The sequence below is a fragment of the Camelina sativa genome, chromosome 1 (genome assembly GCF_030686135.1).
Source record: "Camelina sativa cultivar CO46 ecotype springtype chromosome 1, ASM3068613v1".
Lineage (NCBI taxonomy): Eukaryota > Viridiplantae > Streptophyta > Magnoliopsida > Brassicales > Brassicaceae > Camelina > Camelina sativa.
In genome coordinates, this window is record NC_141880.1 from 22610070 (window position 1) to 22682158 (window position 72089).

Here is a 72089-nt window from a genome sequence, read left to right on the forward strand (position 1 = left end):
GACGAAATGGGTATAAGCGTTGTCTAAACTCTCCAAATCCAACTCAAATTCTAGTTAGTTGCATTAGATTGTGATACATTTTAACCCTAGAAACACTAACAAAGCTATTTACAGATTGTAAGCAATGTTTTCACAGTTTTAGCCTGTTTTGGGACAAAATGGGTATAAGTGTTGTCTAAACTCTCCAGATCTATCTCAAACTCTTATAACTAGTCAGTTGCATTGGATTGTGACACATTTTAACCCTAGAAACATGAACAAAGCTGTTTACAGCTTCTAAGCAATGTTTTCTTGGTTTTAGACTGTTTTCTCGGTTTTATCCTCTTTTGGGACAAAATTGGTATAAGTGTTTCTTAAACTCTCCAAATCCATCTCAACCTCTGCTAATTAGTCAGTTGCATTGGATTGTGATACATTTTTACCCTAGAAACACTAACAAATATATTTACAGCTTCTAAGCAATGTTTTCTTGGTTTTAGTCTGTTTTCTCTGGTTTAGCCTCTTTTAGGACAAAATTGGTATAAGTGTTTCTTAAACTCTCCAAATCCATCTCAGACTCTTATAATTAGTCAGTTGCATTGGATTGTGATACATTTTAACCATTAAAACACTAAAAAAGCTGTTTATAGCTTGAAAGCAATGTTTTATCTATTTTAAGCCTGTTTTGGGACAAAATGGGTATATGTGTTGCCTAAACTCTCTTAATCCATCTCAAAATCTAGTCAGTTGTATTGGATTCTGATACATTTTCACCCTAGAAAAACGAACAAAGCTGTTTACAGCTTGTAAGCAATATTTTCCTTGTTTTAGCGTGTTTTGGGACGAAATGGGTATAAGCGTTGTCTAAACTCTCCAAATCCATCTCAAATTCTAGTTAGTTGCATTAGATTGTGATACATTTTAACCCTAGAAACACTAACAAACCTATTAACAGATTGTAAGCAATGTTTTCACAGGTTTAGCCTGTTTTGGGACAAAATGGGTATAAGTGTTGTCTAATTCTCCAACTCTATCTCAAACTCTTATAACTAGTCAGTTGCATTGGATTGTGATACATTTTAACCCTAAAAACACGAACAAAGCTGTTTACAGCTTCTAAGCAATGTTTTCTTTGTTTTAGTCTGTTTTCTTTGGTTTAGTCTCTTTTAGGACAAAATTGGTATAAGTGTTTCTTAAACTCTCCAAATTCATCTCAGACTCTTATAGTTAGTCAGTTGCATTGGATTGTGAGACATTTTAACCATTAAAACACTAAAAAGCTGTTTATAGCTTGAAAGCAATGTTTTCTCTATTTTAAGTCTGTTTGGGGACAAAATGGGTATAAGTGTAGTCTAAATTCTCCAAATCCATCTCAAACTCTTATAATTAGTCAGTTGCATTAGATTGTGATACATTTTGACCCTAGAAATACTAAAAAAGCTGTTTACAGCTTGTAAGCAATGTTTTCTCGGTTTTAGCCTGTTGGGACAAAATGGGTATATGTGTTGCCTAAACTCTCCAAATCCATCTCAAAATCTAGTCAGTTGTATTGGATATTGATACATTTTAACCCTAGAAAATTGAACAAAGCTGTTTACAGCTTGTAAGCAATATTTTCCTTGTTTTAGCGTGTTTTGGGACGAAATGGGTATAAGCGTTGTCTAAACTCTCCAAATCCAACTCAAATTCTAGTTAGTTGCATTAGATTGTGATACATTTTAACCCTAGAAACACTAACAAAGCTATTTACAGATTGTAAGCAATGTTTTCACAGTTTTAGCCTGTTTTGGGACAAAATGGGTATAAGTGTTGTCTAAACTCTCCAGATCTATCTCAAACTCTTATAACTAGTCAGTTGCATTGGATTGTGACACATTTCAACCCTAGAAACATGAACAAAGCTGTTTACAGCTTCTAAGCAATGTTTTCTTGGTTTTAGACTGTTTTCTCGGTTTTATCCTCTTTTGGGACAAAATTGGTATAAGTGTTTCTTAAACTCTCCAAATCCATCTCGACCTCTGATAATTAGTCAGTTGCATTGGATTGTTATACATTTTAACCCTGGAAACACTAACAAATCTGTTTACAGCTTCTAAGCAATGTTTTCTCGCTTTTAGCCAATTTTGGGATAAAATGGGTATAAGTGTTGTCTAAACTCTCCAAATCCATCTCGAACTCTTATAAATAGTCAGTTGCATTGGATTTTGATACATTTTAACCCTAGGAACACTAACAAATCAGTTTAGAGCTTCTAAGAAATGTTTTCTCTGTTTTAGCCTATTTTGGGATAAAATGGGTATTAGTGTTGTCTAAACTCTCCAGATCTATCTCAAACTCTTATAACTAGTCAGTTGCATTGGATTGTGACACATTTCAACCCTAGAAACATGAACAAAGCTGTTTACAGCTTCTAAGCAATGTTTTCTTGGTTTTAGACTGTTTTCTCGGTTTTATCCTCTTTTGGGACAAAATTGGAATAAGTGTTTCTTAAACTCTCCAAATCCATCTCGACCTCTGATAATTAGTCAGTTGCATTGGATTGTTATACATTTTAACCCTGGAAACACTAACAAATCTGTTTACAGCTTCTAAGCAATGTTTTCTCGCTTTTAGCCAATTTTGGGATAAAATGGGTATAAGTGTTGTCTAAACTCTCCAAATCCATCTCGAACTCTTATAAATAGTCAGTTGCATTGGATTTTGATACATTTTAACCCTAGGAACACTAACAAATCAGTTTAGAGCTTCTAAGAAATGTTTTCTCTGTTTTAGCCTATTTTGGGATAAAATGGGTATTAGTGTTGTCTAAACTCTCCAGATCTATCTCAAACTCTTATAACTAGTCAGTTGCATTGGATTGTGACACATTTTAACCCTAGAAACATGAACAAAGCTGTTTACAGCTTCTAAGCAATGTTTTCTTGGTTTTAGACTGTTTTCTCGGTTTTATCCTCTTTTGGGACAAATTTGGTATAAGTGTTTCTTAAACTCTCCAAATCCATCTCAACCTCTGATAATTAGTCAGTTGCATTGGATTGTGATACATTTTTACCCTAGAAACACTAACAAGTATATTTACAGCTTCTAAGCAATGTTTTCTTGGTTTTAGTCTGTTTTCTCTGGTTTAGCCTCTTTTAGGACAAAATTGGTATAAGTGTTTCTTAAACTTTCCAAATCCATCTCAGACTCTTATAATTAGTCAGTTGCATTGGATTGTGATACATTTTAACCATTAAAACACTAAAAAAGCTGTTTATAGCTTGAAAGCAATGTTTTATCTATTTTAAGCCTGTTTTGGGACAAAATGGGTATATGTGTTGCCTAAACTCTCCAAATCCATCTCAAAATCTAGTCAGTTGTATTGGATTCTGATACATTTTCACCCTAGAAAAACGAACAAAGCTGTTTACAGCTTGTAAGCAATGATTTCCTTGTTTTAGCGTGTTTTGGGACGAAATGGGTATAAGCGTTGTCTAAACTCTCCAAATCCAACTCAAATTCTAGTTAGTTGCATAAGATTGTGATACATTTTAACCCTAGAAACACTAACAAAGCTATTTACAGATTGTAAGCAATGTTTTCACAGTTTTAGCCTGTTTTGGGACAAAATGGGTATAAGTGTTGTCTAAACTCTCCAGATCTATCTCAAACTCTTATAACTAGTCAGTTGCATTGGATTGTGACACATTTTAACCCTAGAAACATGAACAAAGCTGTTTACAGCTTCTAAGCAATGTTTTCTTGGTTTTAGACTGTTTTCTCGGTTTTATCCTCTTTTGGGACAAAATTGGTATAAGTGTTTCTTAAACTCTCCAAATCCATCTCGACCTCTGATAATTAGTCAGTTGCATTGGATTGTTATACATTTTAACCCTGGAAACACTAACAAATCTGTTTACAGCTTCTAAGCAATGTTTTCTCGCTTTTAGCCAATTTTGGGATAAAATGGGTATAAGTGTTGTCTAAACTCTCCAAATCCATCTCGAACTCTTATAAATAGTCAGTTGCATTGGATTTTGATACATTTTAACCCTAGGAACACTAACAAATCAGTTTAGAGCTTCTAAGAAATGTTTTCTCTGTTTTAGCCTATTTTGGGATAAAATGGGTATTAGTGTTGTCTAAACTCTCCAGATCTATCTCAAACTCTTATAACTAGTCAGTTGCATTGGATTGTGACACATTTCAACCCTAGAAACATGAACAAAGCTGTTTACAGCTTCTAAGCAATGTTTTCTTGGTTTTAGACTGTTTTCTCGGTTTTATCCTCTTTTGGGACAAAATTGGTATAAGTGTTTCTTAAACTCTCCAAATCCATCTCGACCTCTGATAATTAGTCAGTTGCATTGGATTGTTATACATTTTAACCCTGGAAACACTAACAAATCTGTTTACAGCTTCTAAGCAATGTTTTCTCGCTTTTAGCCAATTTTGGGATAAAATGGGTATAAGTGTTGTCTAAACTCTCCAAATCCATCTCGAACTCTTATAAATAGTCAGTTGCATTGGATTTTGATACATTTTAACCCTAGGAACACTAACAAATCAGTTTAGAGCTTCTAAGAAATGTTTTCTCTGTTTTAGCCTATTTTGGGATAAAATGGGTATTAGTGTTGTCTAAACTCTCCAGATCTATCTCAAACTCTTATAACTAGTCAGTTGCATTGGATTGTGACACATTTTAACCCTAGAAACATGAACAAAGCTGTTTACAGCTTCTAAGCAATGTTTTCTTGGTTTTAGACTGTTTTCTCGGTTTTATCCTCTTTTGGGACAAATTTGGTATAAGTGTTTCTTAAACTCTCCAAATCCATCTCAACCTCTGATAATTAGTCAGTTGCATTGGATTGTGATACATTTTTACCCTAGAAACACTAACAAGTATATTTACAGCTTCTAAGCAATGTTTTCTTGGTTTTAGTCTGTTTTCTCTGGTTTAGCCTCTTTTAGGACAAAATTGGTATAAGTGTTTCTTAAACTCTCCAAATCCATCTCAGACTCTTATAATTAGTCAGTTGCATTGGATTGTGATACATTTTAACCATTAAAACACTAAAAAAGCTGTTTATAGCTTGAAAGCAATGTTTTATCTATTTTAAGCCTGTTTTGGGACAAAATGGGTATATGTGTTGCCTAAACTCTCCAAATCCATCTCAAAATCTAGTCAGTTGTATTGGATTCTGATACATTTTCACCCTAGAAAAACGAACAAAGCTGTTTACAGCTTGTAAGCAATGATTTCCTTGTTTTAGCGTGTTTTGGGACGAAATGGGTATAAGCGTTGTCTAAACTCTCCAAATCCAACTCAAATTCTAGTTAGTTGCATAAGATTGTGATACATTTTAACCCTAGAAACACTAACAAAGCTATTTACAGATTGTAAGCAATGTTTTCACAGTTTTAGCCTGTTTTGGGACAAAATGGGTATAAGTGTTGTCTAAACTCTCCAGATCTATCTCAAACTCTTATAACTAGTCAGTTGCATTGGATTGTGACACATTTTAACCCTAGAAACATGAACAAAGCTGTTTACAGCTTCTAAGCAATGTTTTCTTGGTTTTAGACTGTTTTCTCGGTTTTATCCTCTTTTGGGACAAAATTGGTATAAGTGTTTCTTAAACTCTCCAAATCCATCTCGACCTCTGATAATTAGTCAGTTGCATTGGATTGTTATACATTTTAACCCTGGAAACACTAACAAATCTGTTTACAGCTTCTAAGCAATGTTTTCTCGCTTTTAGCCAATTTTGGGATAAAATGGGTATAAGTGTTGTCTAAACTCTCCAAATCCATCTCGAACTCTTATAAATAGTCAGTTGCATTGGATTTTGATACATTTTAACCCTAGGAACACTAACAAATCAGTTTAGAGCTTCTAAGAAATGTTTTCTCTGTTTTAGCCTATTTTGGGATAAAATGGGTATTAGTGTTGTCTAAACTCTCCAGATCTATCTCAAACTCTTATAACTAGTCAGTTGCATTGGATTGTGACACATTTCAACCCTAGAAACATGAACAAAGCTGTTTACAGCTTCTAAGCAATGTTTTCTTGGTTTTAGACTGTTTTCTCGGTTTTATCCTCTTTTGGGACAAAATTGGTATAAGTGTTTCTTAAACTCTCCAAATCCATCTCGACCTCTGATAATTAGTCAGTTGCATTGGATTGTTATACATTTTAACCCTGGAAACACTAACAAATCTGTTTACAGCTTCTAAGCAATGTTTTCTCGCTTTTAGCCAATTTTGGGATAAAATGGGTATAAGTGTTGTCTAAACTCTCCAAATCCATCTCGAACTCTTATAAATAGTCAGTTGCATTGTATTTTGATACATTTTAACCCTAGGAACACTAACAAATCAGTTTAGAGCTTCTAAGAAATGTTTTCTCTGTTTTAGCCTATTTTGGGATAAAATGGGTATTAGTGTTGTCTAAACTCTCCAGATCTATCTCAAACTCTTATAACTAGTCAGTTGCATTGGATTGTGACACATTTTAACCCTAGAAACATGAACAAAGCTGTTTACAGCTTCTAAGCAATGTTTTCTTGGTTTTAGACTGTTTTCTCGGTTTTATCCTCTTTTGGGACAAATTTGGTATAAGTGTTTCTTAAACTCTCCAAATCCATCTCAACCTCTGATAATTAGTCAGTTGCATTGGATTGTGATACATTTTTACCCTAGAAACACTAACAAGTATATTTACAGCTTCTAAGCAATGTTTTCTTGGTTTTAGTCTGTTTTCTCTGGTTTAGCCTCTTTTAGGACAAAATTGGTATAAGTGTTTGTTAAACTCTCCAAATCCATCTCAGACTCTTATAATTAGTCAGTTGCATTGGTTTGTGATACATTTTAACCATTAAAACACTAAAAAAGCTGTTTATAGCTTGAAAGCAATGTTTTATCTATTTTAAGCCTGTTTTGGGACAAAATGGGTATATATGTTGCCTAAACTCTCCATATCCATCTCAAAATCTAGTCAGTTGTATTGGATTCTGATACATTTTCACCCTAGAAAAACGAACAAAGCTGTTTACAGCTTGTAAGCAATATTTTCCTTGTTTTAGCATGTTTTGGGACGAAATGGGTATAAGCGTTGTCTAAACTCTCCAAATCCAACTCAAATTCTAGTTAGTTGCATAAGATTGTGATACATTTTAACCGTAGAAACACTAACAAAGCTATTTACAGATTGTAAGCAATGTTTTCACAGTTTTAGCCTGTTTTGGGACAAAATGGGTATAAGTGTTGTCTAAACTCTCCAGATCTATCTCAAACTCTTATAACTAGTCAGTTGCATTGGATTGTGACACATTTTAACCCTAGAAACATGAACAAAGCTGTTTACAGCTTCTAAACAATGTTTTCTTGGTTTTAGACTGTTTTCTCGGTTTTATCCTCTTTTGGGACAAAATTGGTATAAGTGTTTCTTAAACTCTCCAAATCCATCTCGACCTCTGATAATTAGTCAGTTGCATTGGATTGTTATACATTTTAACCCTGGAAACACTAACAAATCTGTTTACAGCTTCTAAGCAATGTTTTCTCGCTTTTAGCCAATTTTGGGATAAAATGGGTATAAGTGTTGTCCAAACTCTCCAAATCCATCTCGAACTCTTATAAATAGTCAGTTGCATTGGATTTTGATACATTTTAACCCTAGGAACACTAACAAATCAGTTTAGAGCTTCTAAGAAATGTTTTCTCTGTTTTAGCCTATTTTGGGATAAAATGGGTATTAGTGTTGTCTAAACTCTCCAGATCTATCTCAAACTCTTATAACTAGTCAGTTGCATTGGATTGTGACACATTTTAACCCTAGAAACATGAACAAAGCTGTTTACAGCTTCTAAGCAATGTTTTCTTGGTTTTAGACTGTTTTCTCGGTTTTATCCTCTTTTGGGACAAAATTGGTATAAGTGTTTCTTAAACTCTCCAAATCCATCTCGACCTCTGATAATTAGTCAGTTGCATTGGATTGTTATACATTTTAACCCTGGAAACACTAACAAATCTGTTTACAGCTTCTAAGCAATGTTTTCTCGCTTTTAGCCAATTTTGGGATAAAATGGGTATAAGTGTTGTCTAAACTCTCCAAATCCATCTCGAACTCTTATAAATAGTCAGTTGCATTGGATTTTGATACATTTTAACCCTAGGAACACTAACAAATCAGTTTAGAGCTTCTAAGAAATGTTTTCTCTGTTTTAGCCTATTTTGGGATAAAATGGGTATTAGTGTTGTCTAAACTCTCCAGATCTATCTCAAACTCGTATAACTAGTCAGTTGCATTGGATTGTGACACATTTTAACCCTAGAAACATGAACAAAGCTGTTTACAGCTTCTAAGCAATGTTTTCTTGGTTTTAGACTGTTTTCTCGGTTTTATCCTCTTTTGGGACAAAATTGGTATAAGTGTTTCTTAAACTCTCCAAATCCATCTCGACCTCTGATAATTAGTCAGTTGCATTGGATTGTTATACATTTTAACCCTGGAAACACTAACAAATCTGTTTACAGCTTCTAAGCAATGTTTTCTCGCTTTTAGCCAATTTTGGGATAAAATGGGTATAAGTGTTGTCTAAACTCTCCAAATCCATCTCAAATTCTTGTTAGTTGCATTAGATTGTGATACATTTTAACCCTAGAAACACTAACAAACCTATTAACAGATTGTAAGCAATGTTTTCACAGTTTTAGCCTGTTTTGGGACAAAATGGGTATAAGTGTTGTCTAATTCTCCAACTCTATCTCAAACTCTTATAACTAGTCAGTTGCATTGGATTGTGATACATTTTAACCCTAGAAACACTAACAAATATATTTACAGCTTCTAAGCAATGTTTTCTTGGTTTTAGTCTGTTTTCTTTGGTTTAGCCTCTTTTAGGACAAAATTGGTATAAGTGTTTCTTAAACTCTCCAAATTCATCTCGGACTCTTATAATTAGTCAGTTGCATTGGATTGTGATACATTTTAACCATTAAAACACTAAAAAAGCTGTTTATAGCTTGAACGCAATGTTTTCTCTATTTTAAGCCTGTTTGGGGACAAAATGGGTATAAGTGTAGTCTAAATTCTCCAAATCCATCTCAAACTTTTATAATTAGTCAGTTGCATTAGATTGTGATACATTTTGACCCTAGAAATACCAAAAAAGCTGTTTACAGCTTGTAAGCAATGTTTTCTCGGTTTTAGCCTGTTGGGACAAAATGGGTATATGTGTTGCCTAAACTCTCCAAATCCATCTCAAAATCTAGTCAGTTGTATTGGATTCTGATACATTTTAACCCTAGAAAAACGAACAAAGCTGTTTACAGCTTGTAAGCAATATTTTTTTTGTTTTAGCGTGTTTTGGGACAAAATGGGTATAAGCGTTGTCTAAACTCTCCAAATCCATCTCAAATTCTTGTTAGTTGCATTAGATTGTGATACATTTTAACCCTAGAAACACTAACAAACCTATTAACAGATTGTAAGCAATGTTTTCACAGTTTTAGCCTGTTTTGGGACAAAATGGGTATAAGTGTTGTCTAATTCTCCAACTCTATCTCAAACTCTTATAACTAGTCAGTTGCATTGGATTGTGATACATTTTAACCCTAGAAACACTAACAAATATATTTACAGCTTCTAAGCAATGTTTTCTTGGTTTTAGTCTGTTTTCTTTGGTTTAGCCTCTTTTAGGACAAAATTGGTATAAGTGTTTCTTAAACTCTCCAAATTCATCTCAGACTCTTATAATTAGTCAGTTGCATTGGATTGTGATACATTTTAACCATTAAAACACTAAAAAAGCTGTTTATAGCTTGAAAGCAATGTTTTCTCTATTTTAAGCCTGTTTGGGGACAAAATGGGTATAAGTGTAGTCTAAATTCTCCAAATCCATCTCAAACTCTTATAATTAGTCAGTTGCATTAGATTGTGATACATTTTGACCCTAGAAATACCAAAAAAGCTGTTTACAGCTTGTAAGCAATGTTTTCTCGGTTTTAGCCTGTTGGGACAAAATGGGTATATGTGTTGCCTATGTGTTGCCTAAACTCTCCAAATCCATCTCAAAATCTAGTCAGTTGTATTGGATTCTGATACATTTTAACCCTAGAAAAACGAACAAAGCTGTTTACAGCTTGTAAGCAATATTTTCCTTGTTTTAGCGTGTTTTGGGACGAAATGGGTATAAGCGTTGTCTAAACTCTCCAAATCCAACTCAAATTCTAGTTAGTTGCATTAGATTGTGATACATTTTAACCCTAGAAACACTAACAAAGCTATTTACAGATTGTAAGCAATGTTTTCACAGTTTTAGCCTGTTTCGGGACAAAATGGGTATAAGTATTGTCTAAACTCTCCAGATCTATCTCAAACTCTTATAACTAGTCAGTTGCATTGGATTGTGACACATTTTAACCCTAGAAACATGAACAAAGCTGTTTACAGCTTCTAAGCAATGTTTTCTTGGTTTTAGTCTGTTTTCTCTGGTTTAGCCTCTTTTAGGACAAAATTGGTATAAGTGTTTCTTAAACTCTCCAAATTCATCTCAGACTCTTATAATTAGTCAGTTGCATTGGATTGTGATACATTTTAACCAGACACTAAAAAAACTGTTTATAGCTTGAAAGCAATGTTTTCTCTATTTTAAGCCGGTTTGGGGACAAAATGGGTATAAGTGTAGTCTAAATTCTCCAAATCCATCTCAAACTCTTATAATTAGTCAGTTGCATTAGATTGTGATACATTTTGACCCTAGAAATACTAAAAAAGCTGTTTACAGCTTGTAATCAATGCTTTCTCGGTTTTAGCCTGTTGGGACAAAATGGGTATATGTGTTGCCTAAACTCTCCAAATCCATCTCAAACTCTAGTCAGTTGTATTGGATTCTGATACATTTTGACCCTAGAAAAACGAACAAAGCTGTTTACAGCTTGTAAGCAATATTTTCCTTGTTTTAGCGTGTTTTGCGACGAAATGGGTATAAGCGTTGTCTAAACTCTCCAAATCCAACTCAAATTCTAGTTAGTTGCATTAGATTGTGATACATTTTAACCCTAGAAACACTAACAAAGCTATTTACAGATTGTAAGCAATGTTTTCACAGTTTTAGCCTGTTTTGGGACAAAATGGGGATAAGTGTTTTCTAATTCTCTAACTCTATCTCAAACTCTTATAACTAGTCAGTTGCATTGGATTGTGATACATTTTAACCCTAAAAACACTAACAAATATATTTACAGCTTCTAAGCAATGTTTTCTTGGTTTTAGTCTGTTTTCTTTGGTTTATCCTCTTTTAGGACAAAATTGGTATAAGTGTTTCTTAAACTCTCCAAATTCATCTCAGCCTCTTATAATTAGCCAGTTGCATTGGATTGTGATACATTTTAACCATTAAAACACTAAAAAAGCTGTTTATAGCTTGAAAGCAATGTTTTCTCTATTTTAAGCCTGTTTGGGGACAAAATGGGTATAAGTGTAGTCTAAATTATCCAAATCCATCTCAAACTCTTATAATTACTCAGTTGCATTAGATTGTGATACATTTTGACCCTAGAAATACTAAAAAAGCTGTTTACAGCTTGTAAGCAATGTTTTCTCGGTTTTAGCCTGTTGGGACAAAATGGGTATATGTGTTGCCTAAACTCTCCAAATCCATCTCAAACTCTAGTCAGTTGTATTGGATTCTGATACATTTTAACCCTAGAAAAACGAACAAAGCTGTTTACAGCTTGTAAGCAATATTTTCCTTGTTTTAGCGTGTTTTGGGACGAAATGGGTATAAGCGTTGTCTAAATTCTCCAAATCCAACTCAAATTCTAGTTAGTTGCATTAGATTGTGATACATTTTAACCCTAGAAACACTAACAAAGCTATTTACAGATTGTAAGTAATGTTTTCACAGTTTTAGCCTGTTTTGGGACAAAATGGGTATAAGTGTTGTCTAAACTCTCCAGATCTATCTCAAACTCTTATAACTAGTCAGTTGCATTGGATTGTGACACATTTTAACCCTAGAAACATGAACAAAGCTGTTTACAGCTTCTAAGCAATGTTTTCTTGGTTTTAGACTGTTTTCTCGGTTTTATCCTCTTTTGGGACAAAATTGGTATAAGTGTTTCTTAAACTCTCCAAATCCATCTCAACCTCTGATAATTAGTGAGTTGCATTGGATTGTGATACATTTTTACCCTAGAAACACTAACAAATATATTTACAGCTTCTAAGCAATGTTTTCTTGGTTTTAGTCTGTTTTCTCTGGTTTAGCCTCTTTTAGGACAAAATTGGTATAAGTGTTTCTTAAACTCTCCAAATCCATCTCAAACTCTTATAATTAGTCAGTTGCATTGGATTGTGATACATTTTAACCATTAAAACACTAAAAAAGCTGTTTATAGCTTGAAAGCAATGTTTTCTCTATTTTAAGCCTGTTTGGGGACAAAATGGGTATAAGTGTAGTCTAAATTATCCAAATCCATCTCAAACTCTTATAATTACTCAGTTGCATTAGATTGTGATACATTTTGACCCTAGAAATACGAAAAAAGCTGTTTACAGCTTGTAAGCAATGTTTTCTCGGTTTTAGCCTGTTGGGAAAAAATGGGTATATGTGTTGCCTAAACTCTCCAAATCCATCTCAAACTCTAGTCAGTTGTATTGGATTCTGATACATTTTAACCCTAGAAAAACGAACAAAGCTGTTTACAGCTTGTAAGCAATATTTTCCTTGTTTTAGCGTGTTTTGGGACGAAATGGGTATAAGCGTTGTCTAAACTCTCCAAATCCATCTCAAATTCTTGTTAGTTGCATTAGATTGTGATACATTTTAACCCTAGAAACACTAACAAACCTATTAACAGATTGTAAGCAATGTTTTCACAGTTTTAGCCTGTTTTGGGACAAAATGGGTATAAGTGTTGTCTAATTCTCCAACTCTATCTCAAACTCTTATAACTAGTCAGTTGCATTGGATTGTGATACATTTTAACCCTAGAAACACTAACAAATATATTTACAGCTTCTAAGCAATGTTTTCTTGGTTTTAGTCTGTTTTCTTTGGTTTAGCCTCTTTTAGGACAAAATTGGTATAAGTGTTTCTTAAACTCTCCAAATTCATCTCAGACTCTTATAATTAGTCAGTTGCATTGGATTGTGATACATTTTAACCAGACACTAAAAAAGCTGTTTATAGCTTGAAAGCAATGTTTTCTCTATTTTAAGCCTGTTTGGGGTCAAAAAGGGTATAAGTGTAGTCTAAATTCTCCAAATCCATCTCAAACTCTTATAATTAGTCAGTTGCATTAGATTGTGATACATTTTGACCCTAGAAATACTAAAAAAGCTGTTTACAGCTTGTAAGCAATGTTTTCTCGGTTTTAGCCTGTTGGGACAAAATGGGTATATGTGTTGCCTAAACTCTCCAAATCCATCTCAAACTCTAGTCAGTTGTATTGGATTCTGATACATTTTAACCCTAGAAAAACGAACAAAGCTGTTTACAGCTTGTAAGCAATATTTTCCTTGTTTTAGCGTGTTTTGGGACGAAATGGGTATAAGCGTTGTCTAAATTCTCCAAATCCAACTCAAATTCTAGTTAGTTGCATTAGATTGTGATACATTTTAACCCTAGAAACACTAACAAAGCTATTTACAGATTGTAAGTAATGTTTTCACAGTTTTAGCCTGTTTTGGGACAAAATGGGTATAAGTGTTGTCTAAACTCTCCAGATCTATCTCAAACTCTTATAACTAGTCAGTTGCATTGGATTGTGACACATTTTAACCCTAGAAACATGAACAAAGCTGTTTACAGCTTCTAAGCAATGTTTTCTTGGTTTTAGACTGTTTTCTCGGTTTTATCCTCTTTTGGGACAAAATTGGTATAAGTGTTTCTTAAACTCTCCAAATCCATCTCAACCTCTGATAATTAGTGAGTTGCATTGGATTGTGATACATTTTTACCCTAGAAACACTAACAAATATATTTACAGCTTCTAAGCAATGTTTTCTTGGTTTTAGTCTGTTTTCTCTGGTTTAGCCTCTTTTAGGACAAAATTGGTATAAGTGTTTCTTAAACTCTCCAAATCCATCTCAGACACTTATAATTAGTCAGTTGCATTGGATTGTGATACATTTTAACCATTAAAACACTAAAAAAGCTGTTTATAGCTTGAAAGCAATGTTTTCTCTATTTTAAGCCTGTTTGGGGACAAAATGGGTATAAGTGTAGTCTAAATTATCCAAATCCATCTCAAACTCTTATAATTACTCAGTTGCATTAGATTGTGATACATTTTGACCCTAGAAATACTAAAAAAGCTGTTTACAGCTTGTAAGCAATGTTTTCTCGGTTTTAGCCTGTTGGGAAAAAATGGGTATATGTGTTGCCTAAACTCTCCAAATCCATCTCAAACTCTAGTCAGTTGTATTGGATTCTGATACATTTTAACCCTAGAAAAACGAACAAAGCTGTTTACAGCTTGTAAGCAATATTTTCCTTGTTTTAGCGTGTTTTGGGACGAAATGGGTATAAGCGTTGTCTAAACTCTCCAAATCCATCTCAAATTCTTGTTAGTTGCATTAGATTGTGATACATTTTAACCCTAGAAACACTAACAAACCTATTAACAGATTGTAAGCAATGTTTTCACAGTTTTAGCCTGTTTTGGGACAAAATGGGTATAAGTGTTGTCTAATTCTCCAACTCTATCTCAAACTCTTATAACTAGTCAGTTGCATTGGATTGTGATACATTTTAACCCTAGAAACACTAACAAATATATTTACAGCTTCTAAGCAATGTTTTCTTGGTTTTAGTCTGTTTTCTTTGGTTTAGCCTCTTTTAGGACAAAATTGGTATAAGTGTTTCTTAAACTCTCCAAATTCATCTCAGACTCTTATAATTAGTCAGTTGCATTGGATTGTGATACATTTTAACCATTAAAACACTAAAAAAGCTGTTTATAGCTTGAAAGCAATGTTTTCTCTATTTTAAGCCTGTTTGGGGACAAAATGGGTATAAGTGTAGTCTAAATTCTCCAAATCCATCTCAAACTCTTATAATTAGTCAGTTGCATTAGATTGTGATACATTTTGACCCTAGAAATACCAAAAAAGCTGTTTACAGCTTGTAAGCAATGTTTTCTCGGTTTTAGCCTGTTGGGACAAAATGGGTATATGTGTTGCCTATGTGTTGCCTAAACTCTCCAAATCCATCTCAAAATCTAGTCAGTTGTATTGGATTCTGATACATTTTAACCCTAGAAAAACGAACAAAGCTGTTTACAGCTTGTAAGCAATATTTTCCTTGTTTTAGCGTGTTTTGGGACGAAATGGGTATAAGCGTTGTCTAAACTCTCCAAATCCAACTCAAATTCTAGTTAGTTGCATTAGATTGTGATACATTTTAACCCTAGAAACACTAACAAAGCTATTTACAGATTGTAAGCAATGTTTTCACAGTTTTAGCCTGTTTCGGGACAAAATGGGTATAAGTATTGTCTAAACTCTCCAGATCTATCTCAAACTCTTATAACTAGTCAGTTGCATTGGATTGTGACACATTTTAACCCTAGAAACATGAACAAAGCTGTTTACAGCTTCTAAGCAATGTTTTCTTGGTTTTAGTCTGTTTTCTCTGGTTTAGCCTCTTTTAGGACAAAATTGGTATAAGTGTTTCTTAAACTCTCCAAATTCATCTCAGACTCTTATAATTAGTCAGTTGCATTGGATTGTGATACATTTTAACCAGACACTAAAAAAGCTGTTTATAGCTTGAAAGCAATGTTTTCTCTATTTTAAGCCTGTTTGGGGACAAAATGGGTATAAGTGTAGTCTAAATTCTCCAAATCCATCTCAAAGTCTTATAATTAGTCAGTTGCATTAGATTGTGATACATTTTGACCCTAGAAATACTAAAAAAGCTGTTTACAGCTTGTAATCAATGTTTTCTCGGTTTTAGCCTGTTGGGACAAAATGGGTATATGTGTTGCCTAAACTCTCCAAATCCATCTCAAACTCTAGTCAGTTGTATTGGATTCTGATACATTTTAACCCTAGAAAAACGAACAAAGCTGTTTACAGCTTGTAAGCAATATTTTTTTTGTTTTAGCGTGTTTTGGGACAAAATGGGTATAAGCGTTGTCTAAACTCTCCAAATCCATCTCAAATTCTAGTTATTTGCATTAGATTGTGATACATTTTAACCCTAGAAACACTAACAAACCTATTTACAGATTGTAAGCAATGTTTTCACAGTTTTAGCCTGTTTTGGGACAAAATGGGGATAAGTGTTTTCTAATTCTCCAACTCTATCTCAAACTCTTATAACTAGTCAGTTGCATTGGATTGTGATACATTTTAACCCTAAAAACACTAACAAATATATTTACAGCTTCTAAGCAATGTTTTCTTGGTTTTAGTCTGTTTTCTTTGGTTTAGCCTCTTTTAGGACAAAATTGGTATAAGTGTTTCTTAAACTCTCCAAATTCATCTCAGCCTCTTATAATTAGCCAGTTGCATTGGATTGTGATACATTTTAACCATTAAAACACTAAAAAAACTGTTTATAGCTTGAAAGCAATGTTTTCTCTATTTTAAGCCTGTTTGGGGACAAAATGGGTATAAGTGTAGTCTAAATTCTCCAAATCCATCTCAAACTCTTATAATTAGTCAGTTGCATTAGATTGTGATACATTTTGACCCTAGAAATACTAAAAAAGCTGTTTACAGCTTGTAAACAATGTTTTCTCGGTTTTAGCCTGTTGGGACAAAATGGGTATATGTGTTGCCTAAACTCTCCAAATCCATCTCAAAATCTAGTCAGTTGTATTGGATTCTGATACATTTTAACCCTAGAAAAACGTACAAAGCTGTTTACAGCTTGTAAGCAATATTTTTTTTGTTTTAGCGTGTTTTGGGACGAAATGGGTATAAGCGTTGTCTAAACTATCCAAATCCAACTCAAATTCTAGTTAGTTGCATTAGATTGTGATACATTTTAACCCTAGAAACACTAACAAACCTATTTACAGATTGTAAGCAATGTTTTCACAGTTTTAGCCTGTTTTGGGACAAAATGGGTATAAGTGTTGTCTAATTTTCCAACTCTATCTCAAACTCTTATAACTAGTCAGTTGCATTGGATTGTGATACATTTTAACCCTAAAAACACGAACAAAGCTGTTTACAGCTTCTATGCAATGTTTTCTTTGTTTTAGACTGTTTTCTCGGTTTTATCCTCTTTTGGGACAACATTGGTATAAGTGTTTCTTAAACTCTCCAAATCCTTCTCGACCTCTGATAATTAGTCTGTTGCATTGGATTGTGATACATTTTAACCCTAGAAATACTAACAAATCTGTTTACAGCTTCTAAGCAATGTTTCTCGCTTTTAGCCTATTTTGGGATAAAATGGGTATAAGTGTTGTCTAAACTCTCCAAATCCATCTCGAACTCTTATAAATAGTCAGTTGCATTGGATTTTGATACATTTTAACCCTAGGAACACTAACAAATCAGTTTAGATCTTCTAAGAAATGTTTTCTCTGTTTTAGCCTATTTTGGGATAAAATGGGTATAAGTGTTGTCTAAACTCTCCAAATACATCTCGAACTCTTATAAATAGTCAGTTGCATTGGATTTTGATACCTTTTAACCCTAGAGACACTAAGAAAGCTGTTTACAGCTTCTAAGCAATGTTTTCTTGGTTTTAGACTGTTTTCTCGGTTTTAGCCTCTTTTGGGACAAAACTGGTATAAGTGTTTCTTAAACTCTCCAAATCCATCTCAACCTCTGATAATTAGTCTGTTGCATTGGATTGTGATACATTTTAACCCTAGAAACACTAACAAATCTGTTTACAGCTTCTAAGCAATGTTTTCTCTGTTTTAGCCTATTTTGGGATAAAATGGGTATAAGTGTTGTCTAAACTTTCCAAATCCATCTCGAAGTCTTATAAATAGTCAGTTGCATTGGATTGTGATACCTATTAACCCTAAAAACACTAACAAAGCTGTTTATAGCTTTAAAGCAATGTTTTCTCTATTTTAAGACTGTTTTGGGACAAAATGGCTGTAAGTGTTGTTCAAACTCTCCAAATCCATCTCAAACTCTTATAATTAGTCAGTTGCATTAGATTGTGATACATTTTGACCTTACAAACACTAAAAAAGCTGTTTACAGCGTGTAAGCAATGTTTTCTCGGTTTTAGCCTGTTTTTGGACAAAATGGGTATAAGCGTTGTCTAAACTCTCCAAATCCATCTCAAATTCTAGTTAGTTGCATTGGATTGTGATACATTTTAACCCTAGAAACACTAAAAAATCTGTTTACAGCTTCTAAGCAATGTTTTCTCTGTTTTAGCCTATTTTGGGATAAAATGACAAAATGGGTATAAGTGTTGTCTAAACTTTCCAAATCCATCTCGAACTCTTGTAAATAGTCAGTTGCATTGGATTGTGATACCTTTTAACCCTAGAAACACTAACAAAGCTGTTTACAGCTTCTAAGCAATGTTTTCTTGGTTTTAGCCTGTTTTCTCGGTTTTAGCCTCTTTCGGGACAAAATTGGTATAAGTGTTGTCTAAACTCTCCAAATCGTTCTCAAACTCTAGTCAGTTGTATTGGTTTGTGATACATTTTAACCCTAGAAACACTAACAAAGCTGTTTACAGCTTGTAAGCAATATTTTCTCGGTTTTAGCTTGTTTCAAGAGTAGTCTCATCCAGATGATACAGAGTAATAAGTTTCATGGATTACTAATGGAGGTCCCATTGGATCATCTGGATGAATTTGGTAGGCTCTGTAGCCTCACAAAGATAAATGGAGTTAGTGAGGATGGATTCAAACTCAGGCTTTTCCAATTCTCTTTGGGAGACAAAGAACACATCTGGGAGAAATCACTCCCCAAGGAATCCATCACCACTTGGGAAGCGTGCAAGAAGGCATTCCTAGCCAAATTCTTCTCCAACTCCAGAACCACAAGGCTGCGAAATGACAATTCCAGCTTTGTTCAGAAGAACAATGAAACTTTCAGTGAAGCATGGGAACGTTTCAAGGGATACACTACCAGATGTCCTCATCACGGCTTCAGCAATGCTTCATTGCTGAGTACACTTTACAGAGGAGTGGTCCCGAAGATACGGATGTTGCTGGACACCGCAAGCAATGGTAACTTCGTCAACAAGGATGTTGATGAAGGTTGGGACCTAGTAAAGAACTTGGCTCAATCTGATGGGAATTACAATGAGGAGTATGACCGCAATGTGCAATCTACAGGAGAGGAAGATGCCAAGTACAAGAGGGACATGAAAGCCCTCAATGACAAGCTCGACAAGCTCCTCAACCAGCAGCAGCATGTTCATGCAATATCAGAGGAAGAGCAGTTTTTACAACAAGATGGGGAGACTGTACAAATAGAGGATGTTAACTACATCAACAAACAAGGAGGATACAACAAAGGGTACAACAACTACAAGACGAATCTGAATCTTTCTTACCGAAACCCGAATGTTGCCAATCCTCAGGACCAAACTTACCCATCTGTAGTTCAAGGGAACCAGGTCCAACAGAAACCTTGTCTAGTACAATCAAGGCTATGCACCTAAGCAGCAATACTCTAGAAACTACAACCAACCACCTGGATTCCAACAACATCACGGCCCGCAAAACCAATCACAAGAGGCTGAGTTACGCGGCCTACTTCAGCAAATGATTCAGAATCAGGCTTCAACAGCTATGCACATCGCAAAACGGTTTGCAGAGATGAGCAACAAGATCGACTCATGATACAATGATTTGAACGCCAAGTACGAATCGCTCAATACTAAGGTTAGATACCTAGAAGGCCACCACAACAACCACCAGCTCCAAAGATCAACCAACTCCCAAGGAAAAGCTATTCAAAACCCTAAGGATTATGCCACTGCCCAAGCCATCTTCCTTGATGATGACTATGAGGATTACCTCACTGAGGACAGTGATTTTCAAGATGGGGAGGATATGGATTGATCAATGATAAATGAGGTCAAGTACTACATATCCGAGTATAAACCCGAGCCTTCACCCGAGGAGACTGATCGAGTTGATGATCGAGCAGTGGTTGGAGGATCACAAATCGAAGAACCACCCAAAGCAGAACCCGATGACCTACCTGATGAGGGTGATCAGATGATTCATCGAGTAGATATTGAAACGAGAGGTCAGCCTCAACCACCTGTAGCAGCAGAAGGGGAGCTAGAGGAAAGGTTCAATGCTGCATTTGACATCCAACTGGAGGTGCTTGCAGAGCGTATGGCCAAGCGTAGAACTCCACCTCCTAAGCTTTTGCGACCACACAAACTTCGAGAGGAATCCACCAAGGAGGCAGCTCGGTTAGAGAATCAGGTTAAGGAGGCTATCAACGAGATTGGGTTTGAAATTCTCAGGAGTGGAGTGTGCATAGATCCTGAGCTGCGAATCGAGGAAAAAATGGAGGATCCTGGCTCCTTTACTTTGCCATGCTTGATAGGACTCCGGATTTTCAAGAATTGCTTGTGTGACCTTGGAGCTTCAGTTATCATTATGCCACTGTCAGTTCCCAACAAGGTGGGATTCACCAGTTTTAAACCAAGTAGTCTTTATTTGGTTCTAGCTGATAGAACAGTCAGACATCCTATTGGGATCCTAAAAGACTTGCCACTCAGGATTGGAAGGGTAGAAGTTCCTATTGATTTCATGATCCTTGATATGGATAAGGAACCAGACGATCCGCTGATCCTAGGAAGACCATTCTTGGCAATAGTAGGTGCTGTGATCGGGGTAAAGCAAGGCAAGATCAGAATAGAGCATGGGGACCACTTCAAGATGGAGTTTGATGTGAAGAAGGGGATTAAGAGGCCAACCATTGATGGTGAAACTTTTTCCACTAAGACAAAGCAGAGAAAATTCAAACATCTTGAGGAAGTCAACACCACATTTGCCTTGGAACCTAGACAAAACCTGGAGAATCAGTTGAACCAGCCTGCTATAGTGGAGAGGATTCCAAAACCTCTCCTCAAGGATCCCTTGCTTAAGGAGCATGAAGAGTCAAGCTTAGTGACTTTAAACAAGCTCACTTGGGAGGAAGTCCCAAAGGTATCTTCTATTTAATTTTCTTTTATTTAATTTGTTTTAAATCTTGTTTTCTATTTTTGCAAATTTATTTATAAAAAAAAAAAAAAAAAAAAAAAAGAAGGAAGAGTGAAAAAGTAAAAATTGAGGAACCCAAAAGCCAACCCGACACCGTACTCGACGCGCCTGATCGTGTCCCTGCTCGGGTGGCGAGTGGAGTCCGAATTCCACAAGCCAATCCCACTCTCGCCGAAACCCACCAACCAACCCTACTATATTTAAGGGTTTGGAACCTTTCCTCCTCAACAGCACTGATAAGTCTCTCTATTCTCTCTACTTTCTATTCTCTCTCAAACTCGAGTGACTTTCGATTTTTCGTTGGGAACTAACCCTATTAACCTCGAGGCTTAGTTGTTTTTTCTCTTCTCAAGGATTCAACAATGGAGCCACACACGAAAACCTACCAAAGGAAGGGGAGAAGATCGACCTCCACCGCTGCTACAACCGTAGGTGATGCCGTCAAACCTCGAGAATCCCAAGGAAGAGGAAACGTTCCGCATTCCTAACCGCTGTCTGGACGTTTTGCTTCCCCAACCCGATGCTCAACCCGATCATCCACCCGATCCGGTGCTCGAGCAACCGATCGTGTAGACCATCAAGTTCGCTCACCTAATCCAATGGCGAGTGATGTTCGCTGATCTCCTCGACGTAGGGACCTGTCTACGTCCGAGAGAACTGTTACCGACCCCATGGAGGTCGATTCTGATGCTGGTGGAGAAGAGCCAGAGGAGATCCAAACTTTGCGGCTAAGGAGCAGAGTTGCGGTTGCAAGAGGAAAGAGACCGGCTTCTGAGAAGGCTGAGAAGGTAGCTAAGAGAGCAGCTGAGGAAGAGGATCAAGATGCAGAGGAGGAGCAGAGAGAAAGAACATGCCAATCCTTGCGGAGGCTGAAGCAGAAGGAGGTGGAGACTCCGGCAAAACTCTCTCACCGTGAGACAATGAAGCAGTTGGGCATCGCTAGAGATGTCGAGTTCTTGTTCGACATGTGCCACCTGGGCCACATGATGCGAGCCCAACTTGAAGCTTATGAGGAGGAAACGGTCCACTTTCTCTCTACACTTCGGTTGCATTACTTTGAGGACCACCCGACCCTACTACCCTATGGGGGGATCGTGTTCATCACCTTCTTTGTGAGAAACAAGGAGTATCGGCTCACTTTCAAGGAGATGGAGAAGCGGTATGGTTTCAAAGCTGGTAATGGAGAAGGAATGGAAGTTAGCAAGGAGGAAATGAGGAGCCCTCTCTTAAGGTATTTTCACAAGTCCCTCGCATGCACTCTTTTTGCTAGAAAGGAGACTGGGAATGTGAATGATCACGAGCTTCAGCTGCTGGATATTGCATTGTATGGAGTTTTGGACAATGCTACCGATGGTACACCACTAGTTTGAGATGTTGCGGATACTAGCATGGTATTTGTGCTGCTCGATCAGTTCCTCTACCTCAAGTCATGGGCCGTTAAGAGAAGAGAAGGAGGCAGAGAGATCTCCATTGGAGGATTGGTCACACTGATCTTGGTGGCATGCGATGTGCCCTTGAAGGGAGTGGTACACGATCCGAGATGGTTCGACATAGACTACCTCGTGCTGGTGAGATTTTTGGCCTATGAGAGGCCTAACGACATGAAGCTCTTCAAGTTCGTCCACCGAACCGCAGGAGCCGCCCAAATGATCCTACCCAATGTAATGTGCACCAAGGTTCGGCTAGGAGACAACATCGACTTTGCACTGCCTTTGGAGGAGTTGTACAACCTGGAGGAGGAGTCCGAAGCTTAGAAGAGAGTGGAAACCGGTCAAAGACACGGAGATAGCTCGGAAAGTTTTTCGAATTTGAGGAGTATGTGGGTTCTCAAAAGCAACCGGTTGGGGTGAGGGAAGCCCACAAGAGGATCGGATGGCTGAAGAGGATGAACAAGTACTTGGTGAGAAAGGTGAAGGATCTCACCGGTTCGGTGAAGACTATGGGGAGAAGCGGACCGCTAGGAGGAACTGGAGGACTTCCACCTCCAGAACCTTACCGAGCATCATCATACGAATCCCAAGCAGAGGGAGATGTCACCCAACCAGAATCATCGCGGAGAAGCCATTCAGACGCCTATCCGACGCCTTACCAGATGCCATACACGATGCCTTATATGATGCACCCTGCGAGTGGCTATACGGGTGATCATTCTGGACCTCTTCTGCCATACCCATCATACTACCCGATGCCCTACCCGATGAGCTATGCGGTACCCCCCTCGATCAACCCTTCGGATGCTGGTCTGAGTAAGTCGTTCATGCATATCACCGAGCTCTCTGACGAGCAAACACCGACACCTGCTGAAGCCGGAGACAACCTTGGCTACACGTTGGCGAGTATGGAGGCTGCTGCAACCTCCTTATTCACCAACCCATGAGGTACCACTTTCATCCGATCTTCGTAAATAAAATTGCATTTAGTTTATTTCATCTTGTGTGATTCTTGGATTATATTTCCAACTTTTATTTACACAGAGACTGTGTAATTTAAGTTTGGGAGAGGGTCCAGAATATTTTTAACTTTGTGTTTTATTTTCTTAATTTTCTTATTTTAAATTTTTGCATGCTAGTTTTATTCATTTGAGTCTGCATCTATGTGCATTGAAAAACCCAAAAAAAATTTGAAAATGTTTTTAGAAAAAAAAAAATGTTCATGTAGTTGCATTCACATATTAGGATTGAGTCTAGTTGGTTTCATATAGGATTGTTGCATATGCATCTTAGGGGACAATGATTAAAATTACCTTGTTTAAAATCAAACCTTAGGATTGAAACTATAGCCCTTAATCAGAGTTCATTGTTGCTAGATCAATCTTTGGAAAAAAAATGAAAAATCTTTGCTTAGATCCTTGTGTCGTTTGAATGCTTCCTCCACTTGTTTGAACATTAGAACATCTCTATATTATTGGATTTAATTTGAACTTTAATTGTCTTGCTTATGGAACTTGAATACTTGCTCATGGTAACTCTAAATTCGGGTTAGCACTCCATTTTACCAATCTTTTTCGTTTAACCCGATTTATTTGTCCTACACACGAACCCAAACCTTTCTTTCGAACCTTGTTGTGAATTGTTGAGTGAGGCTTTTTTCATTGTGCTATAGGTTGTGAAACCTTGAGAGTATTGAGAACGACAAAGAACTGCCTCTTGATTTAGCTAAGTTAGAATTTGAACTAGCTAATAGATTCGGTTTTGAAAGATAGGTGGTTAGTATGTTTATTTGGGGTTGGGTTGAGGAATATATATATAAAAAAAGAGAATTCCCTAAGGTTAGAATCAATTAGCTCTAAGTCTCTGAGTAAAAAATAAAATAATAAGAGAAAAGGTGTTTGCTATAGTCTCCTAGAAAGAAAGAAAGAAAAATATATATACATATTAGGATTTTAGCAAAGAAAGAAAAGAAAAAAAAAAAGAGAAGAGTTAAAATCAAGGATGTGGGGTTTGATAAAAAAAAAAAAAGAGAAAGAAAGTGAATGAGAAAAGGGTAGATTATCAAGAGTTAAGCTTTGTATGCCCAAATTGTTCTCAATCTTAGACAGTTTTCAAAACTGTCTAGCATTCCTTCTTTTGAGAGAAAACCACCCAAAGAATTTGTTTAAAACCACCTTACTAAATGCCTTACCCTTGAAACCGATTGAGCTTGATTCACCTTCCATTTGCAAGAACTCGCCAAACACTTAATTGAATGTGAAAGAGATGTTCTTTACTTTTAGATGGAGGTTGAACTAGATCGATGCATTGTAATAAGCAAAGAAAAATATTTGTAAGTATGTTGATTGATCTTAGCACCATTAAACTATCTTCAAGGACTATAGCTTGAATCCTTCGCTTAGCATATAAAGGTTATGAGTCCTCGTTTTCAAACTGCACCCTCCAACTTCCTTGCTAGAGGACTAGCAAGATTTAAATTTGGGGGTCTAATAACTCTCTAGTTTACATGTTTTTAGCATCCTTTTTTTCCATATTTTGCATTGTTCATACCCTTAACCTAGCATTTTTAGGTCATTAATTATAGGAATTCACTTTTAGGTCATTTTTGCATTTGCATATTTTGGATGAAAACAGGTGCTTAAGAGCCTAGAATGGGGAAAAACAAGGACAAACCCGAGCATGTACCCGAAGGAGCCATCGAGCTGAAAGAACAAGTCCGAACCCCAACATGATCGAGGAGGATCTAAGATCCCGAAGAACAACCCGAAGATCTATCCGAGGAGTAACCCGACTTCATCCTCTTGTACCCCATCGAGTGGACCATCGGGCAGGTCTGGGAAGCTAGCCAAAAGGGTTTCCATATATAAACCCCTCCTCTCCTTCCTCGCAAACGAGCACGCCCCAGACCCTCAAACCACAGAGCGAGAGCTTCTGTGAGAAAACTGAGCGACTCAAACACCTTTCCCTTTTGTTTTGGATTTTATTTCATAACTTTTAATCACTTCTTTAGATTTCTTTCTTGTACTCTTATCCCTCTACTTTATCGTTTAATATAATGCAATTTTCTTTCATAGTTGTTGTTATGTTTCTTGCTATGATTTCCGAGTAGTGTAGTAAAGTTTCTAGGGATGGGATAGATGATTTTGTGTTCTTGATCGGTTAGGATGTCTTAGTTGATTGAATATGTTAATACATTTCCTTCTAGATTGGTGTTCTTAATGCTGTCAACAAACCGAGAGGGTGAGATTAGATCTAAGGTGTTTTACCACCGAGAGGTGTAGATGAAATGCTTGAATCAACCAATGCTAGAGGTTTACTCACTTAGCCTAAGAGATTAGATGAGTAAGGGGTTTACTGACAATTATGAATCGGATCTTAATGCCTGCTTGGTCATGTTTCTAACGAGAGTTGGGTAGGTTAGTGATCAAGGTTGATTGTTTCTATCACGAGAGTGTTTTAACAAGATTTTAGAGATTCATTGTCTAGGAAATATTTGCTTGAGGCATGTAAGGCATTTGTACTTGTTAGGAACATTTAGGATTCGATTACCCCATCCTTAGAAGCTTTCGTATTTTAATTGCTTGCATTTTCATTCATCACTTGATCTCTTACCCGATCAGGTACACGATAACCTGCATCGAGTAACCCCTCGAGTTGTTCATATTTCATTTGCTTACTCGATCACCCCACCCGATCTTGTACTCGAATGCTTGCATCGAGTGCTTAGGTCGTGTGGTTCTTTGTTTATATTCTTTTCTTTTATTATTTTAGGATTGTTAGATAAAACCCATAATTGCTTGGCTTGACTTGCATTGTTCTGATTGCATCCTTCCTGCTAGCATAAACAACCATTTGGATTGATAACCCTTTGTACTACAATTGCATTGGGAATTGATATCCTGGGTGAAAAGCCTGCTATCATAATCTAACAAACCTTCACACTTGAAAATGTGAGACCAGTGAGAGTACAGAATGTGTTAATGCATCAGTGAATAATTGAGTTTAAACCGGAGTTTGGGAGTCCTTAGCTAAAGGGGTGTTCAAGTCCAGCTACTCCACTAATTCGCCTGACGTTATTAGCACCATATCCAACACCAAAATAGATCAAACACAACACTTCATAGAGCGATATATTTTTCGAAAAAAATACATATAATCTAAAACCGAAGAAACCGATCCGAATGAACCGATTTGAATCGGTTTCGGTCTATCTGTTAAAACAGATTGGTTTATGTATTGATTTGGAATCGGATTTATTTCCTAAACCGATCCGAACCGAAATCCGATTGGTTATCTGCTAAACAGAATACAAATTTAAACTATTAATGAATCCCTTATAAAAATTTATAGTTATATCACCAGAAGGAGGTTTCGAACCTTAGACCTTGAGGTAAAGGGACACACGCTCCAAATGATACATATATATAAGAGAATCTATTTAAGTTTGGATCTAAAAAAATTGAAAACCGATCTGATAGAAAAAACAGTCGGATTTTCTATGCGATTCAAAAAAATCCGAAATACGAAAAATCCTAACTGAAAATCCAAACACCGAAAACTAGTGTAGACATGTATAGAAAAAACTACTACCATTTCTTCTAAAGACTGGCTACAAACCAAAAACACATTGAGTTTACTCTAATCGTAAAATAATAAATGCCCTTTTACCATTTTAAAATACAATTAGTTCAATTTGGTTAATTAAAAAGTATTTTATAGATTATGAAGTATTTAAAAAGTTTATAACTAGTGTATTGTAAATTAGATATAGAGACTAAATTCTATTGTAAACTAGAGAAATCGAAGAAACTTTCTCTTGTCTTATTATTAATGATTTAATGGAAAATTACATATATATAGTGAAGGGCAAAGCCCAAGTACAGTAGGACTAGTAAACCGACATAGAGTAAAGGAGGTGGCCGAAGGGCCTTATTGTCTTGGACGTACATGGGCCGAGTATGGGCCGAGTACGGGCTGAGTATGGGCCGATTATGGTAATCCACCATCCGTGTTTTACAATACTCACCCTTGGATGACATAACCGTGCAAATGCTAAGTAGGATCTTTGTAATGTGCTTGGGGGTGCTGCCTCATTAAAACCTTACCAGGAAAACCCATTGGGACAAAACCATGGTGAAGGAAAAAGAGTACAGCACGCATTACTCCCCCTGTTCCAAGCAACCCTATAAGTCATTAAGTCTCCGCATTCCAATCTGGTGCGTGAGTTTCCTGAATGTTGACGTCGGTAAAGATTTGGTAAAAAGATTGGCTGAATTGTCGCTAGACTGAACTTGTACCACTGTAACTTCTCCGGCCTTTTGTATTTCATGTGTGAAGAAGAACTTGGGTAGAATATGCTTTGTCTGATCTCCCTTGATGTATCCTTCCTAGAGCTGTGCGATGCAGGCCGTATTATCTTCATAGATAACCGTAGCTTCCTTATCGTCGGCCATGCCACAATCTTGCCTGATATGTTGAGTCATCGACCTCAACCATACACACTCATGGTTGGCTTCATGCATTGCTAAGATTTCGGCATGATTAGATGATGTGGCTGCAATGGTTTGCTTCATAGAACGCCACGAAATAGTTGTACCACCGTGTGTGAACACATAGCCAGTTTGAGACCTAGCATTGTGCGGATCCGATAGGTAACTTGCATCAGCAAAACCAACTAAACCTTCTTTGTTATAGTTAGTATAATATAAACCCAAATCAAGCATTCCTTGTAGGTAACGTAACACATGTTTGATACCGTTCCAGTGCCTTTGGGTTCGACAAGAGCTAAATCTAGCTAGGAGGTTCACGGAAAAACATATGTCTGGTCTAGTGTGGCTAGCCAAGAACATTAATGCTCCTATTGCACTGAGGTATGGCACTTCTGGTCCGAGAATTTCTTCATCGGCTTTCTTTGGACCAAATGGATCTTTATCCAAATCAAGGCTCCTCACAACCATTGGGGTAGTCAATGGGTGAGCTTGGTCCATATTAAATCTCTTGAGTACATTTTCTGTATATGTCATTTGATGCACAAGGATTCCATCATTTATGTACTCAAGTTGTAATCCCAAACAGAATCTTGTCTTGCCTAGGTCTTTCATCTCGAATTCTTTCTTTAGATATTCGACTGTTTGGGCGATTTCCCCAGAGGTTCCTAGGATGTTCAAATCATCCACATATACTGCTATTATGACAAACCCTTTGTTTGCAAACTTCTTTATAAATATACATAGACTGATGAGGTCATTCTTATAGCCCTCTTTGGCTAGGTACTCACTTAGTCTATTGTATCACATACACCCACTTTCTTTCAGTCCATAAAGGGATTTGTTTAGTCTTATGCAGTATTGTTCGCGAGAACCGCTCTTATCTTTGAACTCAATACCCTCTGGTAATCTCATGTATATCTCATTATCTAGTAGACCATATAAGTATGCGGTTACAACATTCATTAACCGCAAATCCAGTTTTTCTCTTATAGCCAGACTTATTAGAAATCTAAAAGTCGTTGCATCCATCACAGGGGAGTATGTCTCGTCATAATCTATTTCGGGTCTTTGAGAGAATCCTTGTGCTACAAGCCGTGCTTTATATCTCACGATTTCATTATTCTCATTTCTCTTTCTTACAAAGACCCATTTATGTTTTACTGGCTTTATATCGAATGGTGTCCTTAAGATTGGACCAAACACATTCCTTTTCTTTAATGAACTTAATTCCACGTCGATAGCTTCTTTCCATTTTAACCATTCTGGTCTTTGAGTGCACTCTAAAATGGACATGGGTTCATGATCCTCATTTATTTCAAGTGTTACCTTGTATGCAAATATTTCATCGATGTCGACATCTTTTATGTTCCATTGTATTCCAGACATGATATAATTGATTGAGATCTCATTATTATCAATACCATCAGGACCTTGAGGTTCAGCGTCCCAAACCTCATTCGGTACCTTAGGATTTGCCGCGGCCATATCTGTTATCTCTTTAACCTCGGTTTCATTTGCACCTTTCTTAGATTTCCGAGGGTTCTTATCTTTGCAACCTATTGGTCTACCACGTTTCAAACGAGTCCTAGACGTTGTAGCAACTTGATTATTGTGTTCCTTTTGAACATCAATACGTACTGGTGCATTACAAGCTGGTATGTACGATTTTGTTACTCTCCTTGGGTCAGCAAAGGAATCTGGCAATTGTATAGCGAGCTTTTGCAAATGTATAATCTTTAGGACCTCTGCATCACAGGCTAGAGTCCGAGGATCTTGCCAATGCAAGGATGTTTGATTCCATGTTATTTCTTTAACCAACTTGCTTGTCTCTCCACCTAATTTGGGAAAGTCGGTGTCATCAAACTGACAGTCCGCGTATCAGGCCTTAAATAAATCACCCGTAGTTGGCTCAAGATACTTAATAATGGTGGGAGAATCATATCCAACATATATTCCCATCCTCCTTTGAGGTTCCATCTTAGTTCTCTTTGGTGGAGCAATCGGTACATAAACGGCACACCCGAATGTTTTGAGATCGGATATGTCAGGCTCATGACCCGTTAATAGTTGGGATGGTGAATACTTATGTTCACTAGATGGCCTGATGCGTATAAGCTCTGCTGCATGTAATACGGCGTGTCCCCAAGCCGACACAGGAAGTTGCGACCTCATGAGTAATGGTCGAGCAACTAATTGGATTCGTTTAATGAAGGATTCAGCTAATCCATTTTGTGTATGGACATGTGCCACAGGATGTTCCACACTCACCCCCATGGACATACAATATTCATTAAATGCTTGGGATGTAAATTCACCAGCATATCTAGACGTATAGTCTTAAGTGGAAAATCTAGAAAATGGGCTCTTAGCCATATAATATGGGCCAACAATCAAGCAAACGCAAGGTTTCTAGTTGACAATAGACAAAACTTGCGACCATCTGGTCGATGCGTCGATTATAACCATAAAGTATCTAAACGTCCCACATGGTGGGTGTATTGGTCCACAGATATCTCCTTGTATTCTTTCTAGAAAATTTAAAGTCTCTTTAGTGGCTTTCACTGGTGATGGCCTCACAATGAGTTTTCCTTGTGCACATGCTACACACGTGAGATTTTTTAGGAATAACTCTTCTCTCTTTTAGAGTGTGCCCTTTAGAGTTTATTATTAGCTTACGCATGATGTTAGAACCCGGATGGCCAAGCCGGTAATGCCATAAACTGAATTGTTCTTTGAACATTTTATTCATTGCCAAATTAGCCTCTATCATATTAATCTTAGCATGGTATAAATCAGTGGCTAGTGCGGGTATAGTCTCTAGGATTTTCTTTGATCCTTGGGTGATTTCAGTAATTTGTGGGAACTCTTGGTTTCCTTCACCCTTAGTTTCAACATGTAGACCATTCAAACGAATGTCTCTAAAGCTCAATAAGTTTTTCTTAGAGCTGGGTGAATATAGGGCATTACTTATTTCAAGGTGTGTGCCATTAGGTAATAAAATATGAGCTTTGCTGTAGCCTTCTATCAAGCTTGCTATACGCGCAATTGTACTAATATTGGCATTTTTCATTATGAGATTAGTGAAATATCTCTTATCCTTCAAAATTATGTGGCTGGATCCACAAGTATGTCCTCGGCCATTTCTAAAATGGACAAGAATTTATGTTTTACAACATAAACAAATAATTTTATAATGAAGGAAATAAAATAATTTAATTTAAACCATAATTATAATCCAATATCATAATCAAATAAAATTCAAATCATAAAACATAAATTAAACCAAAACAATTTTAATTATCTTCTCCTAGACAATCCAAAGTTTCATTGTCCAATAGATCATCATTTTCATGGTCGAAATCTCCTTCACCATCGAGATGGGTCATATTGGCTTCTGGATTTTTCTTCAGACTCTCTTGATAAAGATCAATGAGATACTTAGATGATCTGCACGTCTTAGCCCAATGATTCCCCATACCACATCGGTTACAAACCGATTTAGGCTTATTGATGTTCACATATTTTACCTTATTTTATTTACACATTTTCCATGATTCACTAGCTTGTTAGGTCATCATTTAGTAGTTTTAGGGCTGTTTATGCATTAGAGTAGATTTGCATTGGATTGCATTGTTTCTTGTATAAACAGGTGATTTAAGACCCAATGGAGCATGGATAAGTGCTGAGGGAAAGTGAAGCCATCAAGAGAAGCAGACAAAGGAGCTAGAGCAAAGGAGAATCAAGGTCCGGAAGTCCACTCGACCAGACACTCGACCATGTGCTAAGAGGGACTTTACCGACTGAAAGGAGCAGAAGAAGACCTGACTCGACCATGCACTCGACCGAGCAAATGGTTGAGTCAACTGAGTCGCCTCCCTATTTTGTCCTGTAGCCATTTTAGGGCTTCCCTACCTTTCTATATATACCCCTTGTACTCTCTGGCCGCTAAAAAGCCACTTTTCAGAGAGAAAATATCAGAAAACCAGGTATTTACCCTTTTTGGGATTTTAGCTTTTAACTTTACATCATCAACCACTTTTAAGCTTTTTCTCTAGATTTTCATACTTTGTTGGTTCCATAACTTTCTAAGTATTGATAATCTAAGTTTATTTCTTTGAACAAAGTTGTAGATCTCCTTCTTATCTTTCTAATCATGCAAGTTTCATTGATTTATGGGTTTATGATTTTGTTCACCATGAGTTGTTCATCTGAGTAGTGTGTTAGGATCTTAGGGATGGATTAGGCTGGATGAGAGTTATGGTAGTTTAGACTGATCAAGCTTGTTTGTTTAATTCTCTCTTCTAGGTTAGGCTTGCTCTATGCTGTTCTTATATCTGAGAGGGTAAGAACAGATCCTAGGTTTCTTAACATCATACCAATGTTTAAGCTTCTGGATAATACTAATGCTGGAGATTATCATGCTTGTCCCAAGAGATTGGTTGCACAAGGTGATCTTTGACACATAATGATCTGGATCTTTATGCATGTTTTTATGTGCAATAGCTGGTGAGAACTAGATCTAGGAGTATCTAAGCTTGATTGTTATTGCCATGAGAATGGATTAACAAGTATTAGAGGGTCATTGTCTAGAGATAGCGCACTGTTTATTGAGGTTTGTTGATTAGTTTAGCTCAAGTCCAGCCCATGAATCCATCCCTAGGACCTTCTGTGTTATTGATTTCTCTTATTTGATTACTGTTATCCGCTTTTCATTTGATCTATTTAGATTTGCTCTGTTTGATTGTTAAGTAAGATATTTGTTCTTCGTAACTTGCCACTCGACCCCGTACTCGATCGAGTGCTTGCTCGAGTCAACTTCCAAGTTTTTACTTTATGTTCTGCATCTTTTTAGTTTCACTTTTATTTCATTTCATATCTTAGTTTCAGTTATTACACTGCATTTAGTCTGCATTCTTAGTGTTTTGTATTCTGCATTTAAAATTCTGTCAACAGCAGTTACATCAAAACCATTTCATATCTGTCTTAACTTAAATAAGTGTTCACATCTAGACTGCTTGCATCATACTCATTATGGATTGACATCTTTTATACTACAACAGCATAAGAGTAATTGAAACCTCTTGCATTCCACCTTCATACATCAACCACACAAAATAATATATTTCACGTATGTTGCGGTTTGTTAATTATGCGGCCTCTACCACGGCCACGACCGAAGTCGGACCGGTTCCCACGGTCGTAACCATTGTAGTGGTTCCCTTGGTATTTACCACGACCACCACGTCCTTTACCACCACGGCCACGGCCATGGTACTAGCTCTTATGGACGTAGTTGGTCTCTTTGGGCTTGGTGGGTTCTTTGGGCTCTTTCTTGGTCAAATCAACTTTGTGGGCTTCAGGTAATGGGGCTGAACCAGGAGGTCTCATTGCACTGTTCATTAGTAGCAACTCATTGTTTTGCTCAGCAAGCAGCAAACAAGAGATAAGATCTGCATAAGTTTTGAAACCCTTTTCACGATACTGTTGCTGAAGCAGTATATCGTTGGTGTGAAAGGTTGAGAATGTCTTCTCTAGAAAATCTTCCTCAGTGACCTCCTTACCACATAACTTAAGGATTGAGACTATCTTAAGTAGCTCTGAGTTATACTCATCCACGGATTTGAAGTCCTGGATCCTTAAGTTTTTCCAATCAAATTCAGCCTTTGGTAGGAGCACCGTCTTTTGGTGTCCATATCTGTTTTTCAACTCTGTCCAAAGCTCAAGAGGATTCTCTATTGTAAGGGATTGGTCCTTGAAGCTTTCAGCAAGATGGTGGTGGATTAGCAAAATCTCCTTATACCTACTCTTTTCAGTGCAATCGTTACGATCCTCAATGCATTCGCATAGGTCCTTTGATTTCAAGTTGATCATGGTTTCCAAAGCCCATTTGAGGTAGTTGTCTCCGGACACGTTAACTGCAGCATAGTTGAGATTGTTGATCTTTGCCATTCTACAAAATAGAAAAAGGCATATGATTAGTACCATGCGGTATATATGAGACCAAAACATGGAATCGTTCAATCTTTGGGCTATGCGGTATATATGAGACCGAACCATGCCGAATATTATGCTCTTGGGTCATATGTTTTATAAAACCAAACCATGCCGATTTATAGTCTAGGCCATGCGGTAAAAACCGGACCATGGATTTATTTTCTTTTGCGCTATGCGGTATATATGAGACCGAAACATGCCGATTATATTAGTGGATAATGTCTTGTTTATTTATCTAATTTTGTGGCCTATTATGTGCATGAGAACAATCCTAGATAAATATAAAATCTAGCATGCAATAATTTCCTTTTCCTAAGGTTTTCCTTTTTCTATACAGGTTTTTCCTTTTTCTAGCTTTAGGGTTATGACAAAGGTTTTAGGAAATAATTTCTAGTCTTTTGGGATATTGTCTAATTATATTTAAATTTCTTAAATATACTAGATAATGGCCAATGAATTAAATTAGAAATTTTCCTAATCAATTTTAGGGTTCTATGTGAAACATAGAATTGATCCGATTTTAATGTCTTAGATTTTAGGGTTTTGATTTTACTAAACCATCACTAATAATCAGATTCAAACCTAGAACAAACAGTTTAATATTTTCGATTTTTAGGTTTTAGATCTAGGTATTCATGCCATCGATTTTAAACAAACAATCAAACTGTATTTTAAATATGGCATAATAGATTTAATTGCAAACAATCTAAAACAACCCTATATCAATCCGATTTTAAGTTTTAGGGTTATAGGGTTTTGGTTTGTTGATTGTATAATTGCAAGTTTTATTGTCCCATTATATTTAGGAGATCATGTTCGATTTATAGGTTCTAAGGGGGTTTAGATTTATTTACCTTCCACCGTTTGGAGGTTAACTGGATATGAACCGGGAGCTAAAGACCTCGGTTTTACACTTAGCTTGATCACGAACCCCGGCTTAGATAGGAGGAAGAACAGTACTCACCCCGGACAGGAACTGATCGCCGAACACGGACGGACTCGGACGGAATATGGACAGGAACCGATCGCCGAGTATGGACGAACAAGGGACTTTGTGTGCGGCGGCGGCGGCTTAAGATTTTAGGGTTTTTCTCAGTTGGAGTTTAGGGAAAATTCGTGCTGATAACGTGTTGTAAACAAGAGAAATCGGAGGAAGTTTCTCTTGTCTTATTATTAATGATTCAATGCAACATTACATATATATAGTGAAAGGCAAAGCCCAAATATATTAGGACTAGTAAACCGACATAGAGTAAAGGAGGTGGCCGATGGGCCTTATTGTCTTGGACATACATGGGCCGACTACGGGCCGAGTATGAGCCGGTGATGGTAATCCACCATCCGTGTTTTACAACAAATTCCTGTTTTTTTTTTTTTTGGCAAACAGAAAATGATTCTAGTAAACATATATATTATAGGGAGAATGGTACATGTACCTCAAAAACAAAAGTATCGAATATAAGTGTTTTTTGAAAGCTGAATCAAGAATTTCATCAATCGATCGAATATAGGTGTTTTTGACCAATTTTCTAACATTCTTTCTACTCAAAATTAGTCATTATTTCATGTACTAATCAATTAATTTATTATTTACAGTATGTGGTGTAAGCTTTTTTTTTTTGTCTTTCATTCAACAGCCAAGCATTTGCTCGGAACTGGTCAATGGGTTGACTCCCTGGCCCGGCCCAAAACACTCTTTAATTGCAAAACCACCAGCTAACAATGTAAACGAACTCTTAACTTAACCAACCTGCAAAAGAGAGAGCTATGAGCAATTCATAATTACTCAGTGAGGGAAAGCCTTAGGGCTCCCAAGTCTCCACACCCAAACACGCTTAGCCAATCACCAAGTCTAAACCTAAGCCAGGCAACAATCACTGTGTCCTAAAACCTGTGACACACAAACATATGCACACATCACACAAATGGAACTACATCCCATAACCGCCCTAAAAACGGGTCGGATACAACGTGTCAACACACGCTATCCTCGTGCATTATCAGATCCCTCTTGCTTTCACATTTCTTCATGCACCATGCTTACGGAACCTCCATGCCTCTTGCACTTCGTCCTAGCATCAATCACTCGTGCTCATGCTTACGGACCCCAAGCGCCTCTTCCACTTGTTCCTAGCACTGCACACACGTCAGTTCGTCAGCCATCCTGACCTACCTGCATTCCGCGCCCGTAGACCACCACACAACTACAAGGAATTCCCCTTGCAGGAATCTCTGCTGCTCACCCGCATCTACGTGCCTTAGCACCTTATCTGCTCACACACAAGCACTTATTTTACCACAACATAACATGCGTTCACGCAACCACATCAATATCAATCAACACACATTCATTTTCTATTCTCATATTTATTCTAGTTCTTATATATTATAATAAATATTTATTGATATACGTATAAATAAGATATACACTCATCCAAATATACATTACTTATATACTATGTAACATGTAGGTATACATAGCTTAACATTAAACTAAGTAACTATCCAAACACATCTGAACATGTAGAAGACACCAACTAGTCCTCATCTTGGCCACACAAATCAAAGTCTCGGTTTAGCACAAACACCAACAGAAACCGCTTCAACAATAATCTCGGTATGCAACGGTTTAGATTAAACAATCAAAGATTATTTTCCAATAATAATGCATGAATTAATCTAGTTCTCAAACCCGATTTAATTGTGCTGGTGTTTCTCAAATAAATTAATTAGATGTAGTTTAATAATTAAATCAAACCAACCATCTAATAATTCATAACATCACAGTTTAGTCCACGTACGATCACATGCTCCCAGCCTCCCTCAATACCAATTCCTAAACCAGCCACAATACACGATTCACCAATATTATGCTAACCAACGTCATCGACAACGTACGTAACCATGCATGACACCACAAATCAATGCAACACAACACAACGACTGACACGAGAAAGGGTTTCGCCGTTTACCTTCATCGGCGGTTTTACTCACCCACTCGTGACGGATCAGCAACGCCGATCGATCCACAAAGCTTCAAGCCCACGGTTGTCACATCCTCATCTCTCAACAATCAAACAACAACAAAGCAACACACTACAAGAAAACAAGGTGACTTCCAACAGACTTTCCAACAGACCAAATCCTGTCGGCCATTTCCGACGGATTCTCGACTGATATACGAGGAGATTTGATCCGTTGTACACTCTTTGTAATCGGACGGGAATTGGTCCGTTGGGAATTCTGGACCATATCCCGACGGAGTCCTCACAGATTGAGTCTGTTAGACAATTTCGTCGGAACTACGTCGGTATTCCATCGGTCATATGTTACCGTTATTATAGTCATTTGAAAATTGTCGGTGATCCATTGTTACCGTTGTTTTTAGCCGTTTGAATTTACAGATAGCCGACAGAGTTTTGTCGGCATCCCGACAGACATTGTTTCTATAAATAAGTATCGGAACTCATTCTCAAAACAAACTTATTCTTACTGTATTTTTCTTGTTTTCCAAATAAAAAACGGGAAAAATTGTCTTCTTATTTTAGATCGTGGATAGATGAACCAATGATGGATCCAGAATCTTACTTATTAAGAGATGAGTATGCAAGAGGCGTAGGCGAGTTAATGGAATTGGCTTGTCAGCAACCGGAAGCTAAGAAAACCCGTAAGTTAAAATGTCAATGTTCTCTTTGCCGAAATTCTCATAATATTAGGATTAATTTAGTGTGGAATCATTTGTATTGCAATGGGTTTATGACGGGTTATAAGAATTGGTTTCTTCATGGGGAATTGTTGGATTATGCTAGTACTAGTGAACCAAATATTGTTGTTAGCTTAGAAGAACAAAGAACGGATATATATTTTAGTGTAGGTACTTTTTAGATGGTGAATGATGCATATAGGGAAAATATGCAGTCGACTAGTGGTGATGGAGATAGGATAGAGGAACCTAATTTAGAATCCCAAAAGTTTTTTGGAATGTTAGATGCAGCAAAACAACCACTATACCCAGGATGTAGAGAGGGTCATTCTCCTTTTTCACCTGCAAGTAGATTGATGACGATTAAGATAGACGACAATTTAGCTGAGGACTGTGTTGATGCGATAGCAGATTTTGTAAAAGACGTTTTGCCTGATGATAATATTTCACCAGCTTCATACAACGAGGTTCAGAAACTGGTTGCTGGTCTTGGGTTGTCGTATCAGAAAATAGATGTGTGCATCGACAATTGCATGATATACTGGAGACAAGACAAAAACCGTAGAAGATGTAAATGGTGTCGCAAACCACGGTTTCAAGAAACAAGTGGCAGGGTTCCCGTTCCTTATAAACGAATGTGGTATTTACCTTTAGCAGAAATGTTACAGAGGTTATACCAATCTGAAGGGTACAGCTGAGCCGATGAGATGGCATGCAAAGCATAGAAGAGAAGAAGGAAAGATCACACATCCTTCAGAAGCAGAAGCATGGAGACATTTTCAGTCAGTGTATCCAGATTTTGCGTTTGAGCGATGAAATGTTTACTTAGGACTCTGTACAGATGGTTTCAACCCATTTGGGAAGCACGGAAGGCAATATTCATTATGGCCGGTAATCGTAACACCTTACAATCTACCACCATCATTGTGCATGCGACGAGAGTTTTTGTTCCTCGCAATTCTTGTTCCCGGTCCAGAGCATCCAAATAGGTCACTTCATATCTTCCTCCATCCATTGATTTATGATTTGCAAATGTTATGGGCGCACGGTTTTGAAGCATATGATGTATCAACTCAACAAAATTTTTAGAAGCGAGCGGCATTAATGAGGACCATAAGCAATTTTCCAACATATGGTATGTTATCTGGATGGACCACTCATGGACGATTATCATGTTCGTATTGTCAAGATAACACATATGCATTCTAATTAAGTCACGGACGCAAGACATGTTGGTTTGATTGTCACTGAAGATTTCTACCACCTGATCACCTTTATCGTAGTTCAAGGAATTTGTTTACAAAGAATAAGAAAGTGTATGATGATCCACCTCCTGTTATAGATGGTGAGACTATGTTGACTCAGTTTAGAGATTTGGAGCAGCTAGGACTCTTGACGTTGGTGGTAATGGACATGATCCTGTTGACGGTGCTGGTGTAAATCACAATTGGCATAAACAGAGCATTCTTTTTGATTTGCCATATTGGAAAGACCTTTTGTTAAAGCATAATATTGATGTGATGCACACAGAGAAGAATGTCTTTGACAACCTCATGAACACTGTCCTAAACATTCCAGGGAAGACAAAGGACAATTTGAAGTCTAGATTAGACTTGCCATATTTTTGCTCTAGGCCTGAGGTTGAGATAATGGCAAACGGGAGATGCCCAGTTCCGATATATCGGTTAAATGCGGCTTCAAAGGCGGCTTTTTTCGACTGGATTACCCATAGAGTCAAGTTCCCCGACAGTTACGCATCTAACTTGCGTAATTGCGTTGATATTAGAGAAGGGAAGTTTATAGGAATGAAGAGTCATGATTGTCATGTTGTTATGCAGCGACTTCTTCCATTTGCTCTTGCCAATCTTCTGCCAACAATGTGCACGAAACAATTGCAAGTACATTTTAGTTGTTAACGATTAACATATTTTATATCTATTAATAATTAACGGTAATATTAAATTTTTTAGCACAAAATATACAATTGATGCTTTCTTTCGGGACTTATCCACAAGAACACTTACTGTTGACGGTGTTCGCAATTTGGAACAAAATATACCCATTCTTATTTGCAATCTTGAGAAGATTTTTCCACCGTCTTTTTTTGATGTTATGGAACATCTACCTATTCATCTACCGCAAGAAGCAGCACTTGGTGGCCCTTTTCAATATCGATGGATGTATCCTTTGGAGCGGTACATGTTTCACCTAAAGAAAAAAGTGAAAAATTTAAGCTAAGTCGAGGGTTCTATTGTGGCGCAAAGCACTAATGAAGAAGCCTCACACTTTGCGGAATATTACTTTCCTTCTTTCAGTTCATACAAAGAGTCGACGTTCTTCTCGTCATGACGATGGCGGCGAGCAACCAACATATCCCGTATACGTTCCTACCTTGTTTACTCAAAACGGCCGCCTTTCTGGAAAAGGGAATAATTTTAAACTTTCATCGCAGGAGTATACTCACTTGCACATGTATACTCTCACCAACTGTGAGGATATTCTTGATTATGAGAGGTCTGTATTTAAAATATGCTTATGTCTATAAAATTAAATTGTTTAGAATAAAATAATTCATTAGTATTAATTATTTTTGTTTTACAGGATTTACATGGCTGTAATACGCTCCTACTATCTGGAATATACCGAGAATCAACTTGAGGAGCTTAAAGATAAGGATTTCGCTTCTTGGTTGCAATATTATGTAAGTTATATAAGTAACTTTAATTATTAATAGTAAATAATATATTGATTAATTATTCTAAAAAACTTATAGGTGTCAGATGGAATTTCAGAAGGTCAATCATTTCCAACATTGTTAGTAGAGATCTCTAATGGACCAAACTACATTGCAAAGGGGTACCCGAGGTAATTCACGAGAGGGTATGGTTTTAGGATTTATAATGATGGAGATAGGAGGACAACAATTAATTTTGGTATATCCGTTAAAGCTGACGATGTTGTGTACTACGGTATCCTTAAAAAAATATTGGAAATTCGATATCAGGGAATGTTGAACCTAAGGTGCATTGCATTTGTGTGTGATTGGTATGATCCCACAATTGGTGATGGCGTACGAGTTGACCAATTTGGTGTTACATCAATAAATTCAGTACCAAGGTTATTGAAATATACCCATTTATTCTTGCATCACAAGCTGATCAGGTATGCTCATTTCTTAACATTCAATTAGAAAATCATCATTAGATGATATATATATATATAATTAATAATTTTCATTACTTATTAAAGATATGCTACTTAACCTATCCTCAAGTTACAAACATGAACGACCCATGGATCACTGTTACGTCGGTAAACCTAAGAGGTCAAGTATATGGAGTTGCAGCTCACGATCCTTTGCAGGCAAGCGAAAGTTGTCAGATGGCTTCGGTTGAACATTCCCTTGAAGTTGATCTTGTGGTTGACTTTACCATGTTCAGAAATGAAGTAGTGGATTCTGAGTCAGAGGGAGAAATTGGATAATTTGATGATGATACCGACTCAACTTCTTCTGATTATTCAACAGACTTAGAGTAGAAAAAAATGTTATTTTCATATTGTATTGAATAAAAGTAAAAGATCAAACACTATATATGGTAATGCACGATTTATAATAAATAATGAGATCTAGATAATGAGATTTAGATTTTGATAATAATTTAGAAAACAAAGTTTAATAATTCTAGATAACAAAATTCATTTTTAAAAATAGCAAAATTGTTTAATTATTTGAAATATAACACAACACATCATTAAGTTTTTTTTTATAACAAATTAGGTCTAACAAAACACTACATAACAATTGAGTTTTTCAAACAGAATTGAAATCTAAATGTAAAACCTGAAAAAATCATAATGTCGTTGATAATCTGTCGGGAACTCCCGACGGATCCCCAACAGCTCTAAGAGTTTTCTTGGGTTTATGTATTCAGCTGCTTTTAACACGTGTTTTAAACTCCGTTGGAAAACCATCGGAAAGCCATCGAGGAAATACCATCACATTACTAACAGATTTCCAATGGATTTAGGGTATATGGTATTGAAATATGAAACTTTATAACCTAACACATTCACAAACACTATTTCTTATGTCTTCAAACACTTACAACCAGTTTTGGTGTATTTTATACTATAAGTTTAAATTTCCAAAATTGAACATGATTTCATTATAAGTGTTTCTATATACACGTAGAATTTTACTTAAGGGTTTCAATGTTGTAAATCACTAAATATCAAATTTTTTTTTTTTAGTTTTTTTAATGAAACAGAATTGCAATCTATGTAGTATACTTATTGTAATGTTAATTGAGTAGTAAATATATTTTTCTAACTATATATGAAGTTTTTTGGAGTAATGAAAAATGTCGGGAGTATTAAAAAAATTTTAAAATTTTCGTATGGATTCCTTCGGAAAACCCCAAATTAACCCCGGGAAATAATTTTTCCAATTTTTTTGGATATTGCGGGAAGGATTAATTTAAAATTTTGGGTTTGATAAATCACAAAACTTTTCACCTTATCTTCTCACTTCTTCACGGCCTCACTTCTTCTTCCTCACCCCCAAATTTTTTCTTCACCGATTCACAATTATGAATCCCAGATTTTGTTTGAACCTCTTTATCTCTTCTAAATCCCAGATTTTGTTTCTCCCTCTTTATCTCTTCTATATCCCAGATTTTGTTTCTCCCTCTTTCTCTCTTCTAAATCCCAGATTTTGTTTCTCCGTCTTTCTCTCTTCTAAATCCCAGATTTTGTTCCTCAAATCAACCCCAACCACTCAACTATGTAAGATTTTTACCTTTTTATCTCAATTATGTAAGATTTCGTTTTTTCAATGTTTGGTTTCAGTATTTGTGGCTGATTCAATGTTTGGGTAACATTAAAAATCGGATATATTGTTGATGTTATAGACCTGTTTACTTGAGCTATTTGTTACGATTTATATAGGTATTCAGTTGATCTTTTTTTGAGTTTTTGATTTATGTGTAACTGTAATATTTCTTTTTTTGCACAAAGGGATTACGAAGCATATCGTTCTCGTGGAAACCGCTCCACCCAAAACCAACAAGAACCCAATGGTTCTGGGTCACCGATTCAAACCCCCTCCGCAAGAGTCTCGGGATCGCCTACAACTGCCTCACCTCGAATCCTAATGACCATTGAGGATTTCGTTTCTTAACCAGGACGAGAACTTATCCCAAAACTTCATCCCAACTACATTGGAGATACTACATGGTAAATCTCAAACATTTTATGTAATTATGATTTTTTCTTTTCAATTTTTTTGATTTTAGATCAAACTTTTATAGGTTTGAGGCATCTGGAAACGGCATTAGCAAATCTATAAATCGGATGATGTATGGACTCCTCAAAGAACCTTATGAAACATACTCCTCAATGCCAAGTGATGATCGTGACCTTTGGTTGAAACAGTTTGCGGTAATGCTACATTTTCTTTAATGGCAAGTTTGCTGTTCTTCGATTTCTCTAGTTATTTTCTTTAATGGCAAGTTTAATTGAACATACATTTTAATCTTGTAGCAAGATTTTAACTGGGAGCCACAAATGACATCTAGAGTCCGTCGAGAGTTTGACAAAGAGGCAGCGACTCAATATTCCAACACGTTAAGTGAGTGGAAGAAAAAGTGGAAGCGCGTAGAAACTCCAAAGGGAATAAACGACAAGGTGTACGAAGGTTTGCAAGAGTATTGGGCACATCACAAGACAAACGAAACTGCTACCCAGAAATCTAAGAACTGGAATAGCATTAGAGGTGGCAAAGGGCGAGCAACAACACAACGTCGGGTCAACAAGCTTCTATACCCATGAACTACAACTTGTAAGTTTTCAATATTGGTTGTAGTACAATTCAAAACTTAGCTTCACTAAAGATTAAAACTAAAATTTGTTTTAAAGACTAAAAGAGATGGTGTTGCTCCTGATCACATAACATTGATGGAAGACACCCACACAACCAAAAAGACCAAGCAAATTCAAGACCCTTTAGCTAAGGAAGTGATTGCCAATACTCGTAAGAGGATGGAGAAGTATAGCTTATCCCAACCTTAAGTCGATGAAAATGGCTTACCAACACCAATCCTCGTCGACAAGGTTAACCAATTCGTTCCTGAGGTTTTTACTTTTTGATTCAAATTCTTATTTTGCTTATGATTCTTTGTATACATTTTGTTCTAATTGTTCTAAATTTTAGGAAACTCCACAAACCAAGGGTTGATTCTTTGGATTAGGAAAAGTTGCTAAAAGACTATGTACTGGTTTATCATCTTCATCACCATTATATGATCGTGATCCTGAACTTTTGCGTGCCCTCCAAGAGAAAGATGACCGAATAGAAGCTCTTGAGAAGAAAGAGAATGAGAGGAACAAGCTGAGAGATGAGGAGCTTGCTTCGTTCATGGCAGAGATGCGATCTAAGTTCCCCGTGAATTCAAGTTCTTAGATATATAAGACTTACAATATTTAAGTTTTATGGAACATTTTTTTTTTGATTTGTTTATATTACATTTTCTTTTTGTGGATGATTTGTTTATTTTGTATTTTGGATTTCTAAATTTCTAAATTTAAATATTTTTAACTAATTAGTAATATTATTTAAGTAATTAATTAGATTTATTTTAAAAGTAAACTAAATATTAAAAAAAAATATATAAAACATTAACTATCAGTCGGGATTCTGTCGGTAAAAACAGAGACGTTGTCGGGATTCTGTCGGCAGAAAATAGAGACGTTATCGGGAATCCATCGGGAACTTAGCCGTTGGGAATTCCGTCGGGAATAACGAAATACATTCTTGGGAAATAATCAGTTTTTCCTTGGTATTATCTGTCGGGAAGTCATCAGTGGTCGTCGCTTATTATTCTAACGGGTTCTCGACAGATACATCTCAACGACGATATCTGTCGCAGTTTCATCGGGAACAACAGTCGTTGGTAATCCGTTGGAAATCTATTGGAGAGGCTGACGGATTCCCGACAGATCTAATTTTCCCGACGCTCTAGAAGCGACGGACTGATGCCCTCTGTAATCTGTCGGGAAAGGTCGTTACCAACGGATTTGGCCGTCGGTTTACGGCTGTTTTCTTGTAGTGACAGATCCCACAAGACAATATGCAAGCTACAAAATAAAATAGGGTTTCCTTACCCTTAACGACTGCTCCGATGACAGCGGCGGTTCATCCAGTTACTCATGGTTGCAAGCTCCAATGGTAACTCACATTGGCTGTTGGTGGCGGTGAACGGCAACGACCTCGCTTCCCAAATTTCTCGGATTCCTTCAAGCCCAACACCAAGAAGGAACAATAACATTGACGATGGCTCAAATGCCTCTCCACCACTCTCGGTGGCTGCTGGCTATGATGCACGGGGACGGCAGTTTGATGACGTCTCTCCTATCATAAAACGTCTCGGGTACGGTAACGTCACAGAAACGGCAAAAAAACGTCTCTTAGACGTTTCTAACAGGGCGGGGACGGCGGCAATTTTGGGGACGGCGGTAATAGGGTTTCAGAAACGTTTCTGAAATATTTCCAGGACTTATTCACTTATTTTTCCACCAAATAAAACATAAAAGACTAGAAATATCATTTAAGTTTGATTTCTTAAGATTTCACATTACTATACATGTTTTCTATATCCTCTGTTTAGTCCTCATCTCTTTTACTTCAAATATGTTTAAAGTTAAGTGTTTGATGGATAATCATGAATCAGTCTTGGGCATATACACAAGTATAGAGGATAGTAATACATACTTGTACTATTTTATGTAGTCTTATATATGTGTGGTTTCTTATATATTTGTATCCTATAGGTATTTTTATTGACATATTCATGTTATCTCCATATCCATAAATTTTAAGTTTGCCATTTTCCGTCCTCGTTCCTGTCCCCGTTTCCTGACCGGTACTCGTTTCAGTGCTACTTAGGCTGCTGGTGTGGTTTTGTGGTTTTTAGTTTGCGTTTCTGTTTTACGGCTGAAGAAGTGAATACATCCACGATTACACAAACGACATGGCCTTCGTCGTTTAACGTAATGGACATTTTAATGGGCTTCAACAGAAACAAATTGGCCCAATTCCCAATGATAAAATCGGGATGTTACAAGTTATATATTATATAATGTTAACTAGAAGACAAAAATCTGCAGTTCAATAGTGACTAATTATATTACTACTTAGTTACTTACTGATGGGAAATTAAGAATCCTTATGATCCTATTATTATTCATTATTATTCATTGATTTTAGGGAAAGCGTTCTATTTCTCTATAAGAACTATTATATCGTATTACATAAAACCCAAATTTTAACCTCGTCCCAGATATCTTTTTACAAATTCTTTGCAATCTTTATATCCCTGAATTGATTGTTTTATTCTTAAATCTCCACCAAAGGAAAGTTTTCCTCTATTTCCACCAATTTAAAAACTCAAAAACAACATCAATGGTGAACGATGAAGACGACGAGGTTGGTAGCGGCGGCGTTCAGAGGCAAAACGTCGAACATGTCATGTTCATAAAAAAACCATTCCCATAAAACACAATTTTGAATTTTGACAATATCAATAACATGAGTTTCGAAATCTAAGAAGAGAAATAATAATGACGTTTAGGTTTCTTATTATTTTTCTTCCTTACAAACAAGAACTGATCAATAACAACAGATTCAATCGATGTAACACAAATACTTTTTAAAATATTCATAGCAAGAGACATCTCTTTGTCTCTCTCTTGAACACAAACCTAAAACAGAAAAGATGAAAGATCCTATTTCTGAAACAACAATAGCACATAACCGAAAACAGAGAGTGGCGTCTCCTTCCCTAACTGACACAGTTCGCGATTTTAGTCCTTGAATCTCGCTCGGGTTTTACTACGGAAGGATCCACCGATGAGGTGTACCGGAATAGGGACCCAACGATAATCAGAGCCGGTCCAAGACACAAGCTGATGAAGCATCAGCTTGCTGCCGCAAATTATATAGTCTAATTTCGGCGGAAAATTCGTTTAGCCTAGTGGTATTAGTAGTGGAAGAGACTGAGAAGTCACGAGTTCGACTCCCAAAACTGGTTAAATTTTTCCTGTTTTCATTAACTTTTTTTTTTAACAGGCCTAAAAATATTTTTGGGCTTGTGGCCCCATAACTCTGTGCGACGGCTCTGCCAGTAAGTGTCCAAACACTTTAAAATAAACTAATGGGACAAGAAGAAAATAGAAATATATGTATATAAAGAAAATAAAGAAAATAAAGAAACTTGTCTTCCAATTGTACTTTAAAAAATTACTATAATTTTGTATAGAAAAAACAATTTTGAGTGTGCTGGACTAGAAGCCGACAGTAAGACATCTTATTACGTAATTAAGGGGCCACAGTACCCATTACATTTTACTTTATTAATACTTTTATCAATTTTGCTAAAATATGTGATGATGGTTGAATTACGCTTTTCATCTACCCACTATTCTTGTTTAAAATATATTGATTAGAGTTAGTCGATTTTTCAAAGGTGGACCTATCGCCAAACAAAAAATTTAGAGATTAATTGAAGATTAGTTAAGGTTATTTTATTAAATTAATAATTATTTAGTTATAATATATGTATGTGTTGGCTTTTATTAATGAAAATATTATATAAAATTAAAAGAAAAACTAGAATATATACCTTTTCTTTGTCATTGTTGCTCGAATATTATTTTTTAAATTATAGTAAACAAATGAACATGTATTAATAAGATAAAATTTATAATTTTTATCAATATTTTGAACATAAATTATTTTAAAACATCATTAGTTTTGACTTTACATGTTTAATAACAATTAACAAACAAAAAAACTGTTTTGATAAATGACTTTTTAAAAAAAAATTATTAATCGAGGCTGATATGGTGGACTTAACCCTTTGAACAATTCACCCTCGTTAGATAATATTATTTACAATACATGTCATTATATATTTAACCAAAATATTAGAAATATTTTTGTAAATGTACAGTGATAAGAAAATTTCTAAATAAATTTTAATTTATAACATTAAATTTTTATAGTAGAAATAGTTAAACATCAAATAATATATCAAAAAAGTGTTTCCAAACACTACAAAATAAATGAATATACCAAAATATCTATTAATATCAAAATAGATTTAAATTTGATATTTGTATTTTGTTATGGTCATTATATTTATTCTTACTTAAAATAAATTTGTTTGATGCAAACCGATTTTGATTCCGAGATAATAATTTTAATTGTTATATTATTTTTATTAGTTTATGCAACTGTGCAGGTTGTGATCTAATATGTTTATATTAGCCAAAAAAATATACGATATGCTTCTTGACATTCATTTAAAGTTATGCAAACGATTAAATATAACCAATATCAAATATATAAGAATCATCCAGCTCACTGTTAAAATATCTGAAAACTTTCAACCAGAGTTAAAATATATATTCGATGAATCCCAAGATCTCCTTGTTCTTTACGGGTTTCTATTTACCAACTTTTTTCAATCCTTTCTAGTTTCTCCACCATTTATCCACTATTAAATCATTAACTCAAAAACAAATAATATGAGATCATTCCAAATTTTGTGGATCAGACAAATAATTAGAACCTCTATATCATGAATATTTAAAATGTGGTCCAGAAACACATTATTAAACGCATCAACCAAACACAATTTGCTTATCAATGCTCCGTATTTCACAATTACATTCTACGAAGACTTGAGACCTTCCCAAATGGACTCCAATTTGCTAAAGTAAAAAAATATGGTCATAAAAATAGAGATCCATTATACAACTAAATTATTAGGAGCCGAATTAATCCATCGTAATAAAATATTTATTAAAGGTTGACAGATCTGCAGGTCATAGATCTAAACCATGTCCATCAGACAACCAATATAATCTTTCCATACCATTATTATAAAATTTGACGAAAATTATGGATCCCATTTCGTAAACTGATTTATATCTATTATATTCATTAACACCTATTAGACCCATTAGAAAAATTAGGGTTTTTCTATCATGAATCAAATTAACAAAAATTATTTAGAGATCAGAATCTTGAATCTACTAATCTATCTTCTAGATAGCCATAACAAAGAGGGGAAAAAACACGTAAAATGAAAGATCTGAGAGAAGATCTTATAATAATATATCACTACAAGAAAACAGGCAAATAGCGACTGCACTATTAGTCACTATTTAGTCGCTAAACGGTGTGTTACGACTAAATAGCGACTAAAACTAGTAGTCGTAAATCGAGAGTCGCTAAAATAAATAGTCGTAAAATTAGTCGCCAAATAGCGACTACATTACGACTATTTTGCGTAGTCGTAAATTTAGTCATAATATAGTCACTAAATTTAGCGACCACGTTACGACTATTTTACGACAACGCAAAATAGTCATAATGTAGTCACCAAATTTAGTGACTAATTAACGACTAATTACTGACTATAGTTGTATTCAAGTATTTATACATTATTGTATTTATACAGTATTTATACAAATTACATATATTTTATTAATTGTTTTAAATATATTTAAATTATGAATAATGTTTTAAAACATTATTTTTTGAGTACTATATTTATTATTATAAACCATGATTACAAAAAAATTGTATTACAAAATAAAATTAAAAATCATAACTAAAAATAAGAATAGATGAAAAACTACATAATAAATGGTTTGTAGCACATTCTCAATTGCTTTGTATTCCATCATTGAAGCCTAGGTAGTTCCCATTAATGTTCCAAGAGCAACTCATTTCTTCAGAACAAACAAACAAAAAATGTATCATGGGGACTCATTTCCCATTATCAATATAACACAATTTCAAAATCGAGACTAGAAATGAGAAACAATCGGGACAAGCAATTCACTATAACTAACATGTCTTCTAGCTTAAAAACGTGAGTGTGAGTAAGAAGATCGACAATGGTGACTCAAGTTAAAGAGTGCATATAAAACAGGTGTCTAGAGATCGGTATTACCAAATAACTCTTGACAAATTCAACAAAAAGCCTCACAAAAATTACAACAGAGGGTTCTAAACAAATGACTCTTTGACAGATTTAATAAAAGTCTCACAACAATAAGTAGCAAAGTATATATATTGTACCTTAATAGCGAAAGATACAATAGGATAAGAAAATGTCTTAACCAATGAAAGTTTACCTTACGCTCTGAAATAAAGTTGTACATCATGAGCTCTGTCTAAGAGTGTGCTTGGCTGTGGCTTTCTCTGTAAGCCAAACATCATCTTCGACCTAAGAACAATAGGACACTGAATCAGATGGTTTACGCATGCAACAATGTGACTTCAAAGAATTGAAGAGTAATACAAGAGTAATAAAATAAACATAAGGGTTTTACCTATCTTCTTCCAGCCAACCGCTTTCAAGCTTCTCCAAATCCAGTCTATTGATCACAAACAACAAAATAATATAGTAAACAAAAATCACATGTTCAAACCATAAGCTTCAAAGACACAAACACAAACACCAACACACACACATACCAGATTTTATCATATAAAATCACCAAAACTGAGGTGACTCTGTGAAAGAAGTGATATGCTTTTAGAGAGCTTAGTTTGAGTACCTTCGGTGACTTTGGTGACACTGAGGAGAGCCGAGTTGAGCCTTAAGTTCTTTAAGCCACAAGACTCAACCAAAACAGCTGACACTTGATCTGAGAGAAACCCACCAAAGAAAGCAAAAAAAAAACAAAACAATTTTGCACATAAGTACTCAAGAATTCTGAAAAGATGAAATAACAAAGCAGTTCCAGGATTTTTGAAAGAAAAGAAACCCACCTCCATGGAGACCAAAACAGATGGAGCTAGACATTTGAAAGAAATGACAAGAGATATACCCGCGTGGCAACAAAGCTATTGATGCGCTACTCCTTCCCTCACTTCTCCTTCATCATTCTTCTACTTCTTATCCTCCCTCATCTGCAATCACACAGGGGATGAGAAACGCGAAAAGGCAACTAAGTGGATCACATCAGCATTGGCTACCGATATCAAGCAGATAAATCAAACTCGTTTTCAGCAGAATCAAAGTGAAAATCTATGCTCCTACAGCGGAACAAGAAAAAAAAAAAAAAAAAAGGGATAACAAATGAAAGCAACTACTAAGCCTTCAAGAACGTCGGAGAGGATAGGTGTGAGAGCAAAAGAGAACTTGACCCATTGTTGCTTGATAGAAAAATTGATTCTTTAGTCGACCCAAGTTTTCGGCTGTGCGCCGGAGAAGCACACGACTTGAATCGAAGCAGATCTTTCCCGGTTTTGAGATCCCAACTTCTAATTTCGTCGATAAATCCACGGCCCAGCTTTTTCGTCTTCTATGCCGTCTTCCTCCGCTTCACCTCTCAGCTTCTGCTTCTTATATGTCGTCTTCAAACCAATTCGAAGATTAAGGTCATTACAAACGTAGACCAGAAACCCTAATCCCAAAATCAGATTTAAAGGGGGAAATAGAGATAGAACAAACTAACCTTCTCCCACGGAAACCAGTTTCCCTTCTAGATCTGGAGATACGGTCGGAGGTTTGGCCGGACAGAGTCATCGCGATTCGAAGAAATGAGAGTGAGAGTTTCTCCGAAAGAGTTTCGAGAGTGATGATGATTTTTTTTTTCTAAGTGTAGTGTGAGGAATAGAGGCACATGTTGGTGAAGGTTTCTTTGTTTGTTGATTTTTATTTCTTTTTTTTGTTGGCCAATTTTCAATTCATATCAAAATCCAAAGTGGTACAAAAGCCTCTCAAAGCCCAGACTAAATGATATAGTTTTATGTTTTTTTTTTATCAACAATTAGTTTCAGATTTTACAATGACTAATTTAATAAATTTTATAAGTAAATAGTTTTTGGAAGTATTAAATTATATATATACACTAAATAGTTTTAGATTAGATTTAATTTTATACACATAATGGTTATATTTTGGTTAAATGGTTTATAATTTAATTTCTATATACTATACATTATAAAAGTTTAAAATTTAAGATATAAGGTTTAAAGTACAGGGTTTGGTGTATAGGTTTATGATTTGGGGTTAAGTTTTGAATTTATGAATTATGAATTAATTTCTAAGATTTAGAGTTTATGATTTAGGTCTTGGGGTTTGGTTAAGGGTTTGGGATTAAATTTTGAAAATTATGATTTTCTTAAATAGCGACTGATATGCGACTTCTTAGCGACCGTTTACTATAAGTCGCATATTAGTCGCTAAATTGGTGACTATTTAGCAACTACATATTTTGGTGTGCAATATAGTCATAAAATAGTCGCTAAATTACGACTAAACTAGCGACTAACATATGCAGTCGTTAAAAAATGACTAATATATGACCAAATATTTGTAGTCGTAAAATAGTCGCTAAATAGTCACTACTTAGTCGCCAAAAATGACGACTACATATATAGTCGCCAATTGTAGTCGTAAAATCCATGTTTTCTTGTAGTGTATGAACGAAATTGAGAAAATTATTTGACTCTGACTGTGTCTTCCCACAGCTTTATTGAACCGCAAATCAATCGATCAAGAAGATGTGAATAAAAATCACTTTTTTGTATATGCGCAATAGATATAAAACAAATCTGAAGAAATTTTGCAGTTCAAGAAAGCTGTGGAAGAATACAGAGAGTGTCATGTAGAGTAGACGAAACCCTAATTGAGAAAGAGGAAAACAAGGACAAAAGGGTAATTAAGATAAAGAGGGAACTTGGAATTGTGAGAAGGATGATGTTCGATGGAAATATATTTATAGGGAGACAATGGAAGAGAAGGGTCATTCTTTTACAGCACCAATCCCTAGGAGAATATTGGCCTCTTGACACACCTCTTTTCTACTACTCCCTCTATTTATTTATTTTTTTTTTATTTTTTGCTGTAACATTTGTTATTCATGATTAATTTAAACATTTTTTGATTTAAAATTTAATTATACTTCACTGCATTTGCATGCGTGGTATTGGTAAACTATATACAGGGAAATGAAGAAAAAAGGTTTTTTATATATATTATGATTTTTGATGAAGCTTCCAAAAATCGAAATACAACTTAACTTTAAAATAATGTTGAAAAGAAAATTAAAAATAATTTGCACAATTCAAAAAACATAAGAAGAAAAACAGAGTTGATAATGTTATTTTTACAACACATTTAAATACTGAAAAATAAAATAACAAATTGGTTTTCTTATAAATAGTCATCTATGAATTATCTGGTCGTAATTTGTTTTTAAAAGGTTGGTAGTCGAATTATTAGTCAATTTATAAAAGCTCGGTGGATACCAAATATAATATTATAATATTGATTAAAATCAATTGATATTGGTATGATTATGTGAACATATAGCAAGGAAATAGGAAATTGTAGACTGAAAATATATCGTTATGAAAAATTGACAATATCTGTTGTAGAAAAACTCTTCAATGTAGATATGTGTGCGTTGAAGATTATAACTAATCAAGCAATTAGTGGCTGGATGAAATTTGTATTAAGTAGCATGATTTCGCCAACTGGTGTCCATGACCCAAACAAAATGTGACTTTATCCATTTAGTTATTAAATCTTTTGTACCCCTAGAGTCACCCCAAGAAAGCGAACGTTAAGCGAAATGATACGAACTAATTTTCACAGGATAAAGTACATGTGGCACAACACAAACCAGCACACATACTGCTCCTTTTTTTTTTGTGCACACATACTTCTCCTATTAAATAGATTTATCATTAATTCTTACAGTTGTGTTAATGATAGGGGATGAACTTGTCTTGCAGGATCTTCATTCATCTCCATGAAAGCCAGTAAGGTGAGCAAGAAATTAGACATGCGCTTCAATTATTGACAAATGTGCTTTATACTTAATATTCGGAGAATTTTATTTATATCATTGTAAAAAGGTTATGGTGGCTTTGCTATTGATCATAGGTTTTGCCGGTGGTCCCATGTCGAACCCTTTTTTCTTCATTATCTTTCCAATGTATCCCCGATTCGTCTTTGTCATAACATCTTGCAAGGTTCTACGTGCATTTCTTTTTGTGTGTTGGTTAGTAATAGTTGAACTTCGTTTTTTCTTTTTTTTTTGAACACCAAATAAATATATTAAACGCTTCAAACAAGGTTTTGGGCATACATAGCCAGATGAACTTCTTTATGCTATATATATATATGTATATATGTGATATTTTGACATTTTAGAAACTAATATGGTATTTTTTAATTGTCTTGTTTCTTCAAATTTGATTTTGTGATTTTGTTTCCTGAGGACAAGTCACTCAATCTGAAGATGGCATTATTAGGACATATTGTTTGCTCAAAATACAATCCTTTTTTAGAAAAAGATATCTTCCCTGATACAACTTGTGAATCGGATACATAGGTGCTATGATTGTTTTTTTTCTTTTTCTTTTGGTTTTCAAATAAAGTAAATAACCTCAAAACTGTAAAACATGAGAAATCATATCAGCATTATTTTTCATTTCACTAACGATAAAACTTCAGAGCTAAGAATTCATGTAGTTTGGTTTGTCATATACTAATTCTTAATAAATATTACCGTTCATTTTTCACAGTTATATATATATATATAAACTTTTCCAAATGAATAATTATTTACAGATATTAATATAAATATTCTTCATGGCTTCATTAAAATGTTTTGAAGAGTTTAACGACCAATTGTTTTCTTTATCAGTAATGTTAAGGTTTAGTTTTACGTTAAAGAAAGAAAAAAATATGAACAAATGAACGAAATAAATGTTGGGACGAGAAAAAAGAGAACATGGAGGCATGTGGTTGGTGGGGTCAATGTATTAGGAAAAGAAGGTTACAGCCCGTCTTTGCCGGGACAGAGGTCTCTTTGTCTACCCTTCTTCCCCGGACTCTCTCTTCTTTTATTATTATTTTCACATAAAGTTAAGCGATCTTTGCTTTGATCGATTACTTACGATCACAAAGCTGTAAGCTTTTTGTAACTGGTTGACTTTTTATATATAAGGATTCTAATACTCCAGGAATCATTTTAAAGACAATACAAAAATACTTCAATTTTGTAACATGAATCTAAACTGCATGCAATCAGAAATGGGTACCCAGAGACGGTGCGTTTGAAATCACTGAAATGGTTTTATGAAAAAATGCATACATATTAGAAGGCTTAGTATATAAGCGCACTGGGGGGATCTAGGCTTACGAGGAAAGTGCCCCATACTCATTTTCTTAATTCTTGTAAATATTAGCTAAGTTGTATGGTATATCTATCAAAATCAAAAAAAAAATTCAGTTTCTTAAAGTCGTGCCCCGGATAAAATGCTAAGTTGTGTAGTATATTTACAAAAATATCAGTTCTTTAAGATTGTGCCCCATATAAAAATGACTTCTGCATCCGCCACCGGGTCCATCCCGTCCATAAAGCAGGTAAAGAACTTGCTTTAGGCCACAAATTATATAGTTAATTGAAATGTCACAATTTTGCAAAATAATTCATTTGTTTTAATGGTTGAGATGTCCTTTATCAGTATAACAAACGTGAACCAAATTCTTTGGTTTTAGGATGGTTGTCGATCGACACTGAGGATGTCGGTCAACACCAACAATTTCTGTTTCGATAGGTTTAGCTTAAATCATTGATTGAGGTGGTTTGGTTTTAGGAACAACCATAAGGTCAGATTTTAAAAGGGAAACTCGACGCTTTTGTCTTGTTTTGTTTTTTTCCGTTTTTCATCTTTCTAGAGAGAGAGAATAGTTTTCTGCTAGTTTCATGTGTGTTCGGTGAAGAACCTTACTGTTTTTGAGAGTTAGTGGAGATGTGAGGCTAAAGATGTAGGAGAAATTTGTTGTGGGACTATTTTCATGGGTTTTGAGTCAGAATCTTCTTGTTTGAAAGATAAATGCATGACCATGGCTTATCTAAGCTTGAGATTCTCTGATTTTGTTGTCTATGAGTCGTATGATTGATTCCTTTCCTTGTTTGCGTGATTTCGTGGTTCATGAGATTCATGTGTGAATCTTGGTTGAGCTTTGTGAGTGATAATAGGATTTTTGTGTCTCCTAGTAGGTCTCAATTAACCTTATGTAGTTGTAATACTTAAGGTGTCAATCCAGTTGGGATGATGTTATCACTCAAGATGCAATCAAAGTATCACAAGTCAAACCAATCTAAAAAGTGTGTTTGTCTAACAATCCGAGAATGATCCGAATGCAAAACGGAAATGAGCTACATAACTGTAAACAAGAATGCATGAGAAGATTTAAACATGAGTAAAAGCAGAAACAAATCTAAGCATGAACCTAACAGCAACAACCGAAACAGTCTCGGGAATGCAATAAAAATCCGCAATATAGAAGTCTTAAGGATGAGAGTAATTGATTTCAGCGGAGTCTCCTAGTTTACAAAGTGTTTAACATGCCAAAAGCAAACTATCCCTAAAAAATAAACATCACGACTTAGCTAATATAATCTCTTGGCATAAGCTACTCAGACTCAACAATTTCCAAACTGATAGACTCCTGGATGAGTATATATGTCCAAAGACACACTTTGCAAGGTTTTGAAGGGGGAAGGATAAAATGATGATGAACAATGGATTGAACTTCAGCGATGCAGCGGAAATGATAAATGAAAGGCGATGAAGGTGAAGAGGTGGAATCGCCGCGGATTGTAGGGAAGAACGAAGTGTACTACTAAGAGAGATGGAGATCTCTTAGACTACAGGCTTGATTACAACTTAGATATGACACACTAAGAAGTAAAAAAGGTTAGAAGATACTACACACTTCTCAGATCAAACAAGTAAAACGAATAAATGTTTGATGAGTAGCAAATGAGAAATACATTGTCTTTTTATAGGAGAAGGGGGACGAAGAAGAAGAGGAGAGAAGGGAGAAATAAAGGTCTAGGAAATCATGCAAGAGCATTAACAAGGTCAAGCTCATGCACAATGCCTAGGAAAATACAAAAGCAATAAATACAAAGTTTGAACAAGAGAGGAATAGAAAATGGGCCAAGGCAAAGAGATGGGCCTTGGACCACAAAATGGGGTGACAAAGGGGCCTTGAAAGTGTCACTTAAGCCTCATTAAAAACCTTGTCAAGAAAACCCAATGGGACAAAACTTGACAAGGGAAAAAGAGTGCAGAAGCAACACTTATCCCTTCATGGAACACCCTAAGCTGTGATCATCATTAAGGTGGTTTTGCTTCTTGTCCAGCTCCCTAAGTATTCCATTGATGGCTTGGTTGAACCTCTTGGATTTTGACCTTGTTAGAGGACCTGCCGGAACAATCAACGCTTCCTCCGATGATTCCTCCGGTACAAGCTGCTACTCTGATGCTTCCTCTGGTACAAGCTGCTCCTCGGCTACAAGCTGCTCCTTGGCTATAAGCTGCTCCTCAGGTTCGTGTGGTTTGGTTGAGCTGGCCATGATCTCATCATCCTCTCCCACTTGAAAAAGATTTGACCTCAAATCAGAATTATCTGCAAAATAAGGAAGAAGATCAGAAACATTGAAATTGCCATTAACTTTGTACTTACCTTGGAGGTCGAGTTGGTAGGCATTGTTGTTGATCCTTTTGAGCACTGAGAATGGTCCATCAATCTTTGGCATTAGTTTTGACTACTTTTTAGCTGGAAATTGTTTAGTCGTCAAGTGTACCATTAGTTGTTCTCCAACCTCAAAGATCATCCTAAAACCATTGAATTTATGATCATGCATCAAAATATCTCCAATTCCGGCTCTCGCAAAGATTTTGGACGAAAGAACTGCTAAATCTAGGGGCTCCTCTTTTGTACCTGCAAAATTGTCAATACCTTTGGCAAAGATTAAGTACGTCATTATAGTCAAGGTACAATTCTGAGCTTGGTACAAATCACTATCGTTGTCATGTTCAGAATTTTTTTTGAATAAACCTAACCTTTTCCCATGGTTTTCTGAATGTAAAAAACTGATAATCAAAGCTCTAGAATCATGAGAAACAAGGGTTAAGGAATTACTTAGCTGGATAATGCTTTGGGTATGCTTGATGCTCATCATGATTAATGTAAGTGGATCTGGGGGTTTTTCTTCGATCAATATGAAGCTGTTGACATCTTGGTGCTCACGTTGATCCAAATCAGGTGGCTTAAATCTTTTGTCTCCTACTTTCTTTTTGGTTTTTCTTATGCACCTCATGACTGCTCTAAAATCTGTATTTGGCTCTTTTGACAAAGACAAGAAAATCATATTTGTGTGAGCTAAGATAAGAGAGTCCTTGAGAATAAAAATATTTATCTTAAGATTGTTGGATATGAGCACAAGTATTGCATCAGGTGGTTCATCTTTGAGCATTGAGAAAGCTTTGACTATTTTTCCATGCTCCGCAAGATCTCTGACACCAAAAGGAAACAGTTTAGGTACATAGGAAAAGTTTAAAAAGATATTCATGTAATTGTTATCAAAATAGAGTTTTAGAATGGAGCATCCTTGGGCGATCGAAGTAGTTTTTCTGAGATACTTCCAGCTTCTAACTCCAAAATGATAAACCATAAATCATTTGTTTGCATATATCTGGTGGTTTCTCCTTGATTTGAACAGAACATGTTTCTTTTCCAAAGTAATTTTGCTTTTTTATGTAACATGTTCCTTTCTTAGCAATCATGGGAAAGAACAAGTGCATTATACTTGAAATAGAATAATAAAAAATATGATCTTTCTTATTTGGTTTGCAAAGCTCATTGTACAGTTTACAATCACACAACTCTTTTTCAAGCAAATGTCTCATATCAGAAAAAGGTTTAACCATTACATGCTCAGCTAGAGTTCTAAATGGTTCCAATGCAATGCTACACAAAAAACTCTCAAGAAGAGTTAAAGTCAATAAATTTTTGAAACAACAAACCTTTTGGCTTAAAGAACTTTTCAAGGGAAAATGTTTCAAAAGTTGGAATCATTTTGTCAAAAACAGCTTTTGAAACAAAAAATTATTTCACATTTTCTAAACCAAAACGTTTTTTATCTTGAGCAGAAATCATCACAAAATAATTAGAGTCTGTCTTAACCAAATCAATATCCTTACAGTGATTTCTTGGGTAGTCACAAAGATATGGTATATAGACTGGGTTTGGCAAAATGTTGATCTGCTCCAAATCACTAATCAATGGCAAACTCATTTGTGTTGATTCTAGTAATTCTTCTTCCTGAACCTGTAAAAAGGAAATAATGCTACTCGGTTGCTCTGGTTCAAAATGGGTTAGTTTTCAAACACAAAATCATATTGGATAGAAGAAAGATCACACTTAGCTTGAGATAGAGTCATAGGTCCAGTTGGTATAGCAACATAATCCTCAGCAATGAACTGTCTCTCCTTGGCTTATGTTTCTCCTCGGATACGTCTCTGAGCTGTTCCTCCTCAAGTCTGGACTGATCCTTTCTTTAAAACTTCTTCTTCTCCTTTTCTTGCTCTGCTTGCTTCCATTGTTCTCCATTAGAATCTGTACCTATCTCAATACTTTTGTAAAAAGACAAATGCATCATACATGAATTGGAATTTTCTAAACCTTGATCAATTACTTCCTTGGATTTTGAAAGTGTAGAAGACTTACATTGCTTTGGTTCACCACATGATTCAAGCGATGACTTTAGACTTTGCTTGTGAACGACAATCTGTTCAGGGGCCTTCTTTGGTTGATATGTTGACTTAGCCTTCATCTTCTCATATTTAATGTACTCGGTTAATGCCTCAAAAAGATCTGACTGCGTCTTTGTCTCCACGGATTTTGGGGTTTTCTTTTCAGGAACTGCTTTGATTGTGGCATTGGCTTGGGAAGCACGATGTAGTGCTTGTGGAGCATACATATTCCTTATAAGTTTCTTAAAATCTCTCCACAATGTGATATACGACTCTTTGTAATACCAACGATAATCAACTTCTTACACCCACCATATGTAAGCGTCTCCGGTGAGTTGGGTAAGTGCAAAAGCTAATCTCTCATTTCGTGGGATGTCCTTGTAGTAGAACCAATCATCCATGTTTTTCCCCTACTCAAGGTAGTCTCCTTTTCCTGAAAATTTATAGAGTTTATGAGTCAGAGGAAATTTAGAATGAATCACAGATTTATATTTGGGAGTGTGAGAGGTATTCTGTGGGCTGCTCTGGGTTGATCTAGATGTGTCGTGTGGTGGCTTGGGTTTAAGATCTTGGTGTTTCCTTTGACGTAGAGCACCAAGCTTTTCATCGAGCATCGTTGCCATAACAGTTGTGATTGATTTTTTAATTCTCCTTTCCATGCTAGAGGTGGATGACTCTTCTTCTTCCATTGTACCTGAAAACAAATCAAAGATCCAACAAGCAAATCAGTTTTTAAACATAATAGACTCAAAGAGGATCCAAATGCAATTGATTTCATCATTTTTGAACGAGGAAAACATTTTATACAATTCTTGCAAGATGAATGAAAAATCTGGGAAAATAGAAAGTGACGATTGAAATTTCAAAAGCTGGTTGCAAAGTGGCTATGATACCACATGATAGACTCCTGGATGAGGATCTATGCCCAAGGACACACTTTGCAGGGTCTTGAAGTGGGAAATAAGAAATGATGATGAACAATGGATTCAACTTCAGCGATGCAGCGGAAATGATAAATGAAAGGCGATGAAGGTGAAGAGGTGGAATTGCAGCAGATTGAAAGGGAATAACAAAGTGTACTTCTAAGAGGGATGAAGATCTATTAGACTACAAGCTTAATTACAACAAAGATATGACACACTAAGAAATATACAAGTTGAGAAGAACTACACACTTCTCAGATCAAACAAGTAAAAAGAAGGTTTTTGATTTAAATGTTTGATGAGTAGCAAATGAGAAATACATTGTCTTTTTATAGGAGAAGGGGGACGAAGGAGAAGAGGAAAGAAGGGGGACGAAGGAGAAGAGGATTTGGTGCATCTCCAGTACTAAAGTGTTGCGGTCTCGGATTTGGTCCTTGAGGTTGTTCTATAGTGACAGGTGCGGGATGATCAGTGAGAGGACAAGCTTGTCGTGAACTTTGTAACCGATCGATGTCGTCAATAGCAAGAAGTTGATTCTGATGCCCTTTGATCTGGTGTGCATGCAATGTTGCAATCACATGTACCTGAGATGCAAAACAAACAATCGGACAACAAAACAAGTCAATACTCAGAATGATAAGTGTAACAGAACTTAATCTTGCAAAACTTGAATTCTTAAATGTAGCAAAACGAATCCCAAATGGCAACGACTCCAAATTGATACTAGGATTTTTGTGTCTCCTAGTAGGTCTCAATTAACCTTATGTAGTTGTATTACTTAGGGTGTCAATCCAGTTGGGATGATGCTATCACTTAAGATGCAATCAAAGTATCACAAGTCAAGCCAATTTAAAAAGACTGTTTGTCTAACAATCCTAGAATGATCAAAATGCAAAACGGAAATGAGCTATAGAACTAGAAACAAGAATGCATGAGAAGAAGTAAACAAGAGTAAAAGCAGATCAAATCTAAGCATTAACCTAACTAACAGCAAGAACCGAAACAGTCTCAGGAATGCAATAAAAATCAGAAAGATAGAAGTCTTAAGGATGGGAGTAATTGATGTAGGCAGAGTCTCATAGTCTACAGAGTATTTAACATGCCAGAAGCAAACTATCCCTAAACAATGAACATCACGACTTAGCTAATCCAATCTCTTGGCAGAAACTACTCATACTCAACAACTTCCAAAACTACCTCTCGCTTGAGAAACATGGTCTAGCAGGCATGATGAACCAGTTCATTCACGTCAACGAACAACCTAGACAACTAATCTCTTATGCTAGGAATGCAAGTCTCTTGCACAAGTTGGTCAGACATTTCATCAAACACCTTTTGGGTGCAGAAATGTCTAAGACCTAGTTCCAATTGATCAAAGAGAAACTAGTATTTCTAACTCTAGTCCAGAAGGAAATCACACGAATCTAAACTTAAACACCAACCCTACATATTAAGATCCTCCACCTAATTTATCCCTTCCTCAAGAACTATCACACTACTCGGATCTAGAAATCATCAATAAGGATGCAATCTCAGAAAACATTGAATCAAGCATCATGAGATAGATAAAAATTAGGTTGAAAAATTTGTAGAAGAAATCAAACGCAAATACTCTATAAGTTCAAAGATATCTAGATTACAAAATCAAAGAACGGTTTAGGTGGCTAGGTAAACCTTAAGAAAAAAACAAGATAAGAGATGTCCTCGGAAAAGACTTAACAAAAAGTATTTATAGTCAAAACATGTAATACCCTAAAACTTAAAACGACAAGGTAAAGAGATGGTTTGGGAATCTCCTGAAGCGTGTGAGACGAGCGTCTTTCTTCCTAACATGTGTGATAGAGTCGGTGTGCATCCAGTGTCTCGATCGAGATGGCTCGAGTGAGGTTGAGTGATTTGCGGGGAGGCTAGCTCGAGTGAGGTCGAGTGATGGCTTGAAGTTCGGCTCGAACGGTGACTCGAAGGTTGGCTCGAACGAATGGCTTGAACAAAATGGTGTTGGCTCGAGCTGGGTGTATACGTATCCACTAAAACGATGATAAATTTAGAATCACACCTATTATTAGCTTGAAATAAACAGCATTAGAAAGATGACTCAATTCCCTACAACTTTGATGATGTCAAAAGCGGAATCCCAAAGTAAAATCTTCACTTGACTCGATCAAAGAGTTGGAAGAAGTCGGATGTCTAACGTGGTTGGTTGAGTGGGATGCTGGTGCTTCTTCCTAGGAGCGCAACCAAGTCGCATGTCGGTCGAGTTGCATTGCTTCTCTCTCGGGAGCGTCGATCGAGTCGCATGTCTTAGCCTCCATTTGGTTTCAACAGTCTGGACATCTCCTAAACACCTGAAATACTCCAAAATGCACAATGTATGCAATGATGATGCAAGAACTACCTAAACATGCAAAGTTTATAGAAGAGGCTAGAAAATGATGCAAAACAATGAGTTATCCTAGCTAAATGCATGAAAAATACATGCTTAGGAGAGACAAAATATAGACATATTAATGGGAATAGAGGAGGAGATTTAACTTGGAGGTTTCGAGGAAAATGATGGTGTCGATCGACACCAATGTGCGTATGGCGCGAGGACTCTAGCGAGTGTTGATCAATGTAACACCCTAATCCCAAAATACACCAAAAGAAAATACCAACTTGCGTAGCTATTCACATTTCTCTCCTGGCCTAAAGAAGGGAAAAGAGACACTCTTCTTTATCTCGTTATCATGTAATCATGCACCTTAAATATCACACTCAGATCAAGGCCCTTGTGGCAAAACTGTTCCCACACTCAGAGCAAGTCTCTCATGGCATAACTACTACCACACTAACATTCTCATTCTCGTTCTCATGCATATGCTTATGCAATTCGCTAACTTGTTTTAACATGTATCCTTAAAAATTAACATCACATTCAAGTTACTAACAACCTAACTTCATCATGTAATCACAAACCACCCAAAGATAACTGTCGAGCCTATACTTAGCAACTATTGAAGAATATATAAGGAAAGAGGCTACTGCATAACCGCAAATACCACCCTCATCTGACTTTGAGCTGGCAAGAACTGGAAAGAAAGGCTGAAGCAGCTAGCAACAATCTGAAACTTGCACCAGAAGCAAAACAGTTCAACACGGATAAGGGTTCCTGGTTTTTGACAGAAGCAGATGATTCTTGTCCGACAAGCAACCAAAGTAGAAGTTAAGGTATACCTTTTTCGGTGATAATGATGGCTCAGGTGGTTTCCCTAGCACTACTTCTATCGGTAACAACCATCAAAATGACTTGAAGTTCTTAGGTAACAACCGTCGAAATTCTTCTACCAAAACCTCTGGTCGAAACTGCAAACTGTTTCTGACACTTAGTTAATTTATGGGTTCAGAAAACAATGATTTTTCACCAACTCGTAACTTTAACTGCGGATGGAGTTTACCTCGTAATAAATAACCGAAAGTTGCTACTTCTCCCTTGCAACATGATCTATCCAACGATACCAAAGGTGTTGTCTGGGTCCTTCAGATCCGACGGTAAACGGTTCACCAAAACTCCTACTTGATAATGTTTCTGAATTTCTCTTCTTCACTAAAACCAACTGTGGTGTCATAAATTACGAACTCAGTAACCAATAGAGGCATATTCAATAGAATAGATCATATATTCATGATAGATTTGACTTAATTAAATGAAGTCGGTGTTAAACAGTGAAAATGAGACGTCCAACTCTTCTATTCGCTTAACGTGATCCCGAAAGGAAATAGAAAACACAACGTCAACTCTTGATCACTAACGATGGCGATGAAGGATTGAAACCAAGGAGATCTGATGCTTTAGGGTTTTGTCTTTTCTGTGAAAAGAAGCGGCTGGAGGTAGAGGGAGATGTATACATATGTACACATGTGCACGTAGGTTTACGATCAAAACATTTGGGACCATAGTGGGCTGGATCGGATCTCACAATCAACCCCATGTGGAAGAGTCGGTCAACACAAATTAAGGTTTTCAGGGAAGTCGAGCATGTCTCAGACGACAACAGGTGACAAGTCTTGGTTGACACGTAAGCCCAAACAAAAAAAAAATTATGCATATGCTTCCTAAGAAAAAAAAATTAAAATTGGGTTGCCTGGAACATAAATTATGGATATGTATTTTAAAAGTCCAAACGAAATGACTAATGTAAGACCCACAATTAGTGAGAATATTTTTTTCTTGGCAGTGAACAAGGAGTTTCCTTGGTGTTTATTCAAAGCTAAAAAATAAAACTATAAACAGACCTTTCTCAAAAATGCAGTTTCTTGGACATCATCCCTAACAATGGACTCGACAATAATCATGATATAGGAACCAAGGGGATGCCTCAAAAAGTGTGGTGGAAGATGGAGAGTCTATAGCTGGCCGAAGCGCACTCTCTAAAGATTCTACTGAATGGTTGATGGAGTGAAGTGGATAGATGGTGAAACTATCGCTGGCCAAAGAGCACTCTCAACAGATTCCATAGAGATGGAAATGAATCGATGGGTGGATCAAGAGACGCCACAAAGATCTGTGGAAAGATATTCAATAAGCCATATAACTCTCAAACTTCAAGGAATCACACACAAGATATTTTGAACTCCTCTTTAGTTTCCTTGTGCATGATCTAGTTCTTGGTGCTTGATTTTCATAGTAGGGATATTTATGATCTCTTCTTCAGATTCAATTAAGTTGGTTTCGATATCCTCACCAATTCAGAGCTGCATCTAACTAATGGAAATCTAAATGTTGTGTAAAATCATTGTTTTTTAACCCGTCGACAAGACAATTAACTTACCTATAGATATGCGTAATGTGTACTAACTCCTAGTCAACTTCGAACTCTACCCGTGTAACCGCCCCTTCCCCAAGCGATGTAGAAACCATAGTACACACCCATCATTCCGCTAGCAAAACCGAACATAACCCATTTCTAAGATCAAGCACTCCAAACCATCGCCCCATTGAATTGCGCATAACCCCGCCAGCCGTCACCAATCCTGGAATCCCATGAGAGGTACCTTCTGTATTCAGTTTCAACCATACCTCCGTCGGTGGACTCCACTTAACCATTTTACAACTCTCTCCCTAATAACAGGATTTTCACCAAGGGTATCAATTCCCTATGCAGTTGTAGTACAAAGGGTTATAACTGCAAATGGTTGTTATGCTAGCAGATATGATGCAATTAGAACAATGCAAGTAAACCAAATGATAATTGGGGTTTTCACTAAGAACCTAGTGTGAATGGAAGTAAAAAGAATAAAACAAGAATTACTCGACCTTGATACACGATGTAAGCAATCGAGTATCGGATCGACTAACAGAAAAAATAAGAAAGCAATGATGAACAACTTGATGATCTACACGAAATTGGTGATCGAGTACCGATTCAGGTAAAAGGTCGAGTTAAAGATAAAAGTTTAAACAATATAATACGAAAGCTCCGGTTCATAAGTACTCCTAACTGATTTCCCTCAAGAAATCTATTCCCTAGAAAATGAATCTCGAAATCTTGTTAATCCACTCTTGTGGTAGAAACAATCAACCCGAATCACTTCCTTACCTAACTCTCGTTGGAGAAACATGACTAAGCAGACATTAAAATACTATTCATTATTGTCAATAAACTCCTTACTCATCTAATCTCTTAGGCTACGTGAGTGAATCTCTAGCATAGGTTGACTCGGCCAATTCATCGAACACCTATAGGTGCTGAAATACCTACCATCTAATCTCAATCTGTCGGTCTGAAACTAGCACTAAGAACACCTATCCAAAAGGGAGTTTTCATAAAAACAATCAAGCTAAGGCATCCTAACCGATCAAGAATACATACTAGCCTATCCTATACCTAGAAACTTTAGTTCACTACTCAGATCTCATGTTAATCGACACATAAGCATAAATTAGTAAGAATTTCATAAATTCAAAGTAGATGATGTATTGTAAAAGGAACAAAACATAGTGCAGAATCAAAGTAGAAGAATCTCAAAAAACAGAAAATAAAAGAAATCATAACAAATCTTGTAAAAAGTAAATCGGTTCTCTCTCACTCTCTGTGTAGCTCTTGCTCTCTCGTTCTTGTGTGTCTACGGCTGCTAGGGTGAGGAAATAGGAAACCGGAGCCTATGTCACCAAAGTACAGAGAGGTTTAAAAGAATTGATTTGGCCACCTATGTCATCAAAGTGCACTTATCTTTTCGATCATGGGTACTGAGAGAAATCCGAAGTTAAGCGTGCTTGAGCTGGACTAGTCTCAGGAAGGGTGACCTTCTGGGAAGTAACTATCAGAACTGTGTGAGTGAGGACAAAACACAAGGAAAGATCATGTGGTGATTTGTAGAGATGGTAACAAGTCTTTAAAGCCTCACGGACATAGCAAACCTAGATGTTAGATATAGATGGGCTCACAGGCCTAGTGAGAGGACATGAGACCCATTAAGGAAGGTGGACCCATGGACTGGGATTGGACATGGGGTCCACTAATAAGTGGTGGTCGGGGCGTTACAGTTTATATATGAAAACCATTTGACCTAGCCGCACAGCTTTATTCAAAGGTCTACACGAGGTTGAGGTCAGGCACCTCCTCTGATTAGACTTCAGGTAGTTCTTCTCATACTCGGATCTGTTTTGTTGGGTTTAGGTTTGGGCTGTTCTTCTTGCACGATCACACCATCAGGTACATACTTGGGGTTCTCCTCATTCTTGCTTCTTTTAGGCTCCAAAACACCTGTTTTCAGCCAAAATGCACAAATGCAACAATGCAGCACCCTAAATAATCTAAATGCAAATATCTAAGGTTAAGAACCAAAATAGGCTAAGGTTAGGCTATATATATAATGCAAAATATGACTAAAAAGATGCCTAAGAAAGTGTAAAGTAGAGAGTTTTCAAAGGGTTTAAAAAAAAAAACTGGTTTCTCTCAACAAAAATAGATTGTGCTTTAGGAGAATGCTAAAGGTAAGCTCTAACAGATGCATACAAGAATAGGATTTCATCTACCCAAAGGCACATATATCAATTTCGATCCTTTCTAATCTACACCCAACAAATGTCTAATTTCTACCTTTTAGCTTAAGCTCTTCTAAACCCATTTTTTTTTACTTTGCTAGTCTTAGGATAGTTTTCTTAAAAATCTTCTAGTGGATTTGCAAGCTTATCTAACTACTTGGTTCTTTCTCTTTTTTTTTTGCGTTAATCTAGAACCAACATTTTTTGTATTCCCAAATTCTTCACTATATTATTATTTATTTATTATTGTTATTTTATTACACTATATTCTTTAAGATTTTGTTCCCTTTTCTTTTCAAGTTTTTTTTTCTTCTCTTTTTTTTTAAAAAACCAAAAACTCCCAAAATTTCTGAAACAAGTTCCCACCTAGTCCTATCTTGTTCGGATAATGTGAAACTAGAACTACTTAGGATCATATTCTTGTCGACTCAAACCTAACATTTACTACCAAGCTCAATCCAAAATAGTCCTAATCACTCAAAGAAATGGCAGTGGCTTGAAAGAAGGGTAAGGTTAATGGCGGGGTGAACTGCTCCAACAATGGGAATCAGCTACTTGGATTAACAAGTGTGGTAAAAAAGAAAAAGATAATCCAAGTATATGTGTTGTGTCCATGAGTTTGATTTCAGTGCACTACTTGACGGTTATTAGTCAAAATTAAGTTCAAATGGGATAGGTAATGACATCAAATCACAGCATGCTTCGACTAAGTTTCAAATGTAGGTATAAGTATTCAAGGTGTGGTTCAGTTCTACCTTTCAAACTTAATCAACAAGCATGAAAACAGCTAGTAATGAGGGCATTGAATTTATCCTAGTTAATCAACAAGTTTACAAGGCTATACGCATAATAATCCCCAATGCAAATGCAAACAATCCTATATGAAACAATCTAGATTCAATCCTATTATGTAAATGCAACTACATGAACACTTTTTTTTTATGTTTCTGTTGTTTTTTATTTTTTATTTTTTGATGCATATAGATGCATAGTCAAATGTATAAAGCTAGTATGCAATAATATGAAATAAGAGAATAAAAAAAAAATAAAAAAACAATGTTAAATATATTCTAGGACCCTCCCCCAAACTTAAACTACACAGTCTATGTGTAAGTAAGAGTTGGAAAAAGAATCAAAGAATCATAAAATGAAAAAAAACTTAAATGCAATTATATTAACAAAAGTTGGATGAAGGTGCTACATCATGGGTTGGTGAAGAAAGAGTTTGTAGCAGCCTCCATACTCGCCAATGTGTATCCAGGGTCGTCGCCGGTTTCAGTAGGTACCGAGGTTAGCTCATTAGAAAGATCGGTAATGTGCACAGACGACTAGCTCGGACCAGCATCTGAGGGGTTGGTCCGGTACGACATTGCGTAGCTCACCAGGTAAGGCATCGGGTAGTATGATGGATATTGTTGGAAAGAACCCTAGTGGTTACCCGAGTAGCTGTTCGAAGTGTGCATCAGATACGACATTGGATACGACAACTGGGAAGGCTGAGAAAAAGGACTCGCATGCTCACTAGAGTAGGTGCTCGAATGTGGCATCGGGTATGACATCGTGTACCCTGTCAGGTGAGGTGTCGGATAGGCCTCTGATTGGCTCTTCCAATATTTATCAGGTCTGGTGCCATCCTCCTCTACAGGTAGCTCGTATGTCAAAGCCCTATGAGATTCTATAGGTGCTAAAACCGCAGACTCCACTGACTGGTCCACTCCTCGCCATCCATGTGGGTGCGTAGGTTAGAGTAGGAGCTGATGCACATGTTGCCTTGTCTTACAGCTCCCTGATATGACCTCCCATTATCTTGTCTGTCCTGGTAAGGTCCCTGACTTTACTTGCCAAGAACTTGTTCATCCTCTTCACCATCCGATTCAGCGATGTGCTTTTCTCATCCCTACTGCTTGCTTCTCAGAGCAAACATAGTCCTCAAAATCATAATCCTCTGAGTTTTCTCTCGGCCTTTGTCTTCTTGGCTCTCTATCTTCAGCCTCAGACTCCACCTCAGGGTTGTACAACGCCTCTAGTGGTGGTATGACCTCGGGGTTATACAACACCTCAGACTCCACCTTGGGATCTGCCAGGAATCGTGCTAGTATGAGGTACTCGACATCTAACCATCGTGGATCGTGCACAACTCTCTTGAGAGGTACATCGAAAGCTACTAAGATCAGTGCTAACCTCCTATGGAGATCTCTCTGGATCCTCCCCTCTTCTCAGTCTTCATTGCTCAACTCTTTAGGTACAAAAACTGATCTAGCAAAACAAAAACCATACTGGTATTTGCTACATATCCATGCAGCGTTTATGAGATTGATGAACATCGTGTTCGAGGAGTTTCTTGACGTGTCTGTCATAATTTTCATCTACGACATCGTGGTTTATTCCAAGAGTTTGAGGAGCATTGGGTGCATTTGAGGGCAGGTCTGGAGAAGCTGTGGGAGCAAAAGTTTTTTGCTAAGCTCAACAAGTGTAGTTTCTACCAGCGTGAGATGGGTTTTCTGGGTTATATTGTTTCTGTAGAGGAGGTTTCTGTAGATCCGGAGAAGACTCAGGCCATCAGGTATTGTCCTAGACCCCAGAATGTCCCAAAGATCAGGAGTTTCCTTGGATTTGCAGGTTACTACATGAGATTTGTGTAGGGCTTTGCAATCAGCTATCCTTATGACTAAGTTGATAGGGAAGGATGTTCCTTTTGTTCAGTCAAAAGAGTGCGAGGAGGGCTTTGCAAGCCTGAAGGAGATGTTGACTACAACATCAGTATTGGCATTGCCAAAGGAGGGAAAACCCTATGTGGTTTATACAGATGCATCCAAAGTTGGTTTGGGGTGTGTGTTGATGCAGCATGGGAAGGTGATTTCCTACGCTCTGCGGCGGTTGCGGAAGCATGAGGACAACTATGCCACTCTTGATTGAGAGATGGCTGCTGTAGTATTTGCCCTGCAGATTTGGAGATCTTATCTTTATGGTGCAAAGGTACAAGTGTTCACAGATCATAAGAACCTGAAGTAAATATTCACTTAGCCTGACCTGAATGTGAGGCAGAGGCGTTGGTTAAAGCTTGTGGCATATTATTATTTGTCTGATTGGGACTCTAAGTTTACTTCGGTGTTTTGAGAGCATTTTAGGCGGAGATGGACACTAAGGTGCATATGAGTACAACTTATCATCCCCAGACAGAAGGGCGGTCAGAGAGGACAATCTAGACTCTGGAGTATTCGCTAAGGATGTGTGTGTTGTAGTGGGGTGGCCATTGAGAAGATCACCTAATCTTTGTAGAGTTTGCTTACAACAACAGTTACCTGGTGAGTATTGGGATGGCTCCTTATGAGGCATTGTATGGGAGGCCTTGTCGTACACCATTATGTTGGACTCACGTGGAGGAGAGGAGCATATACGAGGTGGGTTTTGTTCAGGAGACTTTGGAGAAGATTATGGTTCTCAAGCTGAACATGAAGGAAGCTCACGACTGGCAGAGGAGTTATGCCATGTTTCGAGGTCCAAACAGCTTATTGACAGAGACTAAAATGAGTCTGAGGTTTATGGGTCCGTTAGAGTAATTAAGCGGATGGGACCAGTAGCATATAGGCTGGAGTTGCTTGAGGTTATGCGTGCGTTAGACAGGGTTTTCCATGTGTCGATATTGCGAAAGTATCTCCGCGAGGATGATCAATTGTTGGCTAAGATTCCTGAATCTTCAGCCTAACATGACTTTGGAGGTGAGACCAGTGAGGGTTCTCGAGAGGAGGATCAAAGAACTTTGGAAGAAGAAAATTCATTTGATGAGAGTACTTTGGGACTGTGATGGTGTTGAGAAACAGACTTGGGAGACAGAGGCGAGGATAAAGGCAAGGTTTAAGAAATGGTTTGAGAAGCAGGTCGCGACTTGAACTTGTCTAGACTGGTCCCATTTGTTGGAGCGGGCATGGAGTATTCCAGCCCATCTCTCTTGTTACTTGGTCGCGTAGGGGTGGTTGGCTGTGTGACTATGTAACAAGATGAGGTGGTGTTCAAGCTATGGCTATCTAAACTGGTCAACAAACCTCAATCAACATGAGCTATCTTTAGACAGTGATCTTAAAGACTTATTAATCCATTCTCATGACAGAAGTAATCAAGTTTAGTAACATTCTAACCCAACTCTCATTGGTGAAACCATACTAAACAGACTTTAAAGAACCAGATCACTATATGTCAAAAATCACCTTAGACAACTAATTTCTTAGGCTAAGCATGATAATATCTATCATTAGCTTTATCTAACAACCTAAACATTGGTATGATGCAAGGAAGGTTAAGATTTGTTCTTATATCAAACAAGCTTGACCAATCCAAACAACCACAACCCTAAACCAGCCTAATCCATCTCTAGAATCCTAACTCACTACTCAGATGAACAAGACATGATAATGATGAACTCAAACCCAAAAATTAATGAAACTAACATGATGATAAAGTTTAGAGAAAGATCTACAAATTATTGTAAAGGATATAAATAACATTCTCAATACTCAGAAAGTTATGAAACTTACAAAATATGAAAATTTGGGGAAAAGCAAAAACAAAAGTGGCAAATAATATAAACAAATGCTAAACACCCAAAAAGGGTAAAAACTAGGTTTTTTTTGGTGGCTACATATATTTTCTCTGACCTAAGCTGTCTTATCTGACTTGTGGGCGCCATGGGGTACAAGAGATATTTATAGGATAGGGGGGAAGCCCTAAATTAGCTAACACACAAAATACAT

At 36.5% G+C, this 72089-nt stretch overlaps 3 long non-coding RNA genes, 1 other non-coding gene and 1 pseudogene across 9 annotated transcripts; 3 read left to right on the forward strand and 2 right to left on the reverse strand.

The window, feature by feature from the left end:
• Positions 1-18947: 18947 nt before the first annotated feature.
• LOC147950200 (small nucleolar RNA R71) lies at positions 18948-19054 on the reverse strand. The gene has a single exon (XR_015565109.1). It is a non-coding gene; the product is annotated as a small nucleolar RNA R71 (small nucleolar RNA).
• A 19050-nt stretch (positions 19055-38104) lies between these two features.
• On the forward strand, positions 38105-41285 carry LOC147950201 (uncharacterized; annotated as a pseudogene).
• A 937-nt stretch (positions 41286-42222) lies between these two features.
• Positions 42223-44347, forward strand: LOC104700126 (uncharacterized). 2 transcript variants are annotated; one of them, XR_753517.2, is made up of 6 exons: positions 42223-42533; positions 42765-42983; positions 43058-43187; positions 43290-43587; positions 43665-43859; positions 43960-44347. It is a non-coding gene; the product is annotated as an uncharacterized LOC104700126 (long non-coding RNA). The 2 variants fall into 2 exon arrangements; XR_015563467.1 differs by having other exon boundaries at positions 42236-42533; positions 43711-43859.
• A 5043-nt stretch (positions 44348-49390) lies between these two features.
• LOC104732210 (uncharacterized) lies at positions 49391-51449 on the reverse strand. Of its 5 annotated transcripts, none has more exons than XR_015563468.1 (7): positions 51282-51447; positions 50971-51180; positions 50593-50733; positions 50379-50468; positions 50151-50195; positions 49953-50044; positions 49391-49544 (listed from the first exon to the last, which is right to left on the reverse strand). It is a non-coding gene; the product is annotated as an uncharacterized LOC104732210 (long non-coding RNA). The 5 variants fall into 5 exon arrangements; XR_015563474.1 differs by having other exon boundaries at positions 50652-50733; positions 51282-51438; XR_015563470.1 differs by lacking the exon at positions 50971-51180 and having other exon boundaries at positions 51282-51449.
• A 1942-nt stretch (positions 51450-53391) lies between these two features.
• LOC147950202 (uncharacterized) lies at positions 53392-54803 on the forward strand. The gene is made up of 2 exons (XR_015596269.1): positions 53392-53600; positions 53720-54803. It is a non-coding gene; the product is annotated as an uncharacterized LOC147950202 (long non-coding RNA).
• Positions 54804-72089: the final 17286 nt, after the last annotated feature.